At 43.4% G+C, this 70858-nt stretch overlaps 4 protein-coding genes across 7 annotated transcripts; all 4 read left to right on the top strand.

Annotated features, from left to right (window-relative positions):
- Positions 1-4023: 4023 nt before the first annotated feature.
- LOC306777090 (cyclic nucleotide-gated cation channel-like) lies at positions 4024-10468 on the top strand (the record flags this gene model as incomplete). The annotated part of the gene is made up of 10 exons (XM_079268058.1): positions 4024-4112; positions 6722-6832; positions 6946-7131; positions 7241-7351; positions 8028-8134; positions 8413-8900; positions 9027-9305; positions 9499-9597; positions 9823-10200; positions 10295-10468. The coding sequence occupies 10 exons, from the start codon at positions 4024-4026 to the stop codon at positions 10466-10468; spliced, it is 2022 nt and encodes a 673-aa protein (XP_079124184.1).
- Positions 10469-16476: 6008 nt separating this feature from the next.
- Positions 16477-21710, top strand: LOC306777518 (fibrinogen-like protein 1). The gene is made up of 7 exons (XM_079268671.1): positions 16477-16655; positions 17471-17639; positions 17756-17915; positions 17993-18081; positions 18701-18789; positions 19229-19416; positions 19502-21710. Exons 1-7 carry the CDS (start codon positions 16596-16598, stop codon positions 19698-19700), a joined length of 954 nt encoding a protein of 317 aa, XP_079124797.1. The 5' UTR covers positions 16477-16595; the 3' UTR covers positions 19701-21710.
- Positions 21711-22211: 501 nt separating this feature from the next.
- snx25 (sorting nexin 25) lies at positions 22212-40745 on the top strand. 3 transcript variants are annotated; one of them, XM_079269092.1, is made up of 22 exons: positions 22212-22376; positions 22643-23361; positions 24108-24192; positions 25717-25933; positions 26586-26758; positions 30556-30742; positions 31249-31319; positions 31785-31975; positions 32117-32248; positions 32393-32542; positions 32664-32792; positions 32893-33057; positions 33386-33517; positions 36382-36522; positions 37876-37989; positions 38348-38425; positions 38671-38754; positions 38837-38954; positions 39122-39188; positions 39346-39527; positions 39617-39717; positions 39833-40745. In XM_079269092.1, exons 2-22 carry the CDS (start codon positions 23008-23010, stop codon positions 39896-39898), a joined length of 2937 nt encoding a protein of 978 aa, XP_079125218.1. In that variant the 5' UTR covers positions 22212-22376; positions 22643-23007; the 3' UTR covers positions 39899-40745. The 3 variants fall into 3 exon arrangements, with proteins under 3 accessions (XP_079125218.1, XP_079125219.1, XP_079125220.1); XM_079269093.1 differs by lacking the exon at positions 36382-36522; XM_079269094.1 differs by lacking the exons at positions 39617-39717; positions 39833-40745 and having other exon boundaries at positions 39350-39516.
- A 1540-nt stretch (positions 40746-42285) lies between these two features.
- Positions 42286-60402, top strand: LOC306777756 (centrosome and spindle pole-associated protein 1-like). Of its 2 annotated transcripts, none has more exons than XM_079269017.1 (28): positions 42286-42382; positions 43240-43338; positions 43683-43755; positions 43956-44059; positions 44309-44374; positions 45302-45657; positions 45747-45832; positions 46015-46111; positions 46298-46355; positions 46682-46938; positions 47548-47666; positions 47803-47932; positions 48162-48258; positions 54313-54460; positions 54563-54727; positions 54903-55015; positions 55773-55922; positions 56033-56179; positions 56466-56579; positions 56704-56770; positions 56880-57006; positions 57198-57337; positions 57432-57539; positions 58425-58465; positions 58587-58647; positions 59432-59541; positions 59656-59806; positions 60206-60402. In XM_079269017.1, the coding sequence occupies exons 1-28, from the start codon at positions 42380-42382 to the stop codon at positions 60304-60306; spliced, it is 3288 nt and encodes a 1095-aa protein (XP_079125143.1). In that variant the 5' UTR covers positions 42286-42379; the 3' UTR covers positions 60307-60402. The 2 variants fall into 2 exon arrangements, with proteins under 2 accessions (XP_079125143.1, XP_079125142.1); XM_079269016.1 differs by having other exon boundaries at positions 58572-58647.
- The last annotated feature ends 10456 nt before the right edge of the window (positions 60403-70858 follow it).

Here is a 70858-nt window from a genome sequence, read left to right as displayed (position 1 = left end):
GCTGAAGGGCGAAGTCATGTGCTCACAGACAGAGACCCTGTTTTAGGAGGCACACAGGGACTCTGTGATACTGCAGGTGAGATTAACACACCCACACACACACACACACACACACACACACACACACACACACACACACACACACACACACACACACACACACAGTTACAGAGAAACCGCAGTGATTTAACATTCGTTTCATTCGTTTTTTGGGCCGTAACTGAGGAACTTACATACTGTTTATGACAATTTCACATAAATGTCTCACAGGATAAAACAATTAAGTTTTGGACGTTTTGGTCGTTGATGTAAACTGCAACTTGACTTGTTGGTGGATGCATACTACTGCGAGGCGGTAATAAGGCGGCTAGTTACTTTAATATGACTTTTTTATGGCTACCATACCATGACACACGATAGTATGAATTTTAGGACTATAACGTTCAATCCATTTTACGACATACTTTACTTATTTGTGTCTCTTTTACTTCTATATTCGTTTTCTAAAGAATGTGAGTGATTTTATTTACCTGGGAATTTAGCCTCTTATGGTCAATGTGGGTGGGGGGAGGGGGGGCAGTTGATCAAGCCACTGAGGGATTTGGCCTTGTTGGGTCACCGGTTCAAGTCCAAGTGGTAACGGATTTTAACTAATCCAAATTGGAGTGTTAAAATCAGGTGTAACTGAGTTCTTAAAGGGCCATACCGCCCAAAATCTTTTGCGAATCAAACGCCCTCTGCAGGTTAACAAAGAGGCCGCCATCACTCCTCTAACGCCTTTGTGTCGCTCTCTCTTACAGCTCTGATGAGGGACATATTCACACCTCGTCCACCTGACCTGTTGCCGCCTCTAATGCTCACGCTCCCTATAAGCTAACGTGAGGCGATCGATCACATGTTTGGGAGCCAGTCTGAACCTGTTTACTATAGAGGAAACACGAAGTGAGCTGACAAATAAAAAAGCAGTTTAGTTTGTCCTTTTTATTGTAATTAAAACCAATTAGAAAAAGCATTTCCTGCTGAAAATGCGTTGGAATGCTGAAAACTGAAATTAATCGCAAAAACATTGCTGAAAATAGATATCCAATTCAAAAACAAATTGCAAAAAGCTTAATAATTCAAAGAGTTTAAAGATTACAAATATGAAAAGTCATACCACACCTCTCCTGAAAGAGCTGAACATTTTGATATTTGAACAGTTTCTGTGGCTTAAAAAAATTCATCAGTGGTGATATTTGTAGTAGTGTAAGTTGTAGTATAAGTATTATTCGTAGAAGTATTAGTAGCATTAGAATAAGTACTAGTCGTAGTAGTAGTGATATTTGTAGTAGTAGTAGAAGTTGTAGTTGTAGTAGAAGTATTATTAGTAGTAGAAGTATTAGTAATTAGAAGAAGTAGTAGAAGACGTAGTATCAGTAGTCATAGTAACAGCTGTAGGATTGGTCATAGTATTTAATATTACAGTAGTAGTAGTAGTAGTAGTAATAGTAATGGCAGTAGAAGAAGTAGCAGTAGTAGTAGTAGTAGCAGTCGTACTAATAGCTGTAGTAGTATTACTACTTTTAGTAGCATGAATAGCAGTAGTAGTAGTAGCAGTTGTCGTATAAGTAATAGTAGTAGTGGTAGTAATAGCAGTAGTGGTAGTAATAATATTGATGGTAGCAGTAGTAGCAGTAATAGTAGCAACAGCAAAAGTTATAGTAGTAGTAGTAGTAGCAGTAGTAGTAATACTATATTAGCAGCAGCAGTAGTAGTTGTCGCAGTATTAGTAAGAGCATTCATTTTTTAACAAAAAAGCCTAATTTCAGCATTAGGCTTAGCATTAGCATTTCAATTAGAATTCACTCTTTGGGGCTTTTATTTTGAAATGGGGTGTGTGTGTGTGTGTGTGGGGGGGGGGTCCTCTAAAAGTCTCTAAGACCTGAATGACTGTATGAGAGAGAGACACAGACAGAGAGAAGAAAGAATTAGTGAGTGAGAGAGAAGAAAGAATTAGTGAGAGAGAGAGAGAAGAAAGAATTAGTGAGTGAGAGAGGCAGAGAGGCAGAGAGAGGCAGAGAGAGAGGCAGAGAGCGAGAGAGAGACTCTGATATCTCTGGCAAACTTTCTCATTTGGAGATTGTCCGATGTTTTATCTTTTACAGCTTACATGACTATTGTCCTGCTCTGCCATGTCTTTCCTCGTCTCTCCCTCTTGTGTCGCGGTGTGTGTAAATGTCACTCGAATCAGGAAACTTATCAGAATACTCATATCTGATTGGCCGAGCTGCAGATATAGCCAGGATAGTCCATTCTCTTCTGTGTCATCATTCTCGTCTTCATCTGCAACAACAGATATGTTGAACTCCTTAAAGGCCTTTACAAAATTTGACCCATTGTCAGTCACTGTTGCAATGATGTTTTCATTTGACAGGCCAAATTCTGAGTGGATTTCCTCCAATATCTCAGCAATGCAGTTGTAGTTGTGTGGACTTTTTTTTAACAAATGGACATCTACTGTCATAGCCTGGCTAACTGTGAACGATAGTATCTGCCAGTAATTGATATGGCATTATGACATCCACATTGAGAAGATACAGCATAACTTGTAATTCAGTGCAAGATTCGATGGTCAGATGTTTCTTGATAAGGTTATCATGAACATACAAGCTCCCAATCTCCCTCTTCCTACATAGCTAGCTCCTCGACTGATAAGTTAACTTACTAAACACTGGCTATGCACTAGCCTAGACAGCATGCTAGCGTCATTAGCATGTTAGCATCGATTGCTAGTTTGATATTATAAACATCACTTCACCATGTATATAGACGGCATGCTAGCGTCATTAGCATGTTAGCATAAATCGCTAGCTTGATATTGGCTACATAGCCACACTCTGTCACACTCAGATAAAATATTTACCTTGACAGACAATCCATTGAACTGGAAGATCTGAAGACTGAACTCGTGAACTGGTTTTTGATTGGTGGAGAAAGTATTTTGAGTATTTTAAATACAAAATTACTCCACGCTAAAGTATTTTGTTACAAATTACATTCGATTTTTCATCGGCCCTATCAAATACAAATTACTAAATACTCAAAGTAATTGAAATACTGCCCATCTCTGACGACAAGATTATAATTCTGAGTACATGTTTAAAAACCCAGTCTCTCAAATGTTAGACCCGTATAGTTGGAATCCTTAAACCTAAATGAACAGATCTTTTAAATGAAAGATCGATATTCCAATTCCAATACCTCAATTGCCGTGTGCAGGTGTGTGCATATATAAAAAGACTTCTCTTTCAGTAATCAGGAGGATATATACGCACACGAAGACACACTTTCAGCTCAGAGGCCACTTCAAACAAGGCTCTTGAATACAGATGAGCTCGCTCGTGAAAAGGAGCACACATGCACACACCATTTGCAATTCTAAATATGCTTTTAGGGTGCCATGTGATCATTCCTTTGATCAATCAGCCACTGATCTGTTCACTCCATCCACCCATCCATCTCTTCCGTCTTGTGAATCCAAATAAACAGTTAGAGATCGGATGCCGCTGAACTAAGGACGGGAATTGAACTGACGGATTGATGGGCTGACGTTTGGATATCTGGAAAATCGATCAGGTTAGTTGAGTTTAAACATCTTTCTGTCTCCCCCTCTTCTGATCTGTTGTCATAACTACTATACAGCTTGTTGCTATGCCATCTGGTATCCGTGGTGATGCCTGATACAGGTGACCTCGTACTGGATGACCTTCCTTTTTTTTCTGACTGTGGGTACATCATTGCATATGTGTGTGTGTGTGTGTGTGTGTGTGTGTGCGTGTGTGTGCTGGTTAGTGAGTTGTGTGTGTTTGTCAGTCTGCGTGAGCCTCTTTTAATGTGAGTGTGTCGTTGCTCGCATTTTCTAGTGTTGCGTCTGTGTGTTTCTATTAGTGTGTGTATCTTCAGTTGGGTATGTTGGAGATGATGGAAATGAACTGAGTCTTGCTGTGGTGTGTGTGTGTGTGTGTGTGTGTGTGTGTGTGCAGGATGACAAGTCCAGTGCAGGATTCACATAGGCTGTCTGTGAAAACGTGGGCCGAGGATGAGAGTGACCGAGCTGACAGCACACCTAGCAGGTAGGCTACACACACACACACACACACACACACACCTACACACACACACACACACACACACACACACACACACACACACACACACACACACACACACACACACACACACACACACACACACACACTTTCATGATGTCTGTACATACATACGGATAGCTGCCACTATCAGACCAGTCATTTTGGGATTGTGTAAAATATAAACATCTATTGCAAATTAAAGCTTTATAATACATAAATCAAAAGGAATCATAAACTATTTGACAACATTTACGTTGAGTGCTTTGATGACGACAGAAAGTGTCGGTCATTCAGTGGCAGTAAAACTTTGAGTGATATTGGATTGAGGCTGGCAGCAGGTTCATCTTTTTGGTTTTGTATTGAATTCCACTTTAGTTTTACAGAGTTGTGTATTTCATTCACAGCTATATCATTTAATAATGTCTACATTTTGCATTTAAAGCTGCACCAATCAATACTGTTGGGGTCTGGCGCCACCTCCTGGCTGGCTGAGCTCCTCACATGCTTCCCTCATTCACCAAAAGCCTGACCTCACATCTGCCCTCATGACCACACCTCTCAAACCTGACACCAACACTCTATTGGCCAAGAAAATGGCCAATTCTTTTTCTTTTTCTTCTGGAGGAGGAAAAACCATTCATCGACAAACACTCTACAACGTTGCAACGAAACGCCTCAAAGTAAGAGTCACGGTATCTGGGCGTAGCTTAGCTTAAATTAACTTAAATTTAATTCAGGTCATTCATTTAAATGTTATTATTCCCGTGTTTTTGTCTTGTTAAGTCGTTGTTTTCGTTTTGCTGAGAGATTGCGCAATCGTCGACGGACCGCAGAGGGCCCGTCGCAGTGTGCGCTTCCTGTTTGACTGTTTTGGGGATTATTTGATTTCATTTTGTTTCTTGCTCTATTTCCTTGAATCGATTATGTGAGTGAAGTGTGGAAACGCGACTATCGTGCATAAGTGTCGTCAGTTCGCGAAGGGACAACGGCAGCTTGTGCAAGATACGATCTGCGACCCTCACACTCACTACGACGCGACGCCGCACCCAGAAACTCTGATTCCTCTCTCTGTCCTTTTATTTCTCTTAGTTTCCGTAACTTGCATACTCATAGAGCTCCGGATTGTGGGTGAAAACTCTCACCTGTTCCAACACATGTGCTCACACACATGTGATTACATACAGCTGACCCTCCCCCCCCCCCCCTCCGCCATTTTGTCTAAGTCACCCGACTACGCCATCTGGTGGTGGTTTAGCTGTAGTTCTTTAAGGCCCCTCCCCTTTTACACACGTGACTACACAGAGACTCCCCTCCGCCATCGTTGTAGTTTTCGACTGTAGTTTTAAGACCCCCCTTTCTTTTCACCCACATAGACCCACCCACACACACACACACACACATACTTGTATACATACATCCTCACCCATTTTATTCATTTGTTTAGATATTAGGCATATAAAATTGTATGATAACGTTTGTTGGTTGCAATATTAATTGATTTGATCATTTACTATTTTGATGTAATAAACTCTGTTATACTTTAAGGAGCAGTCGTCCGTGATTACTTGTGCATATGTGTGTAATGAAACTGTATGTAGTAGCCTTGTGTACGAACTTAACCCTTCACTGTCACTGAATGTGTAGTCGCACCCGACTGTTGACATTACGAGTGGCCACTAATTATGAGACTTAGTTTTATCATTTGGTTATTAGTCCCTGTTCGCAGGGGGGTGCCCCGTTGTTATTAATAATCATGAATAATTGTTACATACATTAATAATTCTATTGATGTCAAGAATTCAGTTTCTTAAATGCTGATAACCCAAACACGCTCCTTTACGTTCCCAACAATACTTTTATATTTAAAAAATGGCTGTGTAATTTGAGAGGTGTTACTGATAGTGCCAAACCTATGGAAATGTCACCCAGCGCTGCAGTTGCCCTCAGCTCTACAGAACGTTTCAACTTCTTTTAGCTGAGTGGTATCGCTTAATGACCTGAAACCTCATTGTTTTGATCAGTCTCACAGCTCTCATCCAACCCAGCATCAGCTGGAAGCTGATTTTAGCAAAAACAAAAGCTCAAATAAACCCAGGTATGTTACCTGTCCAGCACCAAATGGCAGAAAAAGTTAGCCTCCTGCTAATGATCAAAGCATAGCATTTAGCATACAGTCAAAGAGCCAGATAGTTTGACTCAGGAGTTGGTGAAGACCAAAAAAGAGCTAAAAGGAGAGTGAATATTGGAATTAAATTTGCCAGGTGGCCTGAAACACGACTTAAAATGAATGCTAATATTGCTCCATGCATGTGGAAAACGGTTATGCAACTGTTTGCTAACACGACATTTACTTTATAAAACAATAAATTACACATTTCGTTGTTTTTAACTTCAGAATTGCAGTTGTCTTGATCATTGCCCTATACTGTCAGTCTTTGTGACAACTCTGTCCAATCCCAGTTTTACTCCATATACTCGAACGGAGAATTGTTCTTGCCTTCCTGTGTGAGGGAGAAGGAGATACATACTAGTCACTGAATTATTCCATTTATGTATTTGTGATGTGTGTGTGTTGGGGTACCTGTGTGTAGAGCACAGTCGATGTGTGATGACACTTGCTCAGAGCTTCAGAGGATGGCGGCCAGTGACAGAAGAGATATTAATTCCCAGAATTCCTTGCATGGGCGAGGTGCTCTGTCCAGGTATGACCGCTGACAAATAACTAATCTACATGTTGACTGTTAACTCTTTGACTCTTCAAAAGACCTGGTTACCGGTGCCCTTTTTTCACATTTGTCTGTCCACCTGTGTTCAGGATAGTTAGTATGGTGATGGCTCTGAGAGAATGGGCGCAGAAGAGTTTGGCTGAGGAGACGGAGAGACCGGATTCCTTCTTGGAACGTTTCAGAGGCCCCGCCAACACGGACATGCAAGCCCCGCCCAGCAGGTTCAGCCACAGCGGCTCTGATACAGAGCATGAAATCAGACGCTCTAGACGCACGTAAGATAGAAAAAAGAGGAAAAACAAAAGACAAAATGCGGACACATTAAAACATCAACTGGCTTGCATATGAATCTCTGCCTTTCTGTTTTCTTTCCCTCTTTGTCAGAAAGAGGAAGTGTAATGTGGAGGTCTTATCGCCATCTGATGATGCATACTACTACTGGCTGATGGTGATCGGTGCTGCTGTATTTTATAACTGGACCCTGCTCGTTGTCAGGTTGGGAACAATGTTTGGGCCTGTACAACAATAATAGTGGCAATTCTTCTTCTTATACTACTGTGAAACATCTTAGGCACGCCACTGACTAAAGTCCCTTTCACACATCCATTCTATCCCAGAAAGGTTCAGAAACATTTCCCGCTTGGGGTCACAGCTCACGTGTGAACGGGAACAGACATTGATAGTCAGGGAATCTGACCTTAACCCCCCATCTTCTTCTTCTTCTGTTGAGTTTTATGGCAGTTGGCATCCATAAGTGTTGCATTACGGTCATCTGCTGGACTGTCCCTTGTCCCATTCATTACAGTATTTCCATGTCATGTGTGAAAAAGGCGCAAGACAGAAATATTCCCAACTGTAACTACGTGTGAAAGAGGCTTAGAACTACGACAACTCCTTCTACAGCTCCATTCGTTTAAGTCGTATCAGCATCCTCCCCAGCAGCAAAACAAGCGCTGATAAATCCACTGTACACAACCTGCCCAGCACTAAACAACAGGCAGACAAAGTTCGCGATTAGCAGGAACTAGTCGAGCATTTAGGGGCTAAAGATCCAGACCTTTCCCTCAGGGGTTGGTAGAGACCAAAATCAGAACTATAAGAAGAGTGAATATTGTACTTGCTGCTGTGATCTATTCCATTTGCCAGTGTCCCAGTGTATGTGCTTCTGTAGGGCCTGTTTCGATGAGCTCCAGATGAGGAATGTGTTGGTGTGGGTGGTGCTGGACTACATCTGTGATGGGGTCTATATCCTGGATATAGCTGTTCGTCTCCACACAGGTACTGAAAAAACTGCTGGCATAATTGCTACTTGAAAATGTTTGATAAAAAACGTTGGTATTAACCATAGACTCCATATAGGAAGAGGACATATTCACTGTGATGTCACTCATTGGTTTGGCCCCCTGCTGGCCATTAGAAAGAATGCAAGTTCAAGGCACTTCCATTGGCTTCAAACCTGGAGGTTGCCGCCAGGTTTTAACTAATATGTTTGTAATGTGAGAGACTCCCACATTCATGCCTTGATTTATGTATCTATGTTGATCATGTATGTAAAGGTTTCCTCGATCAAGGCTTGATGGTGAAAGACATGCGGCGTCTGAGAGAAGCCTACCTTCGAACCTTGCAGTGTAAAAGTGACATCTGCTCCATCCTCCCAACCGACCTCCTGTACCTGGCCGTCGGAATCAGCTACACACCTCTTCTTCGATTCAACCGGCTGCTCCGTCTGTCACGCCTGTTTGAGTGGTTCGAACGCACAGAGACACGGACGGGCTACCCCAACGCTTTCCGCATCTGTAAACTGGTTCTGTACATCCTGGTGATCATCCACTGGAATGCCTGCGGATACTACAGCTTCTCCAAGGTCCTCGGACTGGGCTCTGATTCTTGGGTTTATCCCAATGCATCAGATCCTGAGTTTGGCTCCTTGACCAGAAGCTACATATACTGTCTGTACTGGTCCACTCTGACGCTGACCACCATTGGAGAGACGCCTCCTCCTGTTAGAGATGAGGAATACTTGTTCCTGATATTTGACTTCCTGGTAAGTCTATAGCAAAGGTGTGCTTACGCTGATATTATCTTACCTTGATTGATACACAAAAGCCTTTTTTGTGTGTGCGTGTGGATCCCAATTTTTACAATACTAACACTGGTACTTCTGTCATAGGTTGGTGTTCTGATTTTTGCCTCCATCGTGGGCAATGTTGGATCCATGATCTCCAATATGAATGCCACAAGAGCAGGCTTTCAGAGCCGCGTAGACACACTGAAACACTACATGCAATTCAGGCATGTGAGCAAGGTGCTAGAGCAGCGCGTCATCCGCTGGTTTGACTACCTCTGGACCAATCAGAAGACGATAGATGAACAGGAAGTGCTAAGGAGCCTGCCCAATAAATTGAGAGCAGAGATTGCTATTAATGTTCACCTGGACACACTGAAGAAGGTAGAGACACATGTAGACCATGTGACCCAAAATCTATTTACATCTCAAGCCTTTCTTCTCCATCAGTGGAAAGCATTATGTCATCATCAAAAGGTTGAATTCTGCTGAAACACACCCAGGACCTGAACGTTTTTTTTGTATCTTTGTCTGTGTGTGTGTGTGTGTGTGTGTGTGTCTGTGTGTGGACATATAGGTGCATATCTTCCAGGACTGCGAGGCAGGCCTCCTTGTAGAATTGGTATTAAAACTTCGACCGCAGGTTTTCAGTCCTGGAGACTACATCTGTAGAAAGGTTAGTATTCATTTTACTGGTACTGTTGGAGGACGAAGCATCAAAACGCCACAGGGTACTTTTAACTCTTACCAGGTATTTTTTATAATTGATTGCAGTACATATACTGCTGTTTGCAGCCTGCATTGCTACGACTAGTAACACTAGGCTACTCGGCTAGATTTCAGTTTTCGCCCCATTCTTTTAAAAACTCTGATGTATATTCTGTGTTTGTTTTTTTACAAGGGAGATGTGGGTAAGGAGATGTACATAATCAAAGATGGCCAGCTGGCAGTGGTGGGGGAGGACGGAGTCACCCAATTTGCTGTTTTGACTTCGGGAAGCTGCTTCGGAGAAATCAGCATCCTGAACATCAGCGGCAGCAAGATGGGGAACCGGCGCACGGCTAACATTCGCAGTCTGGGATACTCAGACCTGTTCTGCCTTTCCAAACAAGACCTGATGGATGCGCTTCAGGAGTTCCCCCACGCCAGGGCCCAGCTGGAGCAGAGGGGGCGGGACATCCTGCGGAAAGAGGGGCTTCTGGATGAAGTGAATGTGTCCGCAGGGGAGGAGCTCGAGGAGAAGGTGGAGAGGCTGGAAACCAGCCTGGATCGGCTACAGGTCAGTGCTGTTAGTCCGCTACTGCAGCTGCTGCTGGTACTGCTGCCAGGCTCCAAACAAGAATGGTAACAACTACCGATCACCTTGTTTTCAGACGTGTTTGGCCCGTCTGCAGAGTGAATTCAACTCCTCCCAGCTTCGACTGAAACAGCGAATCACAACCCTCGAACACAACGTCACCACGGTGGCAACAGGCAGCGGCTTCCTGTCGGACGACAGTGTTTTCGGTGGTGACGGTGTGCGCAGTGAAATCAACATCCGGCTTTAAACAATGTAAATACACCATAACCCTCTCATTTTGTTTAAAAAAATTGTTTGTACTTTATTGTAACGCTGTCTTAATGTCTTTGTTTCTTCAAACTTTCTGGCTCTTACAATTGTACACACTTTTTAAAGGAGAATGTGAACATATTTTGGCGGCGATTGAATTCATTATAATGTGTGTAGCAACTTATGCCCCGATCAGACACCAGAAACCTGTCTGTGGAACGGGCTGTATAGGATTGCATTGTAAAATAACATACTGGCTACTACAGAACTAACCAGTACACTACTATGGAACATTAAACAGTCAAAAGAGTGTCCACTTGACTTGTGTCCAACACGTGTCTTCAGTTATGTCATTGACCAGCAGGGCATACATACCTGATTTCCGTCCTGTTATGAGCTGAACATGGCACAGATGCATCATCTTAACCTTCATGAACACAAGTCCAGTGGATTGTTCAATTGGTCGAAACGTCTCATTCTACCTGAATAGAATAAAGTGCTCATAAACTCATATTTGCTTCAAGTAGAACGTACTTCAGTTTAAAGGAATAGTTCAACATTTTCGGCATGTCAAACTATCCCTCTAAGCACATTGTCTGTTGCAGGTGTAGTGTTGTCTATAAAGGTTATTTGTAAGTCCCTTGAAGCCTTTTTTTCGCAATTATAATTTGAAAATAAAAACATATATGATTTTTTTTATGGTGGCCAGAGCAACAAATGATTTATCTTATGTCCTAAATGAATGCATATGAAACAACACAGGCAATTTGATTATGTTACGCTTATATTGTTCTTCAATAAAGTGAACCTTCCTTGCTTTGAATCTGTTTGTGTCTCATCGATGTTTTAAATGCTTTTCACTCTCGCTGAACCCAATCATTCATTATTTATCAGCAGCTTTAGTATTAAGATACTGTTAAGGACTGCCCTTACACTGAGCATTTATTTTGAGCCTGATGAACGACATTCACTGAACACAGCTGTACTTCATAACCATGAAAGGCCGTTTGTGTTAATACTCCTCTAATGTGGCCACTGCACGCTCTGCAGCCTTGTCAGCAAGTCTCCTGGGACCAAAGTCCAACGTTTCAGGAAGTCACATTAAAGGAACTTGTGAACCGTGTGAGAAATCGCTGTGTTAAAAAGGTAGAACCGTGCTGTTTGGTCCTCTGTAGCTTCCTCTGTGCTTCTCTTCCTTTTACTCTCACCTCTTTCCCTTTTTTAATCTTGTTTTTGGTCCCTCTCTGCTTGCTCTCGGACTCTTCCCCTATGTTTCTTTGCTCTGTCAGTAGTGTGTGTCTATAATCTTCTTTCTTTCATTCTCGCTTGCTTATCTTTCTGTCTTTGTAGTCCTGGATCGAGATAGTTCTCTCCTTCTCCTCATTCAGAGTCTTTGCGTGTGAGTTGGTTTCACGTTGTGTGTGCACATGCAGTGTATTTACCGTTACTGTGTGTACTGTGGACACGTCTTATATATCTCATATGTGTATGAATGTGTGCGCATGGAGGTGTGTGTTTCAGACATGGAGATGAGCTTTGTGTGCCTGTGTATGATGCTGGTAGCCAGCGTGACCCCTGTGTCTGCTGCAGCACAGGTACGTCTTATTGCAATTTAAATTTTGAATTTAAATATCTTTGCAAAATATGTATTGATGACAACACATGTACACATAGACGTACAAATGATATTATAAATATAATTAATTAATATTGTTAATTATTACCATGAGACAACATAAATTATAAATTATAACATTTGCTTGTTTGTTTTGAGCTTCATGGTTCTGTTAATGGCTCTAAAATATTTTTAAATGATCTTGAAACAATTCATTTAAATGGGCTGGATGAAATCCTGATCAACCTCATGTGACCATTTACTTCGTGCTATTGTTCATTATTTTGAGTATATTTTGGACACTCTTACGAATAATAAATCGTGTCAAAGTTAAAGTCCGCCATCAAAGTTAAAAAACGTGTTAAGATATTACACTGTTACTATATGCTTCCCAAAGCGGCAACACCTGTTTAATAAGGTTCACACACCACCTGGTGCTTGATTTATAACTGCATATAAGTACGCTACAGCCCGCATATTTCCTGTACTGTAGCTTTTATGGCCTCCCTCCTAAATGATGTCCCTTGTTCTATTCCTTTTTATATCCCAAACATTCCTTTCCTCATTTTTTACTTTCACATGATCATTTCGTGGTCATCGTGTTATTATGGAGGTACTGCCGTTTTTGTTTTGTTGCTTGTTAACCATTATGTATGCTGCGCTGTAGGTTGGATAAACTGTGATCAAATACCAGGTGACATATTCTGTAACAGTAGATGTGTATTGCAGCCCGGTATCATAGAGAGCCTCCTAATGGCCACCCTCCAGCGTCCCTGGCTCTGGGGGGTCTACGTCTTCATCGTTGGACTTCCTGCCATTCTCTTCATTAGCTTCATGTGGCCCGACAAGGTAGAATATGCCTGTTTGTGCATGTGGATGTGAGTGTGTTGGTATCCAGCGTTAGAACTATGTACAGCATGATTTGTGAGTTTGGTTCTCTCGAAAAACAGTTTCGCTACAAGCAGTCAAATCATGTGTATGTTTCTAGAGATTTGGTCCCCCTGATCAAGAGTATTACTACAAGAAGTCTGATGATGCTCGACCAGATGATCCTCAGTTCTCACAGCGGACAGAGGCAGCGCATATCAAAGGTAATGTTTTGTTTTTATTATTGCAAGTACAGGTAGTAGTGTTAGATCCGTAGTTGTCAGAGGTGGACTCAGGCTGTCTGAGGGGCAGCTGCATGCGTTGGGGCATCTCGTTTCATTCACTGGAAGGTCTCCGTAGAGGGCACTGCATGTTTTCACACCAGGAAGTGAACTTTATAAGACACTTTATGATGTTTTCTTGACTGGAAGGGCACCCTGGAAGGAACTGCATCACATTTTCTCAACTTAAAGAGCCCCCTCAAGGGCACTTTATCATGTTTGCTCTACTGGAAGGGCATTCTAGAGAGAACTGCGTCACGTTTCACCACAGAAGGGCACCCTAGGGCACTGCATCACATTTTCTCTCCCGGAGAGGTACCCTAGAGGCCAATGCATCATGTTTTCTCCACTGGAAGGGCACCCTCGAGGGTGCATCACGTTTTGGGCGTACAAGGGGGCACTTGTGCACTTTTCTTTTCATCACTGGGGCATGTTAGGAGTCCAGATGTTAGTAGTAATGATATATGTCTTCTCTTCCATGTGTAGGAAAGGCTGACAGAGCTGGAACGAGGAGGAGAGACACTCATGGTAACCAGAGGAAGTGTGACTTAGACCTGAAGGTAAGATTCAACAGACAATATGGATGTCACGATCAGGCTTTGCCTTGTGTGTTCTGTGTCTTTGTGTAGCTTCACCCTCCTCACTCTACCTGTCAGCCACTCCCTCAGCATCAGTCCAACTCCCTTCACCTGTCCCTGATCAGTAATCAAGCACTCCCTCACCAGCACAACTCTCCTCACCTGTTCTAGCCACTATTTAAACCCCTGCCTCTCAGTCACTCTCTGCCAGGTCATTGTTCATGTCTACCCGCCCGTTTTTGCTCGTCCTGTTCCCAGTTCCCCAGTCTGCCTCGTCCTGCCGGATTTCCCCCCCGTCACTTGTCTCGTCCTTGGATTCCCTGTTGTGTTCGTTATTCATTAAAACCCTTTTCTCACTGCATCAGACTGGCTGCGCTTGACTCCTCATCATGCCCCGTGACAATGGAGTTGATAATGACTGATAATGTCATTATACTGTGATAATGTTGATGCTAAAGGTGCAAAAGCACATTTGAACTTTGACATCCATCCATCAAAGTAGATGTAATTTGTATGATAATACGTGGATAATAGCGGGTTTTGTTATCATAAGGTGCTCAATAATTCTGATTCTGAATACAGAGTATGTGTAACTGTGGTGAGCGGGTTTGAAAAAAGGGCAGTTCATTTGATGAATAATCCATGACCACATTTTGGGGAATGTTCTGGCACTGTGCTATCGAGCAAAACCAAAAACTTCAGAACACAGAGGACAGCTCCAACCCAAATGTCTGGTGAAGAGGTCATACATCATCTTGCAGAACACTGGAATAATAACATTGATTATGCTGTTTGGGTAGAGCTAAAGTCTATTTTTTTGCCATTTTGGCTGAAATGCCTGGCAACACCAGTCCTTCAACTGTTACCCCTTTAAGTTTCTAGATATTTACCTGTTGCTTTGCCAAATTAGCATATTGAATTTTCTCCTGGAACCACGAAGAACTTTTATCACAGTGATGATTTTATTGCCAGAACTCTTTCATGGATTTTGAACATCAAGGACTATTTAATCTGTGATTTACAAAGTCTTGTCGCTGACACTGTATAAAGACTAATTGTGTGTATATGTGTGTGTGTGTGTGTCCGTATTCGTGTAGGATCATTGATCATCAACGCAACGATGCCAAGAGAGGAGAGCACAACCAACACACAAGAGGATGCTGCAATCACATCTTTGGCCGTATTGATGACTGGATAAAACCAGCGGCGTAAATCACAGCTTTCGTCACGATGCATTATATCAATTCTTTAAACAACGATACAAGATTTACTTTGTTATCACAAAGTCCACCTCATTACGATTTTGTTTCGATTCGACTCAGAGTCCTGCGATCGACACTTCAATTTCAGACAATTGAATTACTGTTAATATTTTATTACTGTCAATAGGCACGCTTCTTACTGTGCTCTGAGGTGCACTTGGATGGAAACATTGACAGATGTGCCATGGGAATTTCAAAGTAAAGGCGTATCGTAAAGATGATCTGTATCGATGGTTTCAGTTTTCATCGATGTTATTGAATCCTTGATCATCAAATCAATATATTAATCCAGATCGATGGATCGTTTCACCCCGAAAACTACACAGTGTGAATGTGTGAGGACTTACTGACTGTATTATAGTTTTGATTCATTTATAAATTAATTGATGTAAGAGTAGTAGTTGTAATTATTTATTTGTGTGACGTATAACTTGTATATGTCATTTACTTTGAATATTGTTGTTGTTGATATTATTGAAAAATAAAATAATATATGTATATATATATCATTTTATTTTTTATTTTGAATATATTATTATTATTGCACACACAATGCAAAAAATCTATCCGAGAGTATTATATTTGAAGAACTCTTCTTTTTCCCCATGTGTAGATAATAATACATGACATGGTCTCATCATCTCAGGTCATTTGGTTGTGCATGAAACTAGCGCCACTACCTTGTGGCTGTTGAAGGCAGATGTAAACATTAACGTCAGCCATTTATGGCAAATAAAAACCTCCCTTTGACACAAACCGGTCTGGTTTTTCATGAATGCAGTCAGGATCTGACAGTGGCCTCCACAGCTGCAGCTGTGCACCACTTCAGCAGGATTCACTGGAGATGAAATGTCTCCTTCTGGCTCTGCCGCTTCCCGCCTTGTTCACAGCTGACCTTCAGTGGCATTTAGCTGCTCGCGACGTTTATTTGAAATGGCACCATGCCGCTCATCAACAAAATGACTACTCGAGTCTTTCAATGACACTCACAGAGCTGGATAAGTGGCCATGGAGGAGCAGGAAAAGCACCGAGCTGGCAGGAGGAGAGCAGAAGAGAGCAACGAAGGAAATGGAGAGGACAGATGGCGGATCTCAGACAAAAGGAGAGGGATTTGGGGGATGTTGATGATGCATTTTGGGCCTTGTTTCCTCTGATCAAATGCATATGCTTGTGGAGGAATGTGTTTATATATTTGTTTCACATTGCCTTCTATTAAAACAACAATGGCACACATCTATTCTCTGCTCTCTGTTTTCCATTACATAAGAGAGATTTTCCTCAAAATGCTGTTACTTTTGGCAAGTGATGATCTGTTCTCGAGACACTCCCTGCATATTTCTTATAGTTTATGACTGTAGAGAATCAGGCATTCCATCAGTTTCTTCTCCTCCTCGCACACAGGTTTGTTTGGCTCCAGATGTCTGGAGAACATTAAAAAAAAACACTACACTCTGACAACTAGAAGTCTCCTTCTGTCTTGACTTCTTATCTTTTAGTTTTGCCATCGAGACAAGAAAAGGAATGGGAGGCTCGCGGCTGCTGCTCACAGGACTGATGCTCATCGCAGCTTGCTCTCTATGTGTAAGTGCTCTGCGAGGAAGCCGTCAGGCTGCAGCAATATTTCAATTCTTAGCCGTAGATGTTCTCCGAGACATCATTGTGTGTGCTAATGCGAATGTGCTCATGTCATATATTTTCATATCTGGATATGTATTATTGTTCATGGTCTTACTGTATTTACAAAAATCTTAAAAATGTAGTCTTTTCAAGTTGCGGGACTAATTGCAGTGAAAATGACAAACAGCCTCATGTTACTTTTCACACTACCACTATTAAAATACTCGCCCTGTTTTAACAGCAACGGGGATCGTTAACCATATCCTGGCAATGGTAGTTGTGATATCTTTGCTGTTGTCAGAGTGTTCTTGTATTTATGTACCTGTCGACACCACGTTGCAAATAAGGAAACACTTAAAAAGTGAGGTGATTTTGTCTGGTTGTGTTCTCTTAAAATGAAGTTCAACATTTTGGCAAATACGCTTATTCGCCTCCTTGCTGGGAGTTAAGAGGACAAGGTGGACACCACTCTCACATCTGTACAATAAACATGAAGCTTGAACCAGCTGGTTAGCTTAGTTTAGCATAAATACTGGAAAGAGGGGGAAAGAACTAGCCTGGTTGTGTCTGAAAGTGGAAAAAACTCACTCATTTACATGTTATATCTTGTTTAGTGACTTCGTGCATAATCCCCATCAAACCTCAGCCTCCCATATTAACATACTGTTTTTTTTTGTTGTAAGGATTAAACAATAGATATTTACTCCGTGCATATTTAATCTCAGAGTTGTGGAATGAATATTAGTGTCGATCCTAACACATACAGTATGTGTGCGTAGGCGTCAGGCAGTTGCAGTGAGGAGGTGGCTCGTCTGCGGGAACAGGAGACGCTTCTGAAGGGCCGGCTTCAGAAACAAGAGGTCCTCCTACACAGACTGCAACTGCTGAGGCAACCGGGTATCGAGGACAAAGCCAGAACCGACCAGAGCCAGGACAACGAGTCCACAGGTCTTTAGGACTCCAAAACAACATTTGAGAGCTTAAAATATCTTGTTTCAGGTCTCATATTGCAGAAACGGGAGCCAGATGATGCACCAAATACAGACCGTGTGTTTGTGTTTCAGACTGCTCCCAGCTCTTCAGTTCTGGCTCCAAATCCAGTGGTTTCTACACAATCAAACCCCACGGCAGCCCTCACCCAGTCAGAGTCTACTGTGATATGAGTGATGGAGGTGGTTGGGTCGTCATTCAGAGACGGATCAATGGGACGGAGAGGTTTAACAGGTGTGTCTGTGACGTCTGCTATCTAGTGTAAAATAATGAAATGAAAAGCATCTTATCTGTCTATCTGTACCTGTCAGGTCGTGGGCAGAGTATAAAGATGGTTTTGGAGACATGGATGCTGAGTTTTGGCTCGGAAATGACAACCTGCACTACATCACCACACAAGGTTGATACCACTCCAAAAAAACATTTGCTGCTCTAATCAATATTACCATGAATGATTACTTGTAATGTGAAATGTGGCATCACAGCGACAGACCTGCTGAGAATTATCACCCGACTCTGCAGTTCCCCTCAGCTCTACGGAGCATTTTAGCATCTTTCAGCTCATTGTTTTGGTTTTCAAACCCTCATCTTCACTGTTTTGTGTCACGCTCAATGTTGTTATCAACCGTCTTTCCAGAAAACAGCAAGAAGTTGTTTTTTGGCAGAAAACAAATATTGGATTAACACGCTCAATACTACCTTCTCAGCAACAGCAGGCAGACAAGTTAACGAACAGCTGGTGAACATAGAGGAGCATTTAGAAGCTTTCTCTCAGGAGTTGGTGGAGACCAAAAGCAGAGCTAGGAGAAAAGTGAATTTTGGACTTTCATCACGTACAGAAACATGATTCCAAATGAGAGCTAATGTTGCTCCATATCTGTTGGGTGTGTAAATAGTCAACCGTTTGCCAACATGAACAGTGTTGTTCTGCTGCCCCCAAGCTGCAAGAACCTTCCAAAAAAAATGAATAATTCTTCTTTTTGTATTTTCAGAAGGCTTTTATTGTTTGTCTGTTACAGGGAACTATTCTCTGAGGATTAACCTGGGAGACTTTGGTGGTTACCAGGGCTATGCCGAGTACAAGAACTTCAAAGTGGCCAACGAAGAGGTGACTGACCACTGAAATGTAGAAACAAAATTTGATATAAGACTGAATATTTTTTGGGGTTAAAATATAGAAATATTTGACAATGCTTAGGAAAGGAACAATCATCTCAGATAGTTATTTGGTGCATCTAATCATCTTGTAAACGTGTTTGTATGAGGTAGTTTTCCCTCTTCAGCCTTGTGTACAAGCTTGAAGGAATCGTCAACATTCTGGGAAATGATTGGCTTTCTTGCTGAGAATTAGATCAAATATGTAGTTTCATGTCTATCTACTCTGAATAGCCGGTTAGCTTAGCTTAGCGTAAAGACTGGAAACAGGGGGAAACAGTTAGCCCGGCTTTGTCCAACGTTAAGAATTTCACGTATTTTCCAAAGATATCAAACCATTGCTTTTATTTGAAGCAAGTTGAGCAGCTCTGCTCATATCACCCTCTCTACAGGATCACTACCGACTTACCTTTGGAACCTATCTCGGTACAGTTGGAGATGCTCTGTCTGGAAGATATGAGGTTGGTGTGTCAGAGTGGGCGAGTCACCAGGGCGTCCGATTCAGCACCTACGACCAGGACAACGACAACTACAAAGGAAACTGCGCACAGGAAGACAAAGGAGGCTGGTGGTTCAACAAGTACGAATACCATTATATATTCACATGCAGCAAGATGCTCACATTTATTCATTACAGTAAAAAAACGAATTCTATCAATCCTTAGGTGTCACTCAGCCCATCTTAATGGCATGTACTACCCCAATGGGTACTACAATGCGATGACGGATGATGGTGTAGTTTGGTACCCTTGGAGAGGATGGTGGTACTCCCTGAAGACAAGCGTCATGAAGCTGCGACCGACTGACTTCAAACTTGATCCCATTGACGACCCCAACGCTGTTCCTCGCAGACCAGCTTCCTAGATCAGACATGAGGGATATCGAGTCCTCTTGGCTCTACTATTTTGGTCTGAAACAGCTGGGCCAACAAGCTCCCTACTAAATTTCGACAAAGCAGCCCTCACAGTACGTTGGAACTAGATTTACCAAATTTGGTAGGGACGTGTATCACATGTAGACTTAAAAATAAGTATGTTAGGGCCATTCTCTAAACCGAACAGGAAGTCGGATATTTTTCCCTGCATTTTTGGCCGTTTCCAGGTGCAACACATTAACAAATTCCTCCTCTGGAATTTATCAGATCCACTTTAAATGTAGTCAGTAAACTCTTAAGACCTTTGTGATTAAAATGTATTAAAAGCTTTATGTTTAATGGAATGGCGTAACCGAAGCGTGGCGGGCCATTTTCACGCGATTCGCCATTAAAAAACAAGCTGATGTAACTCCACTGGACTTGCTCAAATCTGTCCCAAACTTGGCATGCTTGATAAACATATTGGCTTGAGGATGTGAACAAGTTGACTTTCACTCATAGCCATGGTGCCATCTACTGGCAACAGGAAGTCAGCATTATGCAGCAAATCACTTTCTGCAACATTTTCATGATGTGTTCTCCACTTGATGTAGAGCAACATACCGGTAATGCATTCTTGCGCATGTTCTCTAGCGCCACATAGTGGATAAAATAAGTGGTGGAATATTTGCAATACTTAATGTCCAGCGCCACAGACTCCACGCAGGAAAAAAAACGTCTAACTCATACACAAGGTGTTTGATGGGCACAGGGATTCACGCCTGCGTCAACTGCTGTCCCGCCAGTATACCCCAGTCATCGCTGCTTGCAGCTGTAATAATTGTTGTGAAATCAGCGACTGTGGCTAAGTGGAGAGCAGGGCCATCCTTCAACCAGAGGATCGGCGGTTCGATCCCCGGATCCGCAAGTCGTCAATGTGTCCTTGAGCAAGACAACTAACCCCAAAATTTCTCCCGTAGCTGTGCGGTTTCCTACGGTGTAGAAATGTGATAGAATCTGAATTGTAAGTCGCTTTGGATAAAAGCGTCTGCTAAATGACTGTAATGTAATATAAAATCATATTTCAAATAAAAAAACACACTCAAACATAAATCTCATTTCTGAGAAAAGCTTCCTGTGCTATCAGATTGAATCTGGATGGAGCAAAGTAGCAGTAACTGAGTAAATATAGCCAAGACAAACCAAAGATTCAATTGCCCACATTTCTGAAGTGGAATGAAACTGTACATTTTAAAGACTTAAACAGCTTACAATGTACTTGCAACAAGACTTGTGAAACCTTTTGCCTGGTTTCGATACATGCATATTGTAAGGGGAAGTAACTTGCACACACAGCTGTCTGTTTTGGTGGAGAAAAGGAAAATCTGATGTCAGCATGCATGTGTCAGACACAGACGGAAAGAGTGGACTGAAGGAGCGGTTTTCGGATCATTGAAAACGGCTGTCACAAGAACTGGACAGTGTTCTTTTTACACAATAATACACGAGCAGCTGAGCTCAGCACTGGGAGTTTGCCCAGATTTAATGAAGATTAATATAAATTGACAAACAAACATTTGATATAAAATAATTACATAAATATAATGAAAAAGAATGGTGCACAGCGATAGAGTTATTCTTTGGTAAGATATTACAAGTGACATAATGTAAGAAAAACACAAATATAAAGGATTCCTTTCAACGTTTTAGTATTCTCGGTATTACATTTCCCACATATTGTGAAGGGGTGATTTATGCCACAAAGACAATGTTTGGTTGGATTTAAAGGTTGGATTTAACATAGGCACCACCTGCCAAGTGAAAATACTTGCACAAGCGTTGTAATCACAACTGGACTTTAAATTGCTGTGCAGTAAGCAAATATATGCATGCCAGTAGCCCAAAATGATCATAAATCAACAAATATCAAATGTATCTGTCATATTGTTTGAGCCACTGATGAAAAGTGATCTGCTGCCATTAATGTATTGATTATAAATCCATATATTAAAATTGCTTAATTGCTGTGACCCTATTACTCTGAGCGTGTTTTGTTTTTTAAAATGTAGTTTCCTTTCTGAATATCAAGCCTTTAGGAATTAATAATAGCCCTTAATTGTAGCCTATACGCTATCTGGGTTGAATATGGCTGAAATGTAGGCTAAGTTGACATTGTGTAAAATGTGAAAAATAAAAACGTAGTTTGTATTTATACACCTCTGTAACGTTAAAACAAAACCGAAAACAGTCAGACAGCAATTTAAACCATATACGAGAGAATAAAACAATCGTCAGAGAGGCGTGATCCTTTATCTCGTGGTACGCTTGATTATAGCCCGTTGCCTCCCAGCTGGTCCGTCTTTTCCCCAGTGCACCCACAACAACGTTCAAACTAAACGCCCCCGTCCATTCGGGCTGTTCTGATACATAAAACAGACGCACCATCCACAGTTAACACCAGCGCTGATTGGCTGACAGCCTTCACGTTCACAGAGATTGCCAGTCAGCTGGAGCTCGGGGAGAATACCAGTAGCTTGTTTTGATCTGTTGGGCATTCTGGACTTGATGTATTCTGTCGTTGCGTTTATAATACGTTGAATTCACCTCTGCAAAGTCCCCGATACGTTACTCCACACAGAGGAAAGCGAGAATGTAGCGCTATTGTCGCTCACTCTTAATAACGACAAGTAAGTAAGCTAACGTTAGCTGATGTTAAATTGGTTGCTTAGCAAGCAAGCTAGTCGGCTAGCTGTCAGTATTGCAGTTTGCGTAGTAGTCAAACTACACCGCAGTTTGCGGTTATTTGCTGTTTTTTTGCTTGTATTTGATGCATTTTGTAGTTTTAAAGCAGCTAACAGTAACTTATATTGGCTACTTAGCTAGTCGAGCTTCCTGCTAGCCCCGTTGGTTAGCAACAGTCACTAAGCTACCCTTCCACCTATTTGTCTCCAAGGTGACTGTGGATGGTGCTCCGGAGCTTCATCGCTCCCCGGGTCTCCGCTCTCTGAGCGACCCTATCGGACGATTCCAAGTCAACCCCGGTGCCCCCGGTCTGCCGTGGATGACTGAGCTGACGGGGCTCCGTGCCGACTGTGGTGGCTGCCGGGCGGGTCGATGCTAGGAGCGCGGACACCGTAGCGGCGTGGGTTGGAGGGGAGATGTCAGAGCCGGGATGCCTCGTCTTGGAGACAGCGCTGTAGTCGAGGGGACACACGAGTGCACACAGTATACCTACCAGTCGGACTTGGCGTACAGACTAGCGGACCACATTTCCAGCCTAACTAGTAGTGGCTCATATATGGATGGTGGGGTCGCAGCATGCCCACCCCCTCAACCACCACCACACCACCACTGGCTGGAAGGAGTAGCAGCGCCGGCGGAGAAGAGGGGCCCATGTCTGCCATCTCCACCTCCGCCGTCGGCTCCTCTTTCCGGTTCGTCCCGGCTTTCTGCCTGGGCGTGGTGGCAGCAGTCTTGTTTCAGCTGGCGTGGGGAGGCCTGACCCTCACCTCGTTCTTCTTGAAGCTCTTCATCTATGTGTCGTTCGCCCTGCTGTGTTTCCTGGCTGGGAGCTTTGTTCTGCTGGTCCGGAAGAGTCCTCTCAAAGTCAGCTGCTTTGACAGGAACAGGAGGCAGTTGGCTGTGCGGCAGGGGTTCTTCAACAAGCTTATGGTAAGATTATGGTGGTGTTGTTGTTGTTGTTGTTATTAATCACACACTGTCGACAATGCACACAGACTCTACCAGCACACTATGATATTGCATCTGCATTACACCATGAATTACAATCAACTGCTGGAATCCATTCATGGAGAGGAAACTGACAAATTCTACTACAAATTCTAAGGGCACTTCTCTTCAACAGGGACAACATGTTGAACACGCACATCTGTGTTCCATATTATTCTCACTCTCCTCTCCTTTTGCCCCCCTACCCCTCAATTATTTCCCGCCCCTTTCCCAGCGTTCCACTCTCTCTCATCTTCCTGGATTCCTTGCTGTGTTGCTCTATAATAGATGAAGTCGTGTCACGGTGCTGAATTTAGACACACACACACGCTCAGATACAGGGTGATTTATTCCACAAGCAAAGTAAATGATGTCCCTGCAACCGGCTGGTGGTTTCGCCTCTAATGGGCAACCGCAACCCAGCGGCTGCCTTTCATCTGTTTGTGTGTGTGTGTGTGTGCGCTGCTGTGTACTGATGACTTATTGATGTTGACAGTGGAGGAGTATTGTCACCAACATGTGTCTGGTCGACATGCTGTATGAGCTGTGACAAATTTGCCCTGCCTTTTAGAATGTGAGACTTATTAAATGCGCAGCTCTCGTCCTGTTTTTGCCCAATATTTCCACGATTTTTTTGTTTCCTCCACCATCTGTGATGGGACATGCTCTCTGATTCTCTTGTTTTTCAGGCCCGTTTTTTGGTGCCCGCTCAGGAGTCAAGCCAGAGCAGGAGGGTGGTGGTGTCGCACAACGTGGACAAAGCTCTGAAGGAAGGTAATGGATCGCCGCCGCTTCAGAGATCTTCTGAGGTGGTCTTCTTGTGTCCGTGTTAACGCATTTGGAAACGGTCAGCACAGCAGGTTTCAGATCGTCTCGTGTAAACGTTAGCTGTGGACATGACAGTGCGAAGAACAAAGTGCACCAACAAGTCAGGATTCTTGATATGCTTGAGATCGCTTGAGCATCAAATGTGATATTTGTGTTTTTAAAGCTTCACGTTTACTGCTCACACTATGACAACAGAATGTATGGGACGAAAAGGAAAGCCAGCTTTTAGGTTTGAATTCATCTCTAAATCCACCTCTTATATGCCATCTAGTACACTGTAGTCCCTTCCTCATAGTAGTACAAGGTATTTTTAGTGCTGTGCACTATCAAATATGCTACCGGCAGTAGCACAAGTTTGCTTTCAGCTATGCTTGTTGCAGCTGTAATCATACATGTCAAAATATTAAACGGCATGTTTATATTAAAATTTTCTATCCCACAATGCTGTTCTTTAAGTTAACAAATGTGTGAGTTTCAGTTCTGCTGCGCCAATTCCAGTGTTTAAAAAATAAACTGCCTCCATTTCAAAGAGTGTCACTTAAATGTTTCTGACACGGTTGAAACACTTGCAGCTTCTGCTTTTTAATAAACAAACCAAAAAACTGCTGACTGAGGCACCATGTCCCCTCAGTGATCCCACCCACTTATAGTGGAATACAACGTCCTGCACGCACGTTCAAGTTCGAGTTTCTGTATTGGTTTTGTGTTGCTCAATTCTTGGATTTAAACCAAGCAACCAATTCAAGGCATTAGCTTCCCGGAGGAGCTGTGGTTATTAGTTCGCTTTTTTATGATTGGTAGGAATAGCACGCAAGAAAATGTATTAACACTTAGTTTTGCCTCCAAAGCAAAAGAAGATGGTGCTCAATCGTGTTCTAATTTGGTACCCGGTATTTCAAATTTCAGAATTCGTTACATCAATGTGCAGTTATTACCGCGTTGAAGTTGATGAAGATTTTCATGTTGAAATTCCTCTTTAATTCATAATACTGTGTAGAACACTCTTGTTGCAACCTCTTTTTTTCAGTGATTTTGCTTCTTGTGCAGCATATATGATAAAGCTGCTGTCAGTTATGGCTTTAAAGTAACGTCTACATCTACCGGGGAAAACCACAGCAGCACGATAAGCAGCGTGTATACACAATAGATGGGACGGATGATACGGCTCCGCCGTTCACATGCTGCACCAGCGTGACATGAAACTAGTGCAGTGGGTGATTCAGGGGTCCTGGGAGATTAGAGCATTCGCAAGTAAAACCCAGCCGGGACAGCTCCTCTTGTTTAGAAAGCTTGACGTCTCAGCAGCCAGATGGTTCGTGCACGAAATGGTGTCGGTAGAATATAACTGACTGCATCTTTAAACATTGAAAAAGTCTATTTCTCTTTCCTCAACGGATTCAACATTTGCATGTAGAGAGAGAGAGAACTGCGGTCTGACTCTTCTCTCTCTGTCTCCCTGTCTGTCCCCAGTGTTTGACTACGCCTACAGGGACTACATCCTGTCCTGGTACATCCCTCTGAGTCATGACGAGGGCCAGTTGTACTCCATGCTGTCGGAGGACTGGTGGCAGATGATCGGGCAGCTGCGATCCAGGCTCGCCGGCATCGACCTAGTCAACGTGGTGTGTTACGACACCATCCGAATCCTACACACACACTTCACTGACCTCAAGGCTGCATCTGCGAGGTACGATGACAGGTGTTGTAAATTAGCATTTCGCTACAAACACTTAAAACAGTGCATCTGGGCTTTGTGCATACAATTCTAATGCTACTGTGATGTCCATATCAAATAAACATAACATAACACACACAACACGAGTATGCACGATTGTGAATAGTTTACTTTAGCTTAGTTGATGGTTGGGTGTGTTCCTCACACACATCCTTCTCAGTGCTGACTCATAGTTGTTCATACACTGTTGTCTTGTGTGCGCAGATGGGGTAAAATTGTTGCAATAAACACCATTAATATCCTCAGTACCCGCTTCCTCCCTCTCCAGTCGGCGTCTGCCAGGTACACTTCCAGACAGAGCGATGACTCACACATCTGGTTTCATTATCCCGGCAACTCGGGCGAGACTTATGATTTGATCGCACTACAGAGACGTCCGGCCTCCCTCGTCTTCAGTACTTTAGGAACAGTGTAGCAGCAGCAGCAGCGCGTCTCGTTCAGTCGGGCTTCAGAGGCAAAGACCTCGATATGAAGTACCAATAACAATGGCAGTGTTCGTTCTGTTCACCAAATGGGATCTCATACGTGTCATCTGACATCTCTCTCTCTGTGTCTTTGCGTTCATGTCTCAATCCTTGTCTCCTTCGTATGTGTGTGTTTCCAGACTAGAGGAGAGTACTCGGCTGTTTCCTCTCCATTCCTGTTTGGTCAGTCCGGACTCCGAGCTGGCCTTCCTCCGCTGTGTAGCCAGAATACTGCTGCTATGTCTGCTGCCACAAAAGGATGCCAAGTCACATACACTACGCTGCTGCCTCACAGAAGTCATCACTACTAAAGGTACAAGTACTGCGTATGGCACCACATGTGTTTGGGTCAGCTACTGCAGTGTTTTTCAACCTTTTCTGAGCCGCGGCACATTTTTTACATGAAAAAGATCCCGCGGCACACCAACAACCAAGAACGTTACAAAATGACACATTTTAGCATAATACAGCACATATGCCATGGTGTCAAACTCAATCCCAGGGGGGGACTACGTTGAGGGCCACATAGAGTCACCATTTAATAAACAGGATAGAAGGGATATTTGACAAAGTGCAAAAAGAATACATGTTTAGGAGGCTGCATTATTTGCATATGTGCCAGAGCCAGATGTTTGGCATCTTTTCTTGGCTGCCAGTTCATTAATATCTGGGGTTAGGTTCTGTGGAAACCCTCGAGATGGAGTGAAGGTGTGCATCAGTGAGATGACTCCTGCGCCCCCAGAGTCATACTTTGCCTTGAGTGTCATTACACTGGAGGTCTATTAGCTCCACAGGTGCAAAGTCGGCAAATTGCAGTCGGGAACACAGCGGTGGAGACTTTTACTGCCTCACACATGTCTGTGATCACACGTCCCCGTCCCTGAAGCTGGAGGTTTCGCGCAGTGAGATGCTTCGTTATGTTGCGCCAAAAGTCAGCTCACATCGCCACTTTTGGTCCCGGAGCTCTGTGGTGTTATGACGGCCAGTTATGATAAACATTATATTTTCTGGCGGGCCAGAGGGCTGGATATACGCTGACAATTTAATGACAAGTCTCTCAATGTGTTGATCCTTTCTGGGCTTTTCATCTGGGTTATTTTGTCCAGGGCTCAGTTCAGAGTCTGCATTTTTCCTTTTTAAATATTTCTCCATCGCTGTTCGTCTTGTCACCACAACCTCCCCTGCGCATCATTGTTGGAATGCTGTTAAGCATTCCAACAATCCAACAGGATTCCCCCCACACACACACACCCCCCATTTCAAAATAAAAGCCCCACCGAGTGAATTCTAACTGAAATGCTTGTGATGAAGCGTCATTTAATAACCTCTGTTTGTGTGTTTCATACTTTCTGATTCTGTCTCCTCCTCTCTCCCCCACCCAGCCCCACCCTTTCAAAATAAAAGCCCCATGGAATAACTGTATTTAAACATTAAGCTCACAATTAGGCTTTTTTGTTGAAATAATGAATGCTCTTACTAATACTGCGACAACTAATACTACTGCTGCTCATATTTCTAGTATTACTACTACTAATACTTCTACTACAACTTTTGCTGTTGCTACTATTACTGCTACTGCTATTATTGCTACCATCAATATTATTACTACCACTACTACTTATACTACAACTACTACTACTGCTATTCATGCTACTACCAGTACTAATACTATTACAGCTATTAGTACGACTGCTACTAGTACTACTACGGTACTACTGCTATTACTGCTACTTCAAATACTGCCATTACTATTACTGCTACTTCTACTATATTAAATACTACGACCGCTACTACAGCTACTACTTCTTCTAAATACTAATACTTCTACTACTAATGATACTTCTACTACTACTACTACTACTACTACTACAAATATCACTACTACTACTAATTTTCATATTTGTAATCTTTAAATTCTTTGAATTATTAAGCTTTTTGCAATTTTCTTTTGAATGGGATCTCTAGGGATCATAGTGACATTTCAAATAGAAGGTTTTTCAGCAGTGCAGTTTAAATGCTTTCGGGCTTCAACATTTTTCAGACAGATCGTCTCCCATTTCTTAATTTTCAGCAATTTTTTCACAATTAATTTCAGCTTTCAGCATTCCAACGCATTTTCAGCAGGAAATGCATTTTCTAGTTATTGTTGGAATGCTGTTAAGCATTCCAACAACTATTGCAACTATTGAGAGGGGTGATATGACTTCATATTTGTAATCTTTCAACTCTCAAATCTTTCAAGACGGGTAGTCTCCCATTTCTTAATTTTCAGCAATTATTTTACAATTCCTTTCAGCATTCCAACGCATTTTCAGCAGGAAATGCATTTTCTAGTTTCATTCTGCTGTCTTAAATGAACAAGGTCATTATTGCGCTACCTACTGCCACCCACTGGCATGGAAGAGCATGTATTACTTAGCCAGCCACTATATTGCAGCTCAGACGCTCAACAATGGCAAAGTATTTGCAACAACTAAATAATATTTTATTGGACTCATTAAGTGAAATTGGACATTTTCCCGCGGCACACCTGGCGATCACTGAGCTAGTGAACACATACGCTGAAGTCAGGTATCATTTTATCCAGAACTACAAGTAAATAAGCTTTATTTTCACGGCAGACATTTTGATATGACTGCAGGAAAGACACCGGTGTAATTTATAACAATGAATGATGGCTGCCAATGTTCCCTCTAATTTTTCATGTGTCTGGGCATACACACAAGCTCTCTGAGCACACTGAGGACCACTGTGAGCAACATCAGATGTGCACGCTGTGGCCACACACCAGTATCACACCTGTTCAAAACCTTGGATCATAGCAAGTTACATGGCTTATTAAAAGAATCAAATTACAGCAGCAATTTTCACTAGTTTACTTTTAATATAAGTGATTTGACAAACTTTAAAGGAAAAAGACAAAAATCTTGTTGTTCATGAGATGTGTAGTATGTTTTATGTGAGAGTCCTCTTGGCCATGGGAAGAGTCCTGCTTTGGCCTGTGTGAGGTCCTGTTGTGGCCTGTGTGAGGGTCCTGTTCTGGAAGAAATGATACATATACACCTTTCAGACATAACATTTTGTTCACATTAAAACATTCACATTTTGCACAATGACGTGTGCTGTAGCTTGTGATACAGTGTAAATTCCTGTAACTCTGTCTGTAAAATATGTAATTACTCAGTTTTTTATTATCATTTCTACTACCCATAAATTATCTAGTAGTAACATAATTTAATGATTAATATCCATAAGTAAAAAATCTTAATAAATGTCACTAGAATATGCACAAATCTGACTTAAATTTTACCTTATTTTTCACGTCTGTCCTTCTCACTTCTCCAATGGTTGTACACTTTGTCCAGGTTGATGGCTTCGTCTGCTTCTTGCTTTGACTTTATGTCGCTGCCCGTTCGTTTCGCCATGATAAGGGGGGATAAGGGGCATTTGCGTCTCGTAACTCCGCCGCACTGTTGATAGCTAGCTAACCTGCACGGCGCGAATGGGCAGGGCAATAGTGTCAATGCTATGATTGGCTGCGTAGCGTAAGTGAACCGAATCGTATCATTGGCTGGACACCTGTCACTCACTGAGTTACGTTGCAAAATAGTACAGAAAACTAAATTATTATTATTATTATTATTATTATTGGTTTAATTGATTAGATAAGATTAGGACTAATATTAGATATTAATTAATACGTTTATGTTGAATTTTATTTTATGCGCTGCATAGATTTTCTTGTGCGCTGAGAATGTGCGAGCAGTGCGCGATTGCTCAAGCGCGCAGCTTAGAGGGAACATTGATGGCTGCATTCCATTCAGGTGTTCCGGTTACAAGGTCCTGGTGTTGTGCATGCTTTGCCTTCTGGCTTCTGTTCCTTCTGTGGAGACTCAAATGGAAGTTAATGTTATTAGTGGCGCCTGCTAGGACACGTGAACATGTTTGCTATGAAGGATGGTAAAGCAGACATAGATAACATCATAACGCTTTCAGTCACATCAGGGATTTTGTGTCGTCAAACAGACTTCACTCAAACTGGAAAAACAATTGCAGAATTCGGTCGATCATTCCGTTCACCGATAGCCGTCGTCTCTTTGTGTGCTGCAGTGTTGAAACCTTTGGTGGAAGTGCTGAGCGATCCGGACTCCATAAACAGGATGCTGCTGTCCCAGCTGGAGCAGAGGGAGCAGCAGGCTGAGCAGCAGAAGAAAGCCTACACCTACGCTGCCTCCTACGAAGACTTCGTCAAACTGATCTCAAGTTCTGCCGATGTCAATTTCCTCAAACAACTCAGGCATGACAACAAACGGCACACACAGACTTGCCTTATTAAACCGAGTGTCCCGTATGGACGTGGACGTCTTTAAAATAACCATACTGTGTGTGTGTATACACAGTACTCTGAAATATGCATAAACGTTTAACCACCAGTCTGTTTTCTGCTGTGGAGTTACCATGGGAACGGACGGTGTCTCTTATAATAGATCTAAATGCGGACTGGACATGATGCTGTTCTACTGTCTTGTTAGTTTGAGAATGAATGGCTCAATACTGAATTGTTGCTAATATAGTTATATACATCTAAAGTCTGTCGACATAGACGCAGTAATCTCCATGTTTACAGACTGTACGATATGTTTTGCGCGTTTTAGAGTTGACACACCATTTTATCATTGTTCCACATGAGACCGTGATGATATGTCTTGTTGACTCCAGTAGTATTCAGTGTATTCATCCTCAGACAATGTTATCGGTTGATAACAAGTGATTGATGTTTTGCATCTGTCTCTCTCTCTGTAGGTATCAGATAGTGGTCGAGATTATTCATGCCACCACCATCAGCAGCCTCCCTCAGCTCAAGAAGCAGAAAGGTACAGAAACGCTTCATCGTATGACAGAAAGGCCGACAATTATTACACAAAACTCCCAAAAATGTGGAAATTTAAAGCTGGGGTGTGCGGTTCTCTGGCCGTGATTATGATCCCGCTGCCGTTATATTGCGTCAATTCTGTGAGAGTTACCGTCCTGTTTTCCTCGCAAAACGGTGGCTCTGTAAAGTCCTTTGAGATAACAATACTGGAATAGCAACTTTTTCTGCAGGATTTTTCTCCATTGAATCAAGCTCTCACAATCTGAAGGGACGTGTGCTCGTTTTTGCATTTGTAGAACGGTCAACAAGAACGCCCTCTCTCTTAAATGACCAGTGCCATGTATGGTACTTTGTTTTCATCAGCAACTACGCTTTCCCTGAAGAACCTATTTGTAACATGAAGTTAGTGACGTCTAGCAACTTTATCTTGATGTTACTGTGTGACTCACACTGTTCCCTCTCTTAGAGCGAAAAGGCAAAGAGTCGGCAGCCATGAAGGCAGACCTGCTGAGGGCCAGAGATATGAAACGATACATCAATCAGCTGACCGTTGCTAAGAAACAATGTGAGAAAAGAATCCGCCTCCTCGGCGGACCAAACTATGAGAACAGCGAGGAAGGAGGGGCCGACGAAGTGGATGAGCCTCAAAGTCAGAAGGTACGACTCGGCGACAGCTGGTGTGGTCTTGGTTGAAAACAAGTTGCTGAATAATTGAAAATGAGAATATTGTAGTTTTAGAACAAAGTTTGCTACACATGGCTGATGTTCTGACATCTTCTCTCTCCTCCCCACATCCAGATTCTCCAGTTCGATGACATCCTGTGTAATCCAGGTTACCGGGAGCATTTCCGAGTTTACATGGAGAGAGTTGATAAGAGAGCTCTGATCAGCTTCTGGGAACTGGTGGAAACACTGAAAACCGCCAACAAGGTGACTGCAGTCGGGTTTGGCCTAATGCTGCTAATAGTGCACGGCATTAAAGGGGGTGGTGATGTAGTAATGAGTGTCATCGGTGCTATACTAAAACACATTAATATGATGAGTAACTGCTCATGTGTTTGTTCACGTGTGCAGAATGAAGTGCCCCAAATCGTCGGGGAGATCTACCAGAAGTTCTTTGTGGAGAGCAGGGAGATTCCAGTGGAGAAGTTTCTCCTGAAGGAGATCCAACAGAGTCTGGTGGGGAACAGAGGAACACAAGTCTTTGTCAGACTACAAGAACAGGTCACTGCTGCTTTTACACGAACAAACTGTAACTCATGGCTCTTCTTATTAAAAGGTCCACCGTGTCAAAATGCTCCACACTGACAACAAAGCATTCCCGTTGCTCTCTTACATCCTCCAGGTGGCCGAGACGATGAGAGAGCGTTACTACCCCTCCTTCCTGGTTTCCGACCACTACGATGGGCTGATCAGAAGAGACGAGCAGGGTAGCCAATCACAGTGCAGCATGGAGGAGAAGGAGGAAGAAGGGGTCAGACATGCATAATTTTGTCGAAGGGTCAAACTGTTAAGCTACTCAAATGTATACCTCTGCTACTACACATTGTAACACGTATACATTTCTGCTGTAGTGCCAGGGTCTAGATGCAGGAGAGGGGGTGGGTGATGAAGGCAGTAAAATAATCAATGAGCAGGCCAGCTACGCCGCTACGAAACTCCGCCAACTCTACGACAAGCTGGAGTACAAGCGACAGGCCCTGGGCTCCATCCAGAACGCACCCAAACCAGACAAAAAGGTAACGAAACAAACTGAGAATTCACTCCATAAGTTCCCAGCAGAACAACATTAAAAACACAGGAAACAAGTTGGTGAATGTGCACATCCAGTGTCAGAAAGATGTTAACTGCTTGAGCTGAAGAAAATCTTCTAATAAATCAGATTTGCATAAAAGCCTATGGACCTGCTCTTGGGCATTTGTATACTTAAAGGTTTTGAATCTGAGTAACTTGACAGAATATCCACAACACTCACTTTTCTGACGAGGGTTAAAAAAACGTCTTAATGTCACTTTCAGTCACTGGTTTGCATGCTGGTTCAAATGTGCATCTCCTGTATGTCTGTAGATTGTGAGCAAACTAAAAGAGGAGATCGGAGCCATGGAGAGAGAACACGGTGAACTCCAGCAGCACATCACCAGGACTGACTGGTGGTGTGAAAACCTGGGCCACTGGAGGGCTGCCATCACTACTGCTGAGGTACTTTTGTTGTGCTGCTACAAGGCAAGGCAAGGCAAGACAAGTTTATTTGTATGGCACATTTCAACAACAAGGTAATTCAAAGTGCTTCACATAAAAGCATCAAAACATAAGGCAAAAGAAAAGGAGATTTAAAAACAATTAAAGAAACAGTGTAAGAAATAAAATTCACTAGTAAAATGCAGAAATGCAGGAAATTGATTAATATATGAATTGAATGTGGTTCAATTAAAGGCAGCAGCAAACAGAAAGGTCTTCAATCTTGATTTAAATGAGCTGAGGGTCTCAGCAGACCTGCAGCTTTCTGGGACTTTGTTCCAGATATGTGGAGCAGAAAAACTGAACGCTGCTTCTCCATGTTTAGTTCTGACTCTGGGAACAGAAAGTAGACCGGTCCCAGACGACCTGAGGGGTCGGGATGGTTCATAAGGTAGCAGCAGATCAGAGATGTATTTTGGCCCTAAACCATTCAGTGCTTTGTAAACCAACATCAGGATTTTAAAGTCAATTATTTGTTGGACAGGAAGCCAGTGCAAAGACCTCAGAACTGGAGTGATGTGATCCACCCTCCTGGTCTTAGTGAGGACTCGAGCTGCAGCGTTCTGAATCAGCTGCAGCTTTCTGACGGACTTTTTACAGAGACCTGTAAACACACCGTTACAGTAGTCCAGTCTGCTGAAGATAAATGCGTGGACAAGTTTTTCCAAATCCTGTTGAGACATAAGTCCTCTAATCCTTGATATATTCTTCAGGTGATAGTAGGCTGATTTTGTAATTGTCTTGATATGGCTGTTCAGGTTGAGGTCTGAATCCATAACTACACCTAGATTTCTGGCTTGGTTTGTGGGTTTTAACATCAGTGATTGAAGCTGAGCGGTGAGTTTCAATTGTTCGTCCTTGGTACCAAAAACAATTACTTCTGTTTTATCTTTGTTTAATTGAAGAAAATTCTGGCACATCCAGATGTTGATTTGTTCAATGCAGTTACCCAGCCCTTGTATGGGATTATAGTCCCCTGGTGACATAGTTATGTAGATTTGTGTGTCGTCTGCATAATTATGATAACACACTTTGTTGCTTTCCATAATCTGAGCTAGTGGAAGCATGTAGATGTTGAACAGAAGAGGCCCCAGTATTGAACCTTGGGGAACACCACATGTCATTTTAGTCAGCTCTGATGTGTAATCAGCCACAGACACAAAGTATTCTCGGTCCTTCAAGTAGGATTCAAACCAGTTAAGTGCTGTGCCAGAGAGTCCCACCCAGATGTTTAGTCTTTCTAGGAGTATGGCATGGTCGACCGTGTCGAATGCAGCACTGAGATCCAGTAACACTAAGACTGAACTTCTGCCATTGTCTATGTTTAAGTGGATGTCGTTGAAAACCTTAACAAGAGCAGTTTCAGTGCTGTGGTGCTGTCGAAAGCCTGACTGGAAAACATCAAAGCAGTTATTTACGGCCAAGAAGTTGGTCAGCTGTTGGAAAACCGCTTTTTCAATTATTTTACTTAAAAATGGGAGGTTTGATATTGGCCGATAATTTTTCATCGTTGCGGAGTCTAAACTAGCCTTCTTTAGGAGCGGTTTAATAACTGCAGTTTTTAGGGCTTGTGGGAAGACACCTGAGAGAAGGGATGTGTTTACAATTTGTAAAAGATCAGTGGTCATGCAGTTTGAAATATTTTTGAAAAAGTGTGTTGGTAGAATATCCAAGCAGCAGGAGGATGACTTCAGATGTTGTATAATGTCTTCTAGGCTTCTACGGTCGATTGAATGAAATTGTGTCATGATATTTGAATGGATGTTATTCAGAGATCGGGACAACACATATCCTGTGGTTGATGTGGAGGCACTGACTGCTTGTCTAATTTTCTGAATTTTGTCAGTAAAAAAGGAGGCAAATTGATTGCATGCCCAGGTGGATTGGAGCTCAGCAGCTACCGACACTGGAGGGTTTGTTAGCCTGTCGACGGTAGCAAATAAGGCGCGTGTATTGTTCTTGTTTTTGGTTATGATGTCAGAGAAGAATGACTGCCTTGCATTTCTAAGTTCCAAATTATAATTGCGAAGTCTCTCTTTATAGATGTCACAGTGAACCTGGAGATTAGTTTTTCGCCACCTGCGCTCAGCTTTCCGACACTCTCGTTTCTCCATTTTGACCAGCTTAGCATTTCTCCAAGGAGATCTTTGCTTACCCGAGACAACCTTCACTTTAGTGGGTGCAATGGCATCAATAATATTTTTAACTTTAAAATTGAAGCCATCTACAAGCTCATTGACTGAGAGGCAAGAGAGGGCTGGTGTGGAGGAGAACTTCTGAATAAATAGTTCACTGGTGTTTTCACAGATGTAACGCTTTGTCACAACCTTGGTTTGGACATTTGTGTGCAAGGAGATTGCACTGTCAAAGAAAACACAGAAATGATCAGAGAGTGCAACATCAGTCACAGCAACCTTGGAAATGTTTACACCTTTGGTGATGATTAGGTGCAGAGTGTGCCCCCTGTTGTGGGTGGGTCCTGTCACATGCTGAGTCAGATCATAGTTATCAAGGACACCACATAGTTCTATAGACTCTCTGTCCTGGGGATTATCAACATGGATATTAAAGTCACCAACAATAACAACACAGTCAAAATCAATACAGATTACAGACAGCAGTTCAGTAAACTCATCAAATATGAATATTAATAATGTGAACATCAAAATAATAAAGAGAGAAAAATCGGAGCAAAAAAAGCGAGTTGAGGCTTGCAGTTTGAACGTAGTCTAACTGGCTGATTTCCACTTTACATCAACATGCTTTTTGAAAGAGCAGAAATCTGTTCTTGTACGTCGATCATATTGAGATATTTCTCTGCCCAGGCTACCGAGGAGGGTGGAGAGACAGTAGCTTGTTACAGTGTGTGTGTAAGCCTGGTAGAAGGAGAGGAGACGGCCAACAGTCGCTGGAGCGTCCAAAGGAAACTCACTGAATTCCAGATGTTGCACCGCAAACTCACAGAGGTAACACAGCACCAATATATATATATATATACATATATATATATATATATATATATATATATATATATGGTTTTATATTGACCAGCTTTGTGGGTCAATGTAGCATGCACTGAGGAGTACTGCTTCAGTCGACTACATTTACCATCAACCAGTGGCGGGCCGTGCATTTTATACCTGGGCCTTCACTGCTGTCCTGCAGCTGGACCAGCTCCTAATAACCTCATTATGACGACACAGCTACGGTTATTTGTTTCTAGGGGTGTAACAATACACGTATTCATATTAAACCGTTCGGTACGAGGCTTACAAACCAAACAATACTAGTGCATTTGGAAAATGCAGAAGCTTAAATTGTAGGAAATATAATGTTTTCTGCGCTCACGTAGGAGACAACGGCTGTGTGACCTCTGAACCCGAAACAAAACAAAAAACAGCCGAGTTACCGCACGTGTGTTCTGGGAGGCTACGCTAAACTAGCTTAACGGGAAAATAGCAGCAGCAAACAAGCTACGAACTCTCCCCGCAGCGTTTAGCTGTTCCCGACCGATTCAAAGCAATCGCCACACAATCCCCGTTTCTCCAGACCATCATTCTTGCTTTGTAAAAGAAAACAGCCCAAACAGATTCAATTGTCCGGACAATAACTCCATGCATGACGGGATGCTTCGTTATTAACGGACAATGCATACAGTCCAAATCAATATGATTAACACAATGACAAGAACAAACTCACAAGAACCAGTCACAGATGTTCATATGACAACAAAGCAACAAATCAATCCAGCAGACCTGCAGAGGAACACCTACACACTCAAGGACATTAAGATGTAAAAAAAACAAACCTGGAAACTGAGCTGCACGTAATGCTGACGTAGCTGTAGGCCAGCTAGCAGGATCTGACACGTCAAAGAATACGCCCAACATGTCAAACTAAAGATCTGATTGGTTGAACACTCTGACAATAAACAATATCGTCCCCATTCACTTAACCTGCAAAGGGATTCACTTGTGAGTCTGCAGGCCTCTGGCTCTGTTCTTACATAGAGACACAGAGGTGAGATCTGATTGGATAAAAGCTCAACTTAAAACAAGCTGCACTGGAAGCAGAGCAACTGAGGAAGACAGGAGCTGTGCAATGAGACAATAAGATAATGGGAAAAATATTTATAAATTCTAATACATGTAGTGTATTTATGAAAAATTATAAAATAGATATAGCTTTGTGATTCTGTTTAGGCCAGCAGAGAAGGCGTTGCAGGCCCTGCCGGCCCACCACTGTTCAACACTGATTAGTAACCCACATAAAAGGTGGTGAATTTCCCCTTTAATCCTTGGTGCCTTCTTCTTCCGCAGTGTTTCCCATCGTTGAAGAAACTCCAGCTGCCATCGCTCAGCAAACTTCCCTTCAAATCCATCGACCAGAAATTCTTAGACAAGAGCAGAACTCAGCTCAATGCCTTTCTCCAGGTAAACAAGCGAACCGCGGGACTGTAAAGCTGTGCTACACCCGAGTCATTTCATGACTGACTTGATAAGACGAACACTTTGGTGCTTGGTGTCTGCCGTAATAGACAATACAACTCTTTATACCAACAAATAAAAGCTTGTTAACGTCAACATAACGCACATATTTAAATACACTAGAGCAGATATTTAAGGGTACTTTTACTCCAGAGGGTACTTCTGCAGTGGCCAAGAGGTACATGGACTGTGAAATAGGAATGACGGTTTGTTTAAAACTATACATATCGATATAACATATTGATGATGACACTGTGTGTGTGTGTGTGTGTGTGTGTGTGTGTGTGTGTGTGTGTGTGTGTAGCGTCTGCTGACAGACGAGCGATTGTGCCAGTCAGAGGCTCTCTATGCGTTCCTCAGCCCGTCCCCAGAGTACCTCAAGGTAACCAATTCCTCATTCTTACGTTTCATAAGTCAGAAATAATAATGTAATGCATTACAATGAATATAAAATGCCTGCATGTGAAGCAGCAGCCAATATGTACACACATAAAAAGTGATGATTTGTTCCCTTTCTTGATTATTACGTGTCTGGTTCGTTTGTCCTCACCTGGACGAATGATTCCATACGATGATGATGATTCTATACATTGTGTAGCGATGATATCTTGTTCAATGCTTTTGAAGGTGATGTCAATCCAGAAGAAATCGTCTTTCTCTCTGGCCTCCTTCCTGGAGAGGCTACCTGGAGACTTCTTCTCCCACACAGAGGTACTCCATCATATTCACGACCGCTAGAGGAACGGTAACTCGAGGACTGTCCTCACTGAGATTGTGTTGTGCAAATGTCTAGGAGGAGGCCGACGACGACAGCGACTTGTCCGACTACGGCGACGAGACGGACGGGAGGAGAGACGCCCTGGCCGAGCCCTGCTTCATGCTCATAGGAGAGATCTTTGAACTCAGAGGGAGTGAGTAGTGCACGGTTGTCCTTTTAATCACTGTCCCCTTTTCCGTTTTAATATCAATATAGAAATAATGTACACCTTAGTGGTGTTTGTTGGAGGTGCAGTTAGTGATTTCTGACATTGGATTTATCCATTCTGTTTCCTTCTCTCATTTTCTGCCCCCCCCCCAGTGTTTAAGTGGGTGAGGAAGACCCTAATTGCACTAGTCCAGGTGACATTTGGACGAACCATCAACAAGTAAGTTCTAACAAGTTGGCATTTTGATAAACTATGCCTAGGCTGTCAATCATTCCATTTATTCCCACTGTCTTTGCCACCTTATTTGGCAAACTGTATGTTTTCTATGTCTTCCTAGATCAGCCACCAGGCTAACATCTCCTATTCTTTATTCTAGACAGATCCGGGACACGGTGAACTGGATCTTCTGTGAGCAGATGTCTGTGTGTTACATCAATGTGTTCAAGGACACCTTCTGGCCCAACGGGAAGCTGGCACCTCACGTCAAGGTCCGAACTGACTCCGAACGCAGCGAGACTAAGGACCGGGCTCAACAGAAACTGCTCGACAATATCCCAGGTAGCTGCAGAACACGCACTGACCTGTGGATGTAAAAAGCATGAACACGTCTGATCTCGTCTTTGTTTCAATGTGATCTTTTCTGTTAGATGCACTAGCAAATCTAGTCGGCCAGCAGAATGCCCGCTATGGAATCATCAAGATCTTCAATGTACTGCAGGAGGCTAGTGCCAACAAACATCTTCTCTATGTAAGAGTGATGCATCTGTCAATCTACAAACTGTTCCTTTAACTGACATATATGTATCATACTGTATGTAAGTACAGCTGCAAAACAAATCATTTTGTCTCGCTGTCTCCGCTAGGTGTTGATGGAAATGTTCCTCAAGGAAGTGTGTCCTGAACTCAGCGCAGAGGTGGACAACATCTGAACAAACACTCTCTCTCACACACACACACACACACACACAGTCACACACACACACGTAACATAAACCGAGTCTTTGGATCTAAGGCCTTTCTGGAGCTGACCAATCATAAACTGCCAAGCCAGACAGGGAGGTGGCCTTTTGGTTCAACCTCGGACAGAAAGCAGCTGTGTTGGTCAGAGCTGAGGTGCGTGCTGATTTGTGGACGCAGAACGCTGCTGTGAAATGATGGAACAGCTGGGCCGACACCTGTCACTGAAAGGGGCTGATGTTTTGACTTTGTTGTGGCACAGATCTGAACTTGTCCGTCTGAACCGGGAGAAACCAAATGGAGTCCGACTTCTTCCTGTTTAAGCAGCCGTCTAACGAGACGGATCACATTTGCACCTGGAAGTCCATATTCACGCAAGAACAAAATGTATTTCTGACATTTAAGTGAGCCACGTCTGCATTTTTCTTCGTTCTTGTTTTGATAGCACTGAAACGTCAGACCTGTACCACAACAAATCCGTTGTTCCTGTGTAAATCACGGCGGTCACTAGACTACAAAGAAGAGTCACAGTTTGTGATGGTAAACAGCATGATTGTCTGGTCATCAGCTGTTTGACCTCGGTTTAAACGCATCAAAGACCGTTGAAGTTCCGGTTTTTCTGTCGCCCTCTGAAGGCAACCAAGTGCGTCGTTGCCCACGGACCTCTGAACATTCCTCCTACACACAACCTGAGCAACACTTGTGTTCTTTGATTCTTGTTAAGGCTTATAATTGTGCAATATAATGTCATGTGAAAGTCATTGTGATGATTTTATTTATGATTATTGATAGATTTTATTTTTACCAAAAATTGTTTAGAGAGCGTTTATATCAGCAATAAATTGCAAACAAAAAGTGGATGTGGCGTTTTCGATTTTCTCTAAATGGTTTTTGATACTGGCTTGAATAGTATCCATTGATATTATGAGTATAAATTCGATCAGAAAACTTTATTAATCCCCAGTGGGGAAACTCATTTGTCACCCAAAAACTCATACAGACGACACAGTACACAACACAGTCCACAGTACACAACAGACAAAAACACATTACAAAATTACTAAATATTACTAGTATTGACACACATTGTTCAATGAACCAGCGTGTGTAAGCAGGAAACACTGACTAGCGTAAAATCAAATCCAGCAATTGTATAACAATTGTCCCCAGCATTATTCATATTTTAATTGAACCATTCCTTGACTTGTCCATTATGTTTAACTATTTAATTTTTTTTCTCACAAGTGACGATTGAAATGAAATATAAATCTCCAATGAGTAAAGGTTAAAGACCCTGCCCCTTGCTCTTCCAAAGCATTTAGTTTGACTACTTTCAGCAAAAACCAAGTACATAAAATAAATAAATTGAATGCAGTCCTACAATTTAAAATGTTTTGTACTGATATTGGGAACGCATATAGTAGTAATGTTAAATATTAGAATTTTTTTTTTAAATGAGTAAAATGAGCAGCAGTGAAGACATTATTGCCATTTTAGCTATTACATTATTTTTAGTAGTATTCTGCTGCATTCACATAACATGGCACAAAACTTGGTGTTTACATTTAAATGATTTAAAACAAGTAGTCGTTGCTGATTTTTAATATTTATTTAAAACAAGTAGTCGTTGCTGATTTTTAACACTGCAACTGAAAGTGGTCGAAGCACTTGAAAATATAAAAACAACAGAATAGTGTTATTGCTGACACCGTTTTTTTCCAAGGACCTGAATGCAACAGTGTTCCCCAAAAAGGGGATGGAGTGATACGTCCTCTCAGTCAGTAATGAGCTGAGCCACGACTCATCAAGCTAGAGTCAAAAGACTGGTACAGTAGCACTTTGCCTTCAAAGTAAGAGCGTGCAATGTGCCGCGTACAGGAGAACGATTGAGATGTACAAGACATGATGAAATCATTACATCAAACTACTTTAGATCTGCGCCTGATTATTTCTAACTTTCAAATAATAGTGTCATTTTGTCTCAACATCTTGTCCGTGTGACCTATTCTGGTTTGCAATTCCAGCAGGTAGGATATTGCAATCGCATGAGCCAAGTGTATCGGTGGTAAAATGCTTTAGAATGGAAAGCCCCGATGAAAAGAATAAATATTAGGGCCCTGCTTTTATAAAAGCCTGAAATAATGTTCCTGATATCCAGACGTGGATGAACAGAGATGAAAACAATGAACCGTGCATAATGTCTGAGCCTTTCTGACGCGCACAGAATATTGTATAACCAGCTGAGATATACAACAATGTAACAATGGTGTGCAGCCGGTTTTCTCACATGGGCTTTTATTTTGAGACTTAAACCCCGGAAGTAGTGCAGTATTATTATGATATATAAACTTGCTAGTGATGCTGAGCTCAAACTGGACGACCAAGGCACCACTAACATTTACAGGCGAGCAAACATTGCCTTATCCGGTAACACCATATGTTAACATCGCTCAATGGTAGGTCCTGTTTACAGGAAACGAGTATAACAGGCTGTTGGTAGTTACCTTAGAAAGCTAACGCTAGCTGGACGAGGAGCTAGTATTTAGTTAGCTAATGTTAGCTTTCCTCATTTCTGTGTCGTTTGGCTTGACTTTGGGTTTGCCTGTCCTGAAGTTAAAGCTAACAAGCTTAAGTAAGCTATATATTCCTATACACGGACTAAACAATCATCATCTCATACAACGTGTTTAACGTATTATTGTGATATCAACAACACTTGTTATGATAGCCGCTAAGCTAATACTGCTTAGCGGGTTAATGCTATCAGTAGGCAAAAGTGACGCTATCTTGTTCATTGTGGTTGCCTGACAACGGGAAATTAAAGAAACAGTAACGTCACCGACTCGTCCGCCGGCCGGCCCTTCACAGCGGTTAGGTCGAAGGGTTGTAGTTAATTTCCTATTTCAGATCATCGAAGCATATAACCAAGCTTGTTTGATTACTTAAAAAAAATAATATATATATATAATGTCACCCAAGACACGGACTGACCTTTCTTGGATTCATCATATAATGCACCCCTAAAATAAACTGCAAAGTACCTCAAAAGTACAAAATGATTCATTTTCATTCCAGCTTTGTGGTGCTTGAATTGATTAGCACTGGCTTATGAGAGAGAGGAGGAACACATTAGTCACCTGTAGTCTTTGCTTTGTTTACATTTGGCCCTCCTTGGCACACAGTGGGAACTCCTTTCTCCAATGTCCTGTTAAATATTAGTTATTAACTACCCAATGTAAAATATTGCTCTTAAATTATGCCAAGCATGCTATTTTGTGTTCTCAGTTGTGTTTTCTGACTTTGCCCCGAGGAGATGGACGACGAGCTGGAGAACTTCATCAGGGAGCGGAAGGCAAGAATGGCCGAGGATAAAGCCCGTTTGGAACACGACCCTCCGTACATGGAAATAAAGGTGTGTTGGAATGATGGCTGTCGGGTTATAAGCTGTGAACTGGTTCAGGACCAGGATTGAAACCACTTCTTATACAAACATTAATTTTGTCAAATTCTGCTGCATGACCTTTTGTTTAACCCCCCCGAGGTGAATCCAGTGATGGACAATATATGTTTCAGCCACTTCATTCTCGAGAACACACGAGCCAAAACGAATGACATGCAAAAGATTTTAATAGTAACTGATAGAAAGTATTGAGTGAATTGTAAATATATATATGACCAGAGCACGGGGATAACCCCTTAGCAGGGATCCTGTTGTGGGTTTCTCTTAATGTGTGATGTTCTGTTTTTGACTGACAGGCAAAACCCCACAGAGCCTACGAGTCCACTGCTAAGGAGAACATCCCTCCCAGGTCCATAGCACAGGAGAAAGGTACAGTTGATGATTCTTTTCATAAAGATGACCAAATACCTGAAGTCTATCATTAACACGTGCTCATGATGTGTCCTGTCATGTGAGCAATGTTTGTCAGGGTGGATGAGTTGTTTCTTTAAAGTGGCAGCTGTCTTGTTTTGCGACAAAGCCCTTCTCCTCACGTCTCTGTTCAAATATTGATGCATGTATCTCGTCAGAGGAGAGTTGCACCGCGGGTCTACCGCTCGGCGTGGAGTACGAGCGGAAGAAACAGAGGCTGCAGCATGAACTCCGTATGGACTACAGGCGCTACATGGCTCAGGTGACTGTCGCGGACTTGGCTGTTTACTCGTGTGTTTGGCCGTAGCATGCGAGCTTGAGGCTCAGCTCAGGCTTTGTTTCGTTCTAGTTTCACATTGGGCTTAATTGTACTGTAAGGTAGATATCACGACCGCAGAGGTCCGCACGAAACATGAGTCGTATGAGAGAGGAAACGCAGACATAAGCTGTGATCCAGGGAGGTGTAACAGTCACAATGTTGGAATCATGTTGGCAACATTTTATGTTCCAGAAAAAACACTGTGGCCATGCAGAGCCTGGACCGTTAATTCGTCTCAATAATAGGAGATCCATCAAGGTAAATGTCTCCTAACGACTTAATCATGTCACTTGATTAACAGATCATATCTTTGACCGAACAGGGTAATTATGATTTTACAAAACTGAGTGAGTTGCTGACATATCACAAATTTAATTAAGAACCATTACTGTTTTTATCAGCCAGCATTTTGAACGAAGGAAAATAATTCCTCATTATTACTGGATGCCTGCCGAAATCTATCAGAGAGCAGTCGTTTGAAAGGAATGAATGATATAGAAACCTTGTGCTAACTCGCCCTCATTCTTTATGGATACAAAATGCATGCAAGATACTATGTAAACATTGATTCCCGACCAGGTGGTTCCTGTACCCCAGAAGGTACGTCAGCAGTTTGTTTAAATAATGAATAAATGCAGAGATGGTATATTAGCTCAACTCATTAAAAAAAAAAAAAATTACAATTTGATTACAAAAATACATTCGTCAGCTGTAACAACCACAACACTTTAGTCACAGAGTGAATACTGGCTACATAGCAAGCAGAGAAGTTCAAATAGTTTGCTAAAAATGTTGCATAAATGGCTGAAATAACAGCTAAAGATAATGCAGAAATAATAGGCAAAAATAATGCAGAAATGAATGAAATAATAGCGAAAAATATTGCATGAATAGCTGAAATATCCACAAATGATTCATAAATGGATGAAATAATCTGCAAAAATAATGCAGGAACAGCTGAAATAATGGCTAAAGATAATGCAGAAATGGCTGAAAGCAATGCAGAAATAGTCTAAATATTAGTCCAAAGTAATGCATAAATGGTTAAATTAATAGTTAAACAAACAAAATAAGTCTCGATGACCCAACTTGGCATTTCTGCTTTAAATAGTTGCTGTGGACCTGATGTCGTCCCACACAGTCTTTTTAAACAAACATTCCCTTTTACAATCCTGTTTCCATCAGCAACAGCTGCTTGAAAGCCAGACGGGCGTTCTTCCCAAACAGCGGCCGCCCTCCCGGAGGGATGCAGCCACTCTCACAGAGGACAGCAGGGGACGGCACAGGGCTCTGCGTCTCGCCGAGCTTATGACCCGCTGTCCTGAGGCGGACCAGGAGCAGGCGTCGGTACTTCCCAGACACTGTGACAGGCTGGGGAAGCCTCTGGACCGGGACTCCTCGGAGGAGGAGGAGGAGGAGGAGGAGGAGGAGGAGGAGGAGGAATACTTTAAGGAGCTGGAACTGGTGGAAGGAAGAAGGCGCAGACACAGAGGGGTCGAGGCCAGTTATGAGAAGAGACGATCCAATAAGACCGATGGCAGGTATACGTATACTCATGTATGTTAAGAGCGTGATAAAAAATAGCACACTTGTTTGTCCTCGTCATTTTTTTCTGTTTTGCTTTTCCCAGGGAGCAGAGGGAGGATCGAGTAGTCAGGGGATCGAGAGCACTGACCAACAATGAGGATGTGGAGTTTGCCACTGGCCTCACAATAGGTGAAAGGACTTTTTTACAGTGTTTTTACTTCTTACAAATGACTCTGCTAAAAGTCAATTTGATCATGTGTTGTTCTGATAGGACAGTTCTTATCAGAGTTATTGTTTAGCGGAGAATGTTTTTTATTCGTTAAACTGCCATTTCATTTTTTAAAACACAAATAGCTATTCTGTGTTTTCAGGAGCAGCCGATACAGAGGACGCCTTACAGAGGAGGAAGGAGCGCTACAGACGGGAGCTGCAGGAGCAGATCGCTGAACAGCATAGGAAGAAGAAGAGGTGTGTTGTTATTGATCCATATATATATATATATATATATATATATATATATATATATATATATATATATATATATATATATATATATATATATATATACCATCCTGGCAACACTTGTGTGTCTTCTCAAAGTCTTCCTGAGGAGAGCCCCAGACCTCTGCTTGCTCATGCTTGTCCTTGTTGCAGGGAGAAAGATTTGGAGCTGAAAGTCACTTCAACGGGAGCAAACGATCCTGAGAAACGGGTCAGTAGGCCTCACGACATCCCACTCTCATGTAGCCCGTCTAAAGGGGATTGTTGGTTACTTTTGAGGTCACAGTGGGTGGATACAAATCACTGACCATTTTACGGGTTTGACCCTCCAGCTGCATCTGTAAGACCGTAATCTGTGAATGATGGTTGTGTCTCAGTTCACAGCAAACTCTTGAGTGCAGTAGTATAATGTTAATTCTTATCACCAAATAGTGGCGAAAAAAAACAAGCTCACACAGAAAATACGACTAAAAGGGGAATATGAATACATGCCATATATACATCAATCTCTCAATTCTGTCTAATTCCACAAATCAGACGTACCGAATCCGACAGTTTGGTGTGTGCCGGAGAGACACTCATCAGGCCTTGGAGCCTTCAGCAACGGGAGGGAGTGAGACCTCGTCCAGAGGCCTCCCTAATAACGTGAAGATGGGTGTGCGAGTCCGAGGGACTCCTCTTCCTCCTCCCGAGCAGCCCCATGTGGCCTTCCAGTCCCCTCTGCAGGAGTACAGCTCCGCCCTGAGCCTGTCGCCTGCTGGCCCCTCCTTCCCCAGAACCACGGACACTCCCAGGTACCCCTTGACTTTTAACTTCACGTTGAGCTGTAATTCTCAAAATTTCAGTCGCCGATAACCTCGGTGACAAGCGCATGGCGTTTCCTGTGACTGTGTCACAATAAAAGCCACCTGGTGTTTCCTCAAATTCAACACTGGGCTGTGGGAGAGTGAATTCTGAACAGTGAGGGTGAAATCAATTCCATAAAATCGGACATGCTAACGCTAGATTGCATGAATGTATCATTTACTTTTAGTCTCCTGTGTGTGTGTGTGAATTCAGCGCGTAAATGGCGGACTCCGCCACCAACAATGGCAAATCCTACAAACGGTGTTTCCTAAAACATCTAAAGAGGATAACTTGAAACTCTAGTCGTGTTATTTAAAAAAAACATATTTTAAGTTGCTGGTAAGTCCATTCAACATGTTTTTTTCTGTTGTGAAAGATAAACAAAGACTTTGGCCTCGTGAGTTCACCTCATACTGTGTAGCTCATATCATAAAACACAATATAGAACACCCGATACAGCCAGAAAAGTAAGACTCACAGAACGATTCAGCATTTACAAAGAGATACTGTGTTGTATAACATCATTGATTGTTTCATATTCTGCTTTGCACCTCCAGAATCCCCTTGTTTGCTCCTCATCCTCCTCCAGCCCTCAGTGAAGCCTACAGGAGCCCGTATGCAGAGCCCCATCACTACCACGGCACCAGAAACCTGCTCGACCCCAACGTGGCCTACTGTAAGCACTGCTCTCCTCCGCTACATGTAGGGAGCGGAACAACCTTCACTCTCAGTGAACATGTTGGTGGAAGGCTAAACAGATGCTACGTTCAGCGCTGTCGTCCACGTTTTAATGTTTTAATTTGTGTGTCCAGATGGTCCCCTGTCTGTTCCTCCCGTGTCCTACTGGAACGTGCCAGCAGGAGGAGCTCCGCCCAGCTACTTTGGAAACCACAGCCCTCACAGCCAGCACAGTGGCAGCAGCTTCCCCGAGCCGCCAACACAGTAAATATCTCCCCCTCACTCTTCAGCTCTAACCGTGACCGTGACTCCCAGGCATCTTATGGTCCTGTCATCTCATTCAAATTCAACCAATTGTTCTGAAGAATATGAGCCAAAAACAACAGAGGACAGTTGTGCAGCCTCCTGTAATCAGCCTTTTCTAACCTAACAGAATGGACTTGAATAATAATAAACTTGAATATTAAGTGTGATTCTGCAACTCTCCTGACAGGCCCAGCAGTGAGTCGCACGTCAGGGTTTTTCCCTCCGACAGATCCAGATCAACCCCGGAGAGGGTTTTGAGCTACAGGGAGGCTTTGAAACAACAGGTGGGTGAACTGGAATCATCACGTTCCTCTGAAACACAAGGAGCTCAGTCCTGGTGTGTAGATCTCATGGTTGCATTATGATTACAGTATCCGAGGACATGGATGAAGTTTCCGCCTCGTGCCTCTGGTTTGTTGTCTGCCTGCTCATGCTCGCAGCTTTCCGTGCATGAACGTCACAACTAGCTCACTGGTAAAAGCACTGTTAAGAAGATTTTACAAAAGATGGCAAATTAGTTTTTAAATGCTTTAGAAACAGGAATTTTATTCAATGTTTAGCCAGCCAAATCAAATAGTTTACAGGATATTTAACCTTTTTATTGTTATTGTTATTATTATTATACATTTAATTCTTGACTCTACGGCGTTTTTCCAGTTCTGCTCGTTGACGTCTTGCTTCGTCACGGTACGTTTGTTTGTCCGCCCTCTGGTGTTTCGGAGAATAATGCAAAAAGCTTCTGAACGTCAATAGTTAAAGATGGTAAAGGATTTGTACATTCATTTGTACTTCATTATGGGCTCAACCCACGATAAACGGCGGTGCATGAACAGCACCAGCTTGGCTCGGCTCCTCTTTGGTTGGTCGCAGGATTCTTTGAACTCTCACTGCATCCTAGTCTGTGATGTGTTGGCAGGAAGCTTCCAGCGGAGGGCGCAGCGAGCTTTACAACAAGGTAAAACAGACCTGGTTAAGACTAAAAGATCTAGTGAAAGTGGAGTCCGCCCCTTAGATCCTCATTCATCTGTAGACGGTCCACAGTAGACGTGTTGTGAGATCTCCTCCCTACTGTCAAGAAGAGTTGAGCCCACAGAGCTGCCTCGAAAACATGCATACACGATCAGGGGAAGGTCAGGATATAAAAAGCATATAATCAGAAATCAATAGTTAAAGTGTAATCTAAAGATAAAGTGTATGATCGTTACATAACAAATGTTTAATACATAGAGTGATTTAACAAATGTAGACCTGATAATAATAATATGTGTATCTGAGTATAGTGCAGTCTGAGTGTAGAAAGTACGGAGAAAGAGGAAGTAAGCAGGGTGTTGGCTTCAAGGGATGGGGAAATAATGATGGTTGAGAAGAAAAGACACAAAGCACAATAATGATGAAGGATGAGATCAATAATCATTTTATAAGCAAATGTGTACTAACCAAACTGATTAACAAATGTTCTGTGTGACCGGAGCTGCGATGTAAGAAAAGTGCTTGTCAGGATGACTTGCAGAAATTAGGAGAAGAGTGTTGCAAGAGATGAGTCAGAGGCAGGAAGCCTGGACTTATATGGACATGTTCGAGTCAGAGGCAGGAAGCCTGGACTTATATGGACATGTTCGAACCCAACATCCTTTCCAGAGGGTGGGGGGGATGAGAGCATGTATTGAGCAGGAGGGGGGCTAGCAGCCCAAAAGTGTTATAAAAGAAGTAACTTGCAAACAGCAAGACGGGATTTCAACACGCGTGCTGTCCAAATGCACCAGATGAGAAGATACGGACGATTGCAACTGATGTATTGAGGACTTCGTCTCTGTTCACGGAAAGAACACCGCTGTTCGTGGACAAGAAGATTTAAAGACGGAGGTTTTCCTCTCCCCACTGCTCGACTCTTAACATCTGGACAACAGAGAAGATGCAGCAGCCCGAGAAAGACTTTGTACTGAGTTTTGTGGACTGTTGGCCGAACTCCGTTGCAGAGCAGGAGGACCGAGGGTCCGGCCGGACCTTCGCTCCTAACAACTCCAAAAGAACTTTTTCATCGCACCATTGAAAATCCAGCTCCAACCGAGCCGTCTCGGCAACTAAAACTAATGAGTATAATCAAAGAAGAAAATAAATTAACGAATCAAGTGTAGTGACATTTTATGTGAGCTGTAGCTTTAACCCTTGCAAACTAACCAAATATAACCTGCAATAAATATCTAATCTGCATTTAAAGTAAATTTCTCAAGTGCATTCATTTGCTCAAGTAGTAAAAAGTTCCTCGTGGCAGTAAAAAGTTAAAGCCATTGTATGTCTAACAACTGAGTTCTGAAAGGTTATCCTAGAGACTGAATCCACTTAACAACCCCTTACGGTTTTAGCAAGAAGTAATCCTAGCCGTTAAAACCTAACCTGGCATTTACCAAGAGCACGGATCCATAAGAGGGAAGCTGCCATAACCGACGCGACTGGTAGGAGCGCCCGGGGTCAGGGTGGCCCCTCGACCGAGTGCACTCAGACCGGAGGAAGCAGGGTAGACGTCGGGAGTAACGGCAGTTAGAAGAGCCAGGCGAGTTCCCTCGCAAGAACACCAGCTCGAGAATCTTTTAATAGAGAGCTGAGTCAGTAATTAGCCCCGTATCGGGCCAGAAGTACCCAGGATCTAACATGTGGCGCCCATAACGTGGGGCTCGACGGAAAAGGAGTACGTTGAGTCCAAAAGAAGAACCCCGGCAGCCAAGAGAGGCTGTCGTTCGTGTACGAAAAGACCTGAGGTGAGGCGTTGGGTAGAAAGTAAGGCTGCCCAAGCCACGAAGAAGTCCGATGGCGAGACATCCACGCATCGAAGCTGTGTGTGGTATTTACAAACCAGCACAGGAGAAGCCGCAGGCGACGGGGAGCATCGACCAGACTCGCCCGACCTGTAGAGGGGCCAGAGCCTGATCCCATCCCTTCCTCAACGCGCGACGAGAGGCTTTGGGAGGAAGGCGACTCGAGACAACAAAGACAAAGACAAAGTCCAAGATGCAAGTGCAGCAGAACGGACCAGATGTTCCAGGGACCGGCCGGCAGACGGAGGCGACCCAGCGGGACGAGCCAGCGGCCCAGATGAAGGAATCGCCACCGGACGGCAGAGAGGACCCGATGGCGACGAAGGCAGCCCGCAGACGACGACGACTCAGCAGGACGTGCCAGCGACATCGACCCAGGACCCGGCAGCAGACGGCAGCGAGGACCAGGAGGAGGACGGCGCTGGAGCACGCAGAGCGGCATCGGGAGGACCGACGCTGGATAAAGACGACAGAGGCAACGTCCAACATCAGGTCATCCTGTACGGAAGAGGATGGACCACCTGGGACGCTGCCATCCAACAACACCTAACCAACCTACATCAAGAAGAAAGTAGGTCGTCGGTTAAAGGAGAAGTAGAACAGCAGTGCAAAGAGAAGGGTGAAAAGAGCTAGTCATAACTGATAGTTATTACTGTGCTCAGGCCCTTAACGAAGACCTGCCCATATGGGAGGAAAATGGGTTTGAGAGCGCTAAAAGTAAAAAAAGTGGCTCATCAAGACCTATGGAGAAAAATAGCCGAATTACAGCTAAGCATAGAGCTCGACGTGGTGCACCAGAGGGCCCACACGCGAGAAGAAATTCACTGGCAAGGAAACGAAGAAGTGGATCGTTTCGTCCAGATGACACAAATTGTCTTTGTTGGGATCGAGAAGTGGGAAGAATTGCCCAAAGGAAGGGTAGTCCCAGAAGAGAGCGTGGAGGAGGTGGTGCAGGCAGTGCATGGCGCACTAGGATTTGCAGGCACCGTTCCAACGCAAAGGGAACTGGAAAAGCAGCGACTCTGGATTCCTGAAAAAGAAGTCCGCAGAATCCTAAAAAAACTGTGAGTTGTGTGGTCGATACAACGCAGGAAGGAGAGGACAAAGGGAGGGGAGGACTCACCATTAAGAAAAGAGGAATCCAAGGAGTGGGGCAGCTGAAGCCGGTTCCGCATTAGGAGAAAACCAGGAACTCAAGAATGGCCACCAACATACAAGATTTACCACCCTACGTCAGAGTGGCCAATGTCAAAGGGGTGGTTAACATGAGAAGGAGTACTACGGGGCTCTGGGCAGGAAGAGCCCTGAGGAAGTTGGGTTGTGCAAGAAGTGATTTCTCTCCGGAGAAAAAAGAAGTGTTGCAATGGAGAGAAATTAAGAATGACTGTGTGGTCTGCCTGCTGCCGACCACCCTAGCCGTTGCATGGCAGGGACCCGGAGACCAGTAACCACTCCGGGTCACAGGAAAAAGAAAAGAGTTTAACCGCATGCGCCATAAACCGGTGAAGGTTATGGATGCATGCATATGCGGTACATGCCGTGTGGAGAAGTTAACAAGGTTAACCTTCATCACCTAGTGGTGATCGACAGCTGGGAGCAGGCATCAGGACCGTCTTCACCAGAGGACGACGTGCTCGTCATCACTGCCCTGGCCGACGAAAACTTCCTGTGAGATTCCTACTAGCTAAGGCGAGGCAGCCTGTGACCTCAAGAAGGGGATGTCAAGAAGAGTTGAGCCCACAGAGCTGCCTCGAAAACATGCATACACGATCAGGGGAAGGTCAGGATATAAAAAGCATATAATCAGAAATCAATAGTTAAAGTGTAATCTAAAGATAAAGTGTATGATCGTTACATAACAAATGTTTAATACATAGAGTGATTTAACAAATGTAGACCTGATAATAATAATATGTGTATCTGAGTATAGTGCAGTCTGAGTGTAGAAAGTACGGAGAAAGAGGAAGTAAGCAGGGTGTTGGCTTCAAGGGATGGGGAAATAATGATGGTTGAGAAGAAAAGACACAAAGCACAATAATGATGAAGGATGAGATCAATAATCATTTTATAAGCAAATGTGTACTAACCAAACTGATTAACAAATGTTCTGTGTGACCGGAGCTGCGATGTAAGAAAAGTGCTTGTCAGGATGACTTGCAGAAATTAGGAGAAGAGTGTTGCAAGAGATGAGTCAGAGGCAGGAAGCCTGGACTTATATGGACATGTTCGAGTCAGAGGCAGGAAGCCTGGACTTATATGGACATGTTCGAACCCAACATCCTTTCCAGAGGGTGGGGGGGATGAGAGCATGTATTGAGCAGGAGGGGGGCTAGCAGCCCAAAAGTGTTATAAAAGAAGTAACTTGCAAACAGCAAGACGGGATTTCAACACGCGTGCTGTCCAAATGCACCAGATGAGAAGATACGGACGATTGCAACTGATGTATTGAGGACTTCGTCTCTGTTCACGGAAAGAACACCGCTGTTCGTGGACAAGAAGATTTAAAGACGGAGGTTTTCCTCTCCCCACTGCTCGACTCTTAACATCTGGACAACAGAGAAGATGCAGCAGCCCGAGAAAGACTTTGTACTGAGTTTTGTGGACTGTTGGCCGAACTCCGTTGCAGAGCAGGAGGACCGAGGGTCCGGCCGGACCTTCGCTCCTAACAACTCCAAAAGAACTTTTTCATCGCACCATTGAAAATCCAGCTCCAACCGAGCCGTCTCGGCAACTAAAACTAATGAGTATAATCAAAGAAGAAAATAAATTAACGAATCAAGTGTAGTGACATTTTATGTGAGCTGTAGCTTTAACCCTTGCAAACTAACCAAATATAACCTGCAATAAATATCTAATCTGCATTTAAAGTAAATTTCTCAAGTGCATTCATTTGCTCAAGTAGTAAAAAGTTCCTCGTGGCAGTAAAAAGTTAAAGCCATTGTATGTCTAACAACTGAGTTCTGAAAGGTTATCCTAGAGACTGAATCCACTTAACAACCCCTTACGGTTTTAGCAAGAAGTAATCCTAGCCGTTAAAACCTAACCTGGCATTTACCAAGAGCACGGATCCATAAGAGGGAAGCTGCCATAACCGACGCGACTGGTAGGAGCGCCCGGGGTCAGGGTGGCCCCTCGACCGAGTGCACTCAGACCGGAGGAAGCAGGGTAGACGTCGGGAGTAACGGCAGTTAGAAGAGCCAGGCGAGTTCCCTCGCAAGAACACCAGCTCGAGAATCTTTTAATAGAGAGCTGAGTCAGTAATTAGCCCCGTATCGGGCCAGAAGTACCCAGGATCTAACACTACTCAGCTGGTACTTTACATCCCTCGATCCCATGAGTCCTTCCTTCCTTCTCCGCTCTACTTGTCCCCGAGGCTTGCATTCTTTGTGCATTGGAACATCCCAGAGTGCATTATCATACTGACACCGACACATGTGCCTTAATTCTGCTGATGAATACTGTTTCTCAGTGTTTAGAGAATAGCGATGTCATTTGAGGATTCTGATAGAAACTGCTGTACTACAGATCCAGCAGCAACAGGAACAGAGGCGCGTGGAGAGGGAGGATGAGGAGCGCTACGAGGCCCGGCTGGAGGCAGACATGAAGAAGCACCAGCCGTGGGGTCGAGGTGGAGGAGGAGCCCCGCTCAGAGACAGCACTGGAAACCTGATCGGTAGGTCCCACAGTTTAGTGTCTGATTCTTAAAATGCCGTGAAAGGTTGTTTTATTGTTGTCCACGAATGATAAGTTCTCTCCTCCTCTTCTTGTGGACCAGCTGACCTCCACCAGATGCACAAACTGAATGTGGAGGCCTACATCAACCCGGAGCAGTGGCAGAGGAGAGCCACGGCCCGCCGAGCGGAGCTCCCCGACCCCAGCGAGAGGGTCTCCGGTACCGTAGCAGAGTGCAGCAGCCACGACACTCGTGACAGGCTCTCTGGTACCGTAACCGCCTTTCTTCTCTTTGTGTTGTAGCCGCGACCGTTAGCACGTTGTTAGCATTGCAGCCTGCACTTTCCACCAACATACTGGTGTCCTCGGCTACTGCTCTGTCAGATTCTGTTTGAAAAGAAGGTTCTTTGGTCCTACTCAAGTAGAATTTCTGTCTCTTGTAGGTTTCAGCCATGGCCAAACCCCCCAGTTCGCCAGAGGCTGTGTGTTTTCCAACCAGCCCACCCAGCACCAGCTCCACGAGCAGGACAAGTACAAAGCCTCCCTCCAACAGCAGGTAGCGCCTCCATCTGCTGGTGGTACCTCTACTGCCTGTGTCTCATGGGAGGCGTGTCGAGCCGTCTCTGTTTTGACATTTTGTTTCGTGCCTCGATAGAAAAAAAACATCTTTCTGAATTAAAGTGAATGCAAGTTCTTTTAACTGGTTATGAAACGGTCTCAATTTAATACTGATACCTGTCTGTGACCAACATTAGCAAACCAGACCATCAACTAGAAGACTGTTTCTACAAACGGTCAAACGGTAGTTATTCATGATGCCAAAAGATCAGATGAAACTATTTACGGCACACAGACCGTGACGTTTACATGTCCACGGGCAGTGGGTGGGATGTTAGCCAGTTAGAGGACTTTGTCTGTGGAGAATTTGATGGTCACGGCTGATCCTGGGGCGACATCAGCAAATAGAAAAAGGAAAGAATGGACTGATAGAGCGCGCGCACAAAGAAGAATTATCCTTCATTGATCGTTTATTTGATTTCTGAAGCACCTTGCGAGAAGTGGTTTCAACAGAAGTTTATGTTTGCTCAATCAAAGCTAGCAAACGCTTTGGCTGAGGTTGGATGTGGCTAACGTTAGCTGTTTGTTTGGCCATTGCATGCCTTTAATTGATGGTGAAAGTGGAGAGAGGCAGGACAGCTGGGGGAAAGTCAAAATCTACAAAAAAGTAAAGTTGTGTGTAGTTTAATGTCAAAGTTGTTTGTGGGGTTCTGTTGATGTTATTCATGTTGTCTTTCATCTGCATTCACTTCCAGATTGATGAGAAGATGCTGAAGAAGGCGGAGGAGAGGGAACGGAGCAGACTGGAGGAGGAGAAAGAGGAGAAGAGGCTGGCGGAGCAGAGGGCTCGCATCCAGAGAGAGTTTGATGAAGAGCGAGAGAGGAAGAAACGGAAGGAAATGGAGGTGAGGCGCTAAGATAATGACAAACAAGTCGTAGGTTGGGTTTACACTTGTCTTCATTTCCAATTCTCTCCCCTTTCCCTCCATCTGCCCCTCTGTTCTCCGTCTCTCAGCAAAAGGTCAAGAACGAGGAGCTGATTCAACTGGCCGAGCGGCGGAAGGAGGAACTGGAGAGGGAGAAGAATGAAGCGGAGGAGGAGGAGCAGAGGGCGGCACTGAGGAGGCAGTATGAGAGGGAGAGGCAGGCTCGGCTGGAGGAGGTTAGTTCACTGACTGCTGCGACCGAGAGGCATTCAAAGGGACCACAAGTGTCAAAAGGGAAGCTGTCGAAAGTGGCAACACTTCACTTATGCAAGTGTTGCCAGGATATAAATACTTGATGCAAGACTTGCATCACTCTAATATGGATAATATAGCTGGATCATAAAACGAGAGCCGTGTTTCCATTCTCTTGTTCTAATGCACATGTTCCAGTGTCAGATATGTACAGTACCGGAAGTATATTTGAAGCTTTAATGCAGCGAGTGGGCGGCTGTGTGTTCTTAGGTGTGCAGGGAGCCCTCACCACCGATCCCCACCCTGCAGAAGAGACCTGGGCTACACCAGTACACCCCCAGACCGCCCACTGTTGACAGCCAGCATTCAACTGCCCTCCTGTCTGTGAGTCACACACTCACACACTCTCGCCTCTGTATAACAGAGGATATGTTCTCAGCTACTTCCTCCCCGGATGTTCTCTTTCCCGTTGGGTGTCTCTGTTCTCACCTCTTTGTGTCTCTTTCAGGAGCGCTCTTCGTCTGGTCTCCAGTCGCCTCCTGTCCCGGCTCGTAGGAACCAGCTCCGAGCTGCAGGTACTGCATCAGCCAGCGGGTTACACAATGTCACCAGAGTACTGAGAACCGGTGTAAGAAAGGAAACCACTGTTTCAGGCATTGCCTGTGTGTGTGTGTGTGTTTCCAGGTGAGCAGCGCGACGTGTTCAGCGAGTTGTCGGCGCTGCGTCGGCATCTTCGCAGCGAAGAGAAGAGGCTGGAGGGCCGGCTGCAGCAGGTCGACTGGTACGAGTTCGACTCTCCTCTGAGTGACAGGTCTGACCCAGCATCACGATCACTTAGTATCACGCTCAAACAGTTCAAGTAGATCCCGAAAGTGATGGATAAATGGTAGAAATCTGTGACTTTCTGGTTAATATTGCGTCAGGATTCTGCTGTGCCATTTGAGTGGCTGATACCAATTCAGTTTGTCCACATTTGAGTGTTTTCTGTCTTTCTTTGTGCAGACGTGGGGAGCGTCGCCCGGTGGATGTGTTCGACATGGCCAGGCTGCGGCTCCAGGCTCCGGTCCGACGGCCCAACTCCAGAAGCACGGAGCCCAGTAACCTGCTGCGGATCCACGACTCCCTTCAGCTCAAACACTCCGGTAACACACAAGTCCTACGGTGTTCACCGTGCTCTGCCGCAAAGCAGCGCCTTTAGCTGACTGGTGTGTGTGTGTGTGTGTGTGTGTGTGTCAGACGTTGAGTCCAGGCTGGGCTTCAGGGAGGGTCCTAAGACGGAGGAAGTGGGTGTGACCGGCAGGAGGAGGAGGGACTACAGCAGCCGGGGGTCTACAGTCCAGGACGGTCAGAGCCATGTGCCACTTATCACTTTGCAGTAGTTTGACGTAGACCAGGGGTGTCAAACATACGGCCCGCGGGCCGGACCCGGCCCGCCACGTCATTTTATGTGGCCCGCGAATCCGCCAGCAAAAAAAAAATAATAATAATTTTTTTTTTTTTTTTTTTTACAAAAATTTAAAGTTAGATGTGAAAATAAAAATATCCCCATGGTCGAAATTATGAGATAGAAAGTCGCAGTGATGAGATGGCATGTTGTCTGTGTGCCGACATTAAAACTATCACAACAGGTGGACAGGAGATGCAACAGCCCATAAAGAGGATTTCCAACAAGTTTCTCAACATGCGTACTTCTCTGTACTGAAACGTCATCAGTCTCAGCCCAAGTACTGTTCCAATTCAAAGTTCACATCGAGCCAAGCACGGCCCTAATGCCCGGATGTGGCTCGCTCTGCCCATTTTACCCGGGATGCATCGGAGGTGACTTGTCTGTACTTGGGACAGCCAAATATCCCAGAATGCATTTTGCACCAGCAACAGGAAACAATGGCGGAGGAGAAATCACACAACTGGAAGTACGTGTTGTGGAAGTCACAGATATCCCGGGAAACTAAACTAACTATGTTAGGAGTACCGTAGTTACATTTACACCGTCTTACATTTACAACCGGCCCTTTGAGGGCGACCGTGATGCTGATGTGGCCCCAGAGTGAAAATGAGTTTGACACCCCTGACGTAGACGTTTATCTGTGCTTATCTTGACAGGAGCACCAAACATCGTGCTCCTTATTCAGACAGGATATGCAGATCACATGTTGATAAATGAGGTCTGTGGTTTTTGATGTTTCTCTGGTAATGAAATGAATCAGATTTTGAATCCTTGCGTTACAGATTACTGTGACCTGTCCCCGCCACGGCAGAATTGTTATCTGGTGAGTTGAACAGAAAGAATAGCGGCTGTACTTCAGCTCCAAACATTCCCTCTCAGAGACGCACCGTCACTAACGTGTAACCGTTGGAGTGGTTTGTTTAAACCAGTTGTCTGCGTTCCAGAGGAGTGTGATGGGGAGGTCTGCCAGAGGGTCCCTGCTGGACTCAGAGAGCGCTTTCATTGGTAAGACATTTCCACCGTCATTCTTTGAAACGAGACGTGCAACACATCTTTAATGCTGTAGGTGCAGTAACGCCGGGGCTATCGCTCTCAGAGAAACCTCTGAGAGCTGCCACAGAACACGCATGACTTTACTGTCACCAGTCTCGTTGCAGCAGGATGCTGTAAGTCAAAGTGAAGTATTGCTTGTGGTCTTGAGGCAGGAAGTTAAAAAAATGGATCCTTTTTAACACAATGTCCTCATCTGTATGCTTGTGTTTTCACCTGAAACGAGTGCTTTTGATGTTTCTACAACTCAAAGGGATAATTCACCACCTTCTGACGTGGCCGTCCCGTTGGTGTTGATGGTAACTGTGTTCGGCTGAAGCAATAAATCCCTCAGCGCGCTGTAATGACCCAGCAGGCCGAGTTTAAAGCTCAAATGTGCATCCAGCGCCGTCATGTGACGGAGCTACGGTGACGTAGTTGGAGGCGAGGAAGAGCTGCGGGCTGTCTCAGCTTTGATTTGTATTCTCTGCCTCTAAAAATAAATGCTATCCCTAAATACGTGCAGAGGACAAGGAGGCATTTTACTGTGTTTTGGGTGACTTAGATATTCAGCCCTATTTACCTTAATTGGCGTATACTGGCGAAGAAATGCACGGCTCCTCTAGCAGGAGAGCTCAGCTCAGGAATATATAAGTCTGATTGGACTTCCACATACCGGTAAGTCCTCTCGTGTGTGCGCGTGTGCGTGTGCGTGTGCGTGTGTGTGTGCGTGTGTGTGTGTGTGTGTGTGTGTGTGCAGACCCCCTAGGCGAGGCCTTTCCAGTGCGGCGCACCCCGGAGCTCGATAAAGCCCCCACGCTGTCAGCCAGGGAGAGGAGGAGGCTGTCCAAACGGCCACAGCACCCTCAGGTGGTGTAGCTGAAAACCATAACCATGTGGACTGTGAGCGACAATGAATGAGCGAAGCTCCAGCTGTGAAGTTCTTCTTTAAGTCCTGTGCTCGTGTCCTCTGCTTGTTCTCAGGATCGAGCAGCCTCCAGCCGGCCCTTTGGCCAGCAGGACGACTACTCCGCCCTCACGGGTGACAGACGGGAGGCGGAGCCCGGTGGAGAGAGGCGGAGCCGGGACGGGTCAGGACACCTGATGTCCCTCAGTTGCCGTAGCAACGCAGCCGGTACACCTTGAGAGATTGAGTTCAGCTGGTTACTTTATGTCGTTACTCCAGTTTTGTATGCAAATATCAGCAAAGCAGTTTAGTTTCCCCAGGAATGCGCGGGAGTATTTTATATAGATGTCTGAGTTAAAACTGTACATCAGGGCTTTAATGGGTTTCAGCAGCCCAGGGGTCATTACATCCAGCCAGTGTTCAACATGTTCAAAGGGAAGTGCTGATTCTAGTTGGACAGAGAAAAGCGTCGCCGTTGCAAATCCTTGTTTTAGATATTAAGCACAGTGAGTTCTGCAGCGGTCCGTGCAGGGTGACGCTTTCCTGCAGACGACTGGTTTTAAGACGAGAAGGGGGGGGGGGGGGGGTGCAGGTTTTGGTAGTAACTGTCCCGTCTCCCTCCTCCAGGACCAGTGGATCTGTCCGACGACGGCTCCTCCCCTCCCCGCTATTCTCTTCACAGTCTCAACCACCGCGGCTCCGTGGAAACGCTCTCCACGGATCCCTGATCGCCGAGGAGGGAGCGGCTGGCCACGTAGCCCCCCCCCCCCCCCCCCCCCAGCTCATCTCAACATTCTTTTGAAAATGGATCATGGCTGGCTTTATCTCCCTCACACACGTCTATGAATGAAAAGTGTGTACGTTAAATCGTTGTTTACGTCAGAGGTCCTCGACATCTGAGTGACAACTTTGTATTCTATTTTATTAACTAAATTATGTCATATAATAAATACTATTTTAATTATATGAAGTGTGTTTCGAAGAAATTACTTTTTTTTGATATTTTCAGATCTTAGAAAGTAGGGCAGACTTCTTGCAGATGGAGTTTTATTTTAACATCGGGTCTAAAGATTTATTAAATGTATTCATGGATTTAAAAACCCGACGTTTGCATCGAGATGAGTGAATATATTGTATCCATCTAGTTCAGGGGTTCTTAACCTTTTTGACCTCGGGGCCCAACTTTTCAAGTACAAAGTGTCCCGGGGCCCACTCTGACTATATGCATCAAAAGTGTCAGACAACCTGTAGGTCATACAGAAACAGAGCAGTGGGCCTTTGGAGTCAGTAGAAATTTAAGATTCTTGTCCGCATAAAATAAAAAAGTATCTTTCAGTATAAATAACTGCCGGTGGCTGTATCTGTACAGGTAAAGGACAGTATATGGCTGTAACTACACTATCAGTGAACAACTGCCTCAAATTTGAAGAAGATTGGACAAAGTATGACCATTCTACAGAGTTTCTTCCATGAAGAGATCCAGGCGGAGCTCTAAAAGGACATTTGGAGACCCAAATGGACACATGGTAACCACATGATATTCTGACACACTAAAGGTGTTTCTCCCTTTATATTTTGATATTATATTATTTTCCTTTTATTTTTAGCCTTTGCAAATTGCAAAAAGTATGTATATATGGTGGAAGACATGGTGTGTGAGTAGCGGACTTGCTGTGCTTAATGGCTGCGACCGAGCGCACGAACGAGAATGAGAATAGTTCAGTTACGCAAACGTTGGTTGACGCCTTATGGAAGAGGAGGATAAGGTTTGTACTATGAGTACTAGCGTTTTCTGAAGCCAGTAGCTCCATGGTAACATCCGCTAGCACGTTGTTGGGTCTGTAATGTGTCTTTTTCCGTCGAAATGCTGCAAGATACGACTTGCAGCGGTTATGGCGACTTTGGACAGTGTGTGTGGGCTCCTTTTGTGGAGAAACCATAAGAAATGAAAGAAAATCGATGATTTCTTTGCAAAGATGAGGATTTTGGGCATGCTGGGATACCAAACACGCACATGTTTTGTGACGTATTTGCGCAAACAAGCCGTAGGAACGGAAGGGGAGGGGATCGAGGATGCCGGTGTTGAACAGGCAAAACCCTTGTTAAATAAATGAGATGATACAATGTGATGATCACAAAGACATTTATTATCATGTGTATGTAAACCTGCATACACAACAAGAAGCCCAACAGACTTTCCCACGAGCGTTGGATGTTTCGTCGCTACGTGTCGCTTTATTTTTGAAGGCTTCAGTGCTTCGTTTGATAGCATTAGCCCACATTCCACACACTGAGCCCTCGGCTCTGCCTCGTTGCCTCCGTTCACAAAGCCGTACTTAAGAAAGTCAGGGTTGTCCTTGCGCACACATTTAGACTTTTGGGGGGTATGGCACCACTGTCGTCTTCATTTTTTCTTTTTAATAACTTATGCATAACTTTCGCTACAGGCTAGCGGCTAGCTGAGTGTCTTCTTCTGCTTATTGCAGCTTGTTAAACAACTGACTGACGCATTACCACCACCAGGTGGTGGGAAGCTATATTGTAACTGAGCGTCTCATGGATAACAGTAATATCTCTGGTGTCTTCAATTGATAACCTATGCAGTCCCGCGGCCCACAGGTGCACAACTAAAAGTTTTTCGTGGCCCTCTAGGTGGCGCTCGCGGCCCAATCATGGGCCGTGTTGAGAATAAATCTCATGTTGAGGAGAAAACTCAGGTGAACAGACTTAGGTCGAGGCGTTTAGCTCAATTCAAGCAATAAGGTTTATTTGTGACAGAAGTATTATGTCCAGCAGTTAAACGTGCACGGACCTAGAAAGTTCACTCTGTAGGAGCGAATGAAAAGCTAAAAGGCGCTTAGACAGAGTGCGCATGCGTTCATATATTAGGTCCTCCTTTTGGAGCCTATTGGTCAAAGCAAAGTAGGAGGTGGATCTGTTTTTAGCATTCAGCAGATGACCTGATGCATTCAGCAGCAGATGACCTGATGGAGCTCTGGGCATCTCCGCCCACACTGGCTCACGTCATTGAATGAATGTATATTTTTATTTACAGCCGCGGCCCTATGGTTAAGAATCACTGATCTAGTCTGTCCGATCAATTTGAAGCTACAGCCAGCAGGTTAGTTTAGCATTAAGACTGGAAACTGCAGTATTTTACCCACCAGATGAGGGAGCCTTTGTATGAAGGGCATCACTGCGCTGCATCAACCTGAAGGTTAAAGTGAAGTTTAATTATGATGCAACAACAATTTAAATCTCCCTCGGATCTGTACAATAATCCCATTATTATAGGTAACGTGCATATAGTAACATTTATCATGCAAAATTAAAAATGCTGCTGTAATCAGGACGTTGTCATGATACCAGTGGCGGGTAAAAATGTCAAATTTTCAGTATGGGTGGAGTCAACGAAGTCCAACACATGCATATCAGTCATTGTCTGATCTTATTGAGAAAATACTTTTTATTACACTTCAAATATTCATTAGATATTTTCTCGACTCAAATGTACGACATTTACTTTGAAATGTCTCTTAATTAGGATAGTAAAAATGTCTATTCAGTATGGGCGGAGTCAACGATGTCCTCAACACATACATATCAGTCATTGTCTGATCTTATTGAGAAAATACTTTTTATTACACTTCAAATATTCATTTGTTAGATATTTTCTCGATTCAAATGTATGAGTTTTACTTTGAAATGTCTCTTAATTGGTACAGTAAAAATGTCTAATTTTCAGTATGGGCGGAGTCAACGATGTCCTCAACACATACATGTCAGTCATTCTCTGGGCTTAATGAGAAAATACTTTTTATTACACTTCAAATATTAATTTATTACATATTTTCTCGATTCAAATGTATGACATTTACTTTGAAATAGGACAGTAAAAATGTCTAATTTTCAGTAGGGGCGGAGTCAACGATGTCCTCAACACATACATGTCGGTCATTCTCTGGGCTTAATGAGAAAATACTTTTTATTACACTTCAAATATTAATTTATTACATATTTTCTCGATTCAAATGTATGACATTTACTTTGAAATAGGACAGTAAAAATGTCTAATTTTCAGTATGGGTGGAGTCAATGATGTCATCAACACATATATATCAGTCATTGTCTGGAATTATTGAGAAAAGTATTTTTGTAGCATCTTAAATATTGTGATATTACCCATTTTGTCCTGAACATTATGCATTCGTCATTGTGTGGAATTATTGAGAAAAACATCTTTATAGCACCTTAAACGTTTCGAAACTGTGCCATTTGAAGATACAAATTCAGTTCAGAGTTTTTACTTCGTAAAATATCTTAATTGACTGTCAGTCAGTATTAACTTCCAGCAACCCTCAAATCAAAGAATAAAGACACTTTACGCACAATTTAGGTGTAGTTTCCCTTTAACTCAGGAGATGCAGGTAGCATGTTTTACACTTAATGTGAATATAATTCATTTAATCTCATTTCATTATACAATATGTATACTTTGTTGGTATCTTATTCTGAAAACCGGATGTTCATCTGTAGAAAACCGGAAGTTGTCTCACGTTAATCTTTCCGCTAACTTTGCAAAGTCCTTCGCTCGCTCCCGATCTGTGCCGTTTGAATGCGTTTACCGTAAGTTTCAGCGTATAGGTGCACTAAAACTTAAGTGTCTGCTGAGTTGACCACGGAGATCTGAGTGTCTGCTGACTTGACGCAGTGAGTTATTGACCTCTTTGTAAACAAAGAGTAGGATGGACTTTGTATTTAAATAGAACAGTATTTGGTAAGTGAAACTGCTTTTGTTTTCTTTATATCTGCAGTGTGTTAATTTTGCCTAGCGTGTCGTTTATGGATATTAGATATGTATATTATATATTGTTCCCTGATGTAAATAATATTTGAATGGCCCTTGCTCTTTAATGTGAGCGTTGCTGGATTGTTTTGTCATGCTTTGTTGTGAATATGTGTGACGGTTCGTGTGAGTTAGCTCTTGTCATTGTGTTAATTACATCGATTTTGACCATATGCATTGTCCGTTAATTACAAAGCGTCCCGTCCTGCGTGGGGTTAGGGTCCGGATCATTGAATCAGTTTGGGCTGTTTTCTTTTACAAACAAGAATGATGGTCTGGAGAAATGGGGATTGTGTGGCGATTGCTTCGCCCTGTTGGAATCAGTAGGAACAGCTAAACGCTGCGGGGTGAATTTAGCGTGAGCTTGTGCGTGTTGTTTTGCTTCCGGGGTCAGACGCTGACCCGGAAACTAAACAGACAGACAGACCGAAAACGTTATATTTACCACAATTTAAGCTTCTGCATTCTCCAAATGCACCAGTATTATTGTTCGGTTTGTAAGCCTTGTACCGAACGGTTTAAAACGAATACGTGATGTTACACCCCTAGAAACAAATAACCGTAGCTGTGGCGCCATCATGAGGTTATTAGGTGGTAAGACAGCAGTGAAGGCCCAGGTATAAAATGCACAGCCCGCCACTGCATGATACGAGAGCACTTAAGAAGGCTATCATATGAAAACATCCACGTCTTGAGTTGAAATCAATAACCTAGCAACCTTCCACTAATCTTTATCAGCAGAAACAAAAAAGTACCAAATAATGCAACTGCCAAGATTAGCTGTGAAAGAGTTCCTTCAGCATGTGGAGGAGAGGGCACTTACTGCTCGGTTGCCTTCCCCCGCACTCTAGATTACTTCACATTCTTTTAAATGCAGAAATAAAAAGGTGACCCTTCTTCTCTTGAGTAATATTCAGTGCGTCCCAATACATACAATGTCCAATGCAGTAGAGCAGAGATAGCAGGATGTCCCACTGCACCCGGTTGCATTTTAGCCAGCATGCTGTTCTGACTGTTCTGATGGATAGTACGTCCCAATTAAACGCATACTGCATGCAACGTTATGCACTTTGTAAAGTCTGCTGCAGTATGTGATAAAAGAAAGCAAAAATGTGTGCAATTTGGAACGATGTAGTTTCCAAAAGAAGATGCTGAACCTCATACGTTCCGTGTGTCATGTGGAGATAAAGAAGATGCTGAACCTCATATGTTCCGTGTGTCATGTGGAGATGAAGAAGATGCTGAACCTCATATGTTCCGTGTGTCATGTGGAGATGAAGAAGATGCTGAACCTCATATGTTCCGTGTGTCATGTGGAGATGAAGAAGATGCTGAACCTCATATGTTCCGTGTGTCATGTGGAGATAAAGAAGATGCTGAACCTCATACGTTCCGTGTGTCATGTGGAGATGAAGAAGATGCTGAACCTCATACGTTCCGTGTGTCATGTGGAGATAAAGAAGATGCTGAACCTCATATGTTCCGTGTGTCATGTGGAGATGAAGAAGATGCTGAACCTCATATGTTCCGTGTGTCATGTGGAGATGAAGAAGATGCTGAACCTCATACGTTCCGTGTGTCATGTGGAGATAAAGAAGATGCTGAACCTCATATGTTCCGTGTGTCATGTGGAGATAAAGAAGATGCTGAACCTCATATGTTCCGTGTGTCATGTGGAGATAAAGAAGATGCTGAACCTCATACGTTCCATGTGTCATGTGGAGATAAAGAAGATGCTGAACCTCATACGTTCCGTGTGTCATGTGTAGATAAAGAAGATGCTGAACCTCATACGTTCTGTGTGTCATGTGGAGATAAAGAAGATGCTGAACCTCATATGTTCCATGTGTCATGTGTAGATAAAGAAGATGCTGAACCTCATACGTTCCATGTGTCATGTGTAGATAAAGAAGATGCTGAACCTCATACGTTCCGTGTGTCATGTGTAGATAAAGAAGATGCTGAACCTCATATGTTCCGTGTGTCATGTGTATATAAAGAAGATGCTGAACTTCATACGTTCCATGTGTCATGTGGAGATAAAGAAGATGCTGAACCTCATATGTTCCGTGTGTCATGTGGAGATAAAGAAGATGCTGAACCTCATATGTTCCGTGTGTCATGTGGAGATGAAGAAGATGCTGAACCTCATATGTTCCGTGTGTCATGTGGAGATGAAGAAGATGCTGAACCTCATATGTTCCGTGTGTCATGTGGAGATGAAGAAGATGCTGAACCTCATATGTTCCGTGTGTCATGTGGAGATAAAGAAGATGCTGAACCTCATACGTTCCGTGTGTCATGTGGAGATGAAGAAGATGCTGAACCTCATACGTTCCGTGTGTCATGTGGAGATAAAGAAGATGCTGAACCTCATATGTTCCGTGTGTCATGTGGAGATGAAGAAGATGCTGAACCTCATATGTTCCGTGTGTCATGTGGAGATAAAGAAGATGCTGAACCTCATATGTTCCGTGTGTCATGTGGAGATAAAGAAGATGCTGAACCTCATATGTTCCGTGTGTCATGTGGAGATAAAGAAGATGCTGAACCTCATACGTTCCATGTGTCATGTGGAGATAAAGAAGATGCTGAACCTCATACGTTCCGTGTGTCATGTGTAGATAAAGAAGATGCTGAACCTCATTTGTTCCGTGTGTCATGTGTATATAAAGAAGATGCTGAACTTCATACGTTCCATGTGTCATGTGGAGATAAAGAAGATGCTGAACCTCATATGTTCCGTGTGTCATGTGGAGATAAAGAAGATGCTGAACCTCATATGTTCCGTGTGTCATGTGGAGATAAAGAAGATGCTGAACCTCATATGTTCCGTGTGTCATGTGGAGATAAAGAAGATGCTGAACCTCATATGTTCCGTGTGTCATGTGGAGATAAAGAAGATGCTGAACCTCATATGTTCCGTGTGTCATGTGGAGATAAAGAAGATGCTGAACTTCATACGTTCCATGTGTCATGTGGAGATAAAGAAGATGCTGAACCTCATATGTTCCGTGTGTCATGTGGAGATAAAGAAGATGCTGAACCTCATATGTTCCGTGTGTCATGTGGAGATAAAGAAGATGCTGAACCTCATATGTTCCGTGTGTGGTCCTAATAGATTCTCCCACGACGTAAACGCAGCAGAACAAGTAAAGCCAGGGGAACATGGGAAGAGCACCCAACGGAGAGAGTTTCTGATGACCCATTCACAGAATCCAATCCAGAGATCTCTATTTACACAGTAACTAACAAGTGTGACCAGTGTATGGTCAGGTGACCTGAGTGTGGATGTGATTCAGGGACGGAGCAGACCGGAGTGGCTGTTGTGCTAATGAGGATTTAGGAGCTTTAGCTGCTATTAGTCCTTTACAAATAAAACATTTTGCTTAGTGCTGGGAACAAATCAGTATGTTAAAATGTGAAATGTGATAATAAAAAAACATTATAAAAAAAGAAGTTAATTTAGTAATGCCCTCTCACAAAGTACTGAATAAAAATAAATAAAACACATAAAACAAGGTAGAAGACGAGAATTGTGTATTTTAGGGTAAGGCAAGGCAAGGCAAGTTTATTTGTATCGCACATTTCAACAACAAGGTAATTCAAAGTGCTTCACATGAAACCATTAAAAGCATCAAAACATAAGGCAAAAGAAAAGGAGATTTAAAAACAATTAAGAACATTCATTGCATTAAAACATTAAAAAACAATGTAAGAAATAAAATACAGTAGTAAAATGCAGAAATGCAGGAAATTGATTAATATATGAATTGAATGTGGTTCAATTAAAGGCAGCAGCAAACAGAAAGGTCTTCAGTCTTGATTTAAAGGAGCTGAGGGTCTGCTGAGGGTCTCAGCAGACCTGCAGCTTTCTGGGACTTTGTTCCAGATATGTGGAGCAGAAAAACTGAACGCTGCTTCTCCATGTTTAGTTCTGACTCTGGGAACAGAAAGTAGACCGGTCCCAGACGACCTGAGGGGTCGGGATGGTTCATAAGGTAGCAGCAGATCAGAGATGTATTTTGGCCCTAAACCATTCAGTGCTTTGTAAACCAACAGCAGGATTTTAAAGTCAAGTCTTTGTTGGACAGGAAGCCAGTGCAAAGACCTCAGAACTGGAGTGATGTGATCCAACTTACTACAGGGTACTACAACAATGGCCTCCAACTTTATATCAGTCGTCTCTCATGCTCCCATCTAGTCTTTGTCCCTCCCGGTGCCATGCCTTTGTTCTGTCTCATTCATGCTCTCTGGCTGGCACACACACACACACACACACACACACACACACACACACACACACACACACACACACACACACACACACACACACACACACACACACACACACACACACACACACACACACACACACACACACACACACACACACACACACACACACACACACACACACACACACACACACACAGCGCTCTCTCTCTCTCTCTTCCCCTCTGTCTGTATGAGTGATGACCTTTTCAAGCATTGGGTAGGAAGGAGGATAGAAGCCATCTAAACTCTGCTACGCCCCCATTACTCAACCAGACACCCCAGTGTCAATATACCTACACACACACACACACGCACACAACATCCCACTCAGCATTACAGCATTAGGAAGGCCACAGCAGCATAGCATGGCTAGCAACTTCATCCAGAAATTGATTGTCCGGGGGAAAAAACCCTCCTTAGCTGGTCGAAACAATTTATTGCTCCAAACTAATGTTATGGTCAATAACTTTCCAGCAGCCCGATTCCTAAAACACAAGAGGGTATACCAGGAAGCCCTTTGCCCTTTTGCTGCAGGTTGTAAAACCAAAACAAGGAAGGGAGTTATACTTCTCTGTGGGTTCCATACCCACTCACTTGATGCATTAACATACGATTGTCTAGATATTTTAAAATAGTGATCAAATTAAGTTTTTCGGCCCATTTTGTAAACAAAAATACATATTTTGGAATGCCAAGAGTATTAGCCCAGCTTTTACAGACACTAACTTCCATGCCTAGTTATGTGGTGGTGTATCTGTCTTTAATTTAGTCATTTAGTGTCTTTTAGCCTGTAATGCCTCACGCTACGTTTCATTCTTTATCTCTGCTAGTTAGTCAAAGTAGGTGGACACCTACTACCATCTTTAACACTATTACCGGCACCATTACTGCATTACTGCTTCTTCACCAGAGTCTCTGTGCTTTCTTGCCTCACAGGTTCCTGTGTATCCGGGTTAAACCTGGACCAGGTGTTGCCTCCTGTCGTGGTTGTGTCATACATTGAATGTGCTGTAATTACATTGAATGTGTTGTAATTCACTATCCTGTTCTACACATGACATCATTGCACTTCTGTCCATCCGGGGAGAGGGATCCCTCCTCTGTTGCTCTCCCACAGGTTTCTTCCTCTTTCCTCCCCGTTAAAGGTGTTTTTTGGGGAGTTTTTCCTGTTCTGATGTGAGGGTTCCGGGACAAGAGGATGTCACATGTGTACATATTGTAAAGCCCTCTGAGGCAAATTTGTAATTTGTGATTTTGGGCTTTACAAAAATAAATTGAATTGAATTCCTAATGACCCACCATGTCAGAAAGAGACAGACGTCACGGCCACACCATGCTGGCTTTGTTTCATTCTTTAGCTCCTCAGAGGTTTGTCATCAACATTACATGCATTTTGTTCAAACTTCAAAATGCATGTAATGCAGCGCGTGTGTGTGTGTGTACGCGCGTGTGTGTGTCAGCATCAGTGGAGAGGAAACACAGCCCATGTAAATGACTCCGGTGGTCGTCTTGGAGAGTCTCATTCAGATTGGGTCAGCTTTATGAATCCTTGATAAGGCTAATGAACGCCATAGCTCACTTATGCTAATCAGTCTCTTGAATTAGTCTGCTACTGGAGTGGCCTATACGTGGAGATCAGTGTAATGGATGATATTAGGGGCTGCACTGCCTACTACAGCTTGTGTGCGCCCCGTTGTGAGAATGAATTTGTGTATCTGAGTGGTTTTCTTTCAGGAGGAAATGGCAGTGCTAATGAAGCATAAAAACATGTCCAAAGTGCATAGAAGCTAAATAAAGACAAGTATTCTACCCTTTTAAATGTGTTCTGTCTAAATTAGAAGTGTTAGATTTGAAGATACTGTATATAAGAGGAGTCCACCAGAAATGAGTGCTTCCACTGTCTCACCACTGGATGGCAGTGGTGTATTACACGGGACCAACCCAAGGATCTCTCCAAACAATAAACTCCAGACTATGAAATAACATATTCACACACATGAGGCCACTAGGTTGTAGCCACAGTGAGCATGATTAAAAAGAAAATAAGAGAAAGGAATGTATTTAAATATATTCACATTGAGACTGTGAACTTGTGCTCGCATTGTATCCTGCTTCAAAACTCCTCAAAACTCTCTTCTTCTTCTTCTTCTTCTTCT

The sequence above is a fragment of the Melanostigma gelatinosum genome, assembly GCF_949748355.1.
Source record: "Melanostigma gelatinosum genome assembly, chromosome: 5".
Taxonomy (NCBI): domain Eukaryota; kingdom Metazoa; phylum Chordata; class Actinopteri; order Perciformes; family Zoarcidae; genus Melanostigma; species Melanostigma gelatinosum.
This window is presented reverse-complemented; position numbering and strand designations above follow the sequence as displayed.

Bases quoted from the DNA above. Each gene is read 5' to 3' on its own strand.
- snx25 (XM_079269092.1), top strand. From the start codon at position 23,008: ATGCCCACCCCCTCAACCACCACCACACCACCACTGGCTGGAAGGAGT. The intron at 32,543-32,663 runs GTCACTGCTGCT...TACATCCTCCAG, and splicing joins TTGTCAGACTACAAGAACAG to GTGGCCGAGACGATGAGAGA. The intron at 38,755-38,836 runs GTACTCCATCAT...GCAAATGTCTAG, and splicing joins ACTTCTTCTCCCACACAGAG to GAGGAGGCCGACGACGACAG.
- LOC306777518 (XM_079268671.1), top strand. From the start codon at position 16,596: ATGGGAGGCTCGCGGCTGCTGCTCACAGGACTGATGCTCATCGCAGCT. The intron at 17,640-17,755 runs GTCTTTAGGACT...TTTGTGTTTCAG, and splicing joins CCAGGACAACGAGTCCACAG to ACTGCTCCCAGCTCTTCAGT. The intron at 18,790-19,228 runs GTGACTGACCAC...CCCTCTCTACAG, and splicing joins TCAAAGTGGCCAACGAAGAG to GATCACTACCGACTTACCTT.
- LOC306777756 (XM_079269016.1), top strand. The intron at 43,339-43,682 runs GTGTGTTGGAAT...TTTGACTGACAG, and splicing joins CTCCGTACATGGAAATAAAG to GCAAAACCCCACAGAGCCTA. The intron at 55,923-56,032 runs GTGAGGCGCTAA...TCCGTCTCTCAG, and splicing joins AGAAACGGAAGGAAATGGAG to CAAAAGGTCAAGAACGAGGA.